The sequence below is a fragment of the Colletotrichum karsti genome (genome assembly GCF_011947395.1).
Source record: "Colletotrichum karsti strain CkLH20 chromosome Unknown Scaffold70, whole genome shotgun sequence".
Taxonomy (NCBI): domain Eukaryota; kingdom Fungi; phylum Ascomycota; class Sordariomycetes; order Glomerellales; family Glomerellaceae; genus Colletotrichum; species Colletotrichum karsti.
The window spans coordinates 32,796-103,302 of NW_024065970.1; the positions used below are offsets into that span (position 1 = coordinate 32,796).

General features: G+C 50.6%; 10 protein-coding genes across 10 annotated transcripts; 5 read left to right on the forward strand and 5 right to left on the reverse strand.

Moving 5' to 3' along the window:
* Nucleotides 1-3,413: 3,413 nt before the first annotated feature.
* On the forward strand, nt 3,414-17,813 carry CkaCkLH20_13024 (uncharacterized protein; the record flags this gene model as incomplete). The annotated part of the gene is made up of 4 exons (XM_038895735.1): nt 3,414-3,686; nt 3,745-3,802; nt 17,075-17,435; nt 17,507-17,813. 4 exons carry the CDS (start codon nt 3,414-3,416, stop codon nt 17,811-17,813), a joined length of 999 nt encoding a protein of 332 aa, XP_038738947.1.
* Nucleotides 17,814-18,029: 216 nt separating this feature from the next.
* On the forward strand, nt 18,030-18,233 carry CkaCkLH20_13025 (uncharacterized protein; the record flags this gene model as incomplete). The annotated part of the gene is made up of 1 exon (XM_038895736.1): nt 18,030-18,233. The coding sequence occupies one exon, from the start codon at nt 18,030-18,032 to the stop codon at nt 18,231-18,233; it is 204 nt and encodes a 67-aa protein (XP_038738948.1).
* A 2,248-nt stretch (nt 18,234-20,481) lies between these two features.
* On the reverse strand, nt 20,482-28,812 carry CkaCkLH20_13026 (uncharacterized protein; the record flags this gene model as incomplete). The annotated part of the gene is made up of 3 exons (XM_038895737.1): nt 20,482-20,839; nt 28,284-28,513; nt 28,564-28,812. 3 exons carry the CDS (start codon nt 28,810-28,812, stop codon nt 20,482-20,484), a joined length of 837 nt encoding a protein of 278 aa, XP_038738949.1.
* Nucleotides 28,813-29,101: 289 nt separating this feature from the next.
* Nucleotides 29,102-31,521, reverse strand: CkaCkLH20_13027 (uncharacterized protein; the record flags this gene model as incomplete). Its single annotated transcript, XM_038895738.1, has 3 exons — nt 29,102-29,473; nt 29,794-30,046; nt 30,251-31,521. 3 exons carry the CDS (start codon nt 31,519-31,521, stop codon nt 29,102-29,104), a joined length of 1,896 nt encoding a protein of 631 aa, XP_038738950.1.
* Nucleotides 31,522-32,040: 519 nt separating this feature from the next.
* On the reverse strand, nt 32,041-33,174 carry CkaCkLH20_13028 (uncharacterized protein; the record flags this gene model as incomplete). The annotated part of the gene is made up of 2 exons (XM_038895739.1): nt 32,041-32,448; nt 32,509-33,174. 2 exons carry the CDS (start codon nt 33,172-33,174, stop codon nt 32,041-32,043), a joined length of 1,074 nt encoding a protein of 357 aa, XP_038738951.1.
* A 1,896-nt stretch (nt 33,175-35,070) lies between these two features.
* CkaCkLH20_13029 (uncharacterized protein) lies at nt 35,071-38,039 on the forward strand (the record flags this gene model as incomplete). Its single annotated transcript, XM_038895740.1, has 3 exons — nt 35,071-35,299; nt 35,588-35,764; nt 37,906-38,039. 3 exons carry the CDS (start codon nt 35,071-35,073, stop codon nt 38,037-38,039), a joined length of 540 nt encoding a protein of 179 aa, XP_038738952.1.
* Nucleotides 38,040-41,196: 3,157 nt separating this feature from the next.
* Nucleotides 41,197-44,087, reverse strand: CkaCkLH20_13030 (uncharacterized protein; the record flags this gene model as incomplete). Its single annotated transcript, XM_038895741.1, has 3 exons — nt 41,197-41,758; nt 43,116-43,560; nt 43,697-44,087. The coding sequence occupies 3 exons, from the start codon at nt 44,085-44,087 to the stop codon at nt 41,197-41,199; spliced, it is 1,398 nt and encodes a 465-aa protein (XP_038738953.1).
* A 4,447-nt stretch (nt 44,088-48,534) lies between these two features.
* On the forward strand, nt 48,535-49,056 carry CkaCkLH20_13031 (uncharacterized protein; the record flags this gene model as incomplete). Its single annotated transcript, XM_038895742.1, has 2 exons — nt 48,535-48,761; nt 48,879-49,056. 2 exons carry the CDS (start codon nt 48,535-48,537, stop codon nt 49,054-49,056), a joined length of 405 nt encoding a protein of 134 aa, XP_038738954.1.
* Nucleotides 49,057-51,870: 2,814 nt separating this feature from the next.
* CkaCkLH20_13032 (uncharacterized protein) lies at nt 51,871-56,183 on the forward strand (the record flags this gene model as incomplete). The annotated part of the gene is made up of 5 exons (XM_038895743.1): nt 51,871-53,451; nt 53,501-53,591; nt 54,434-54,827; nt 55,716-55,806; nt 55,866-56,183. 5 exons carry the CDS (start codon nt 51,871-51,873, stop codon nt 56,181-56,183), a joined length of 2,475 nt encoding a protein of 824 aa, XP_038738955.1.
* A 9,532-nt stretch (nt 56,184-65,715) lies between these two features.
* CkaCkLH20_13033 (uncharacterized protein) lies at nt 65,716-66,755 on the reverse strand (the record flags this gene model as incomplete). The annotated part of the gene is made up of 2 exons (XM_038895744.1): nt 65,716-65,918; nt 65,972-66,755. 2 exons carry the CDS (start codon nt 66,753-66,755, stop codon nt 65,716-65,718), a joined length of 987 nt encoding a protein of 328 aa, XP_038738956.1.
* Between the last annotated feature and the right edge of the window lie 3,752 nt (nt 66,756-70,507).

Genomic DNA, 70,507 nt, shown 5'->3' on the forward strand with positions numbered 1-70,507 from the left:
AAATTGCCTTCTAATCGCATTATCCGTTGGAATACTGAGGACTAACATCTGTTTTAGATCATTCAAGTCGGGCATCCAGGAGTATGGACGAAGCCTAGTTAGCCCAACCTCGCTCTCGATCAGAATCTCCCTACGCCCCCATTGCGTACATCGAGCTACAAAAGCATTTGGCCCGCATCCGAGAAGAAGAGCAGATTGAAGAGGAGGCGTTAATAGAAACGATTGAGCCATCGACCAGGCAACTATACTCTGTTCCGCCTTCATCTCAAGACTCGGTCTTCGAACTCAACCTCTCCGAAAGACCTATCACCCTCGGTGGTTTCTGCACATGGGTTTGGGGCAGGGTGAAATGGATTGTGCGATGGGTAACTTCCACACCCGAGCCCAGTACCGGGCTGGAGATCGGGCTTGGAGGCCTGGTTTGAGTGGACGGACAACAGAGAAGTAAGGGAATCGATCAAACAATGGTTGGAAAGCTGTGGGTGTTGAAATGAATCATGAAGGATTCTGTCAATCATCAACATCGCCGTCAAGATGGGTCGTAACTTGAGAAAGTGCCCGACCATCGGCACGCTGCCAATGACGCCTTGCGACGCCTGTCCCCGACAGCCCCGATATCTTCTCACATCCCATATTCCTCGACTCATGTCTATTCTATACGTACGAGCATGTTTGGTTTCACTCACGCAACACTTTACATGCCGAGACAGATAGTCAGCGGTCGATACTCGTCCACAATTCGAGCAGCGTTTCACCCACTAAAAAATCCGTTTTCCATCGCGAGAGTGGTTTTCTTGTACATCTGTGACGCAGACTGCCGATAGGAAAGCCGCTCCACTGCAAAGAGTTCCCTCGCAAAGCCATGACCATGGGTAGTTCGTTGATCTCACCACCATCGAGGATGGAAACGGGGGAAGGGCCTGCATTCCCGAACACTACAAGTTGAAGGTATTGCTAATGTTTGCCCATGGCGACACCTGAACGCGTATTGGGGACGTCATTCTGCGACGATGACTTGCGTCTCAAGTCCTCTTTACGGTCTCTGAATGTCAGATGAACAGACTCATCAGCCTCTGGGAAACGACAAAAGTCATGCCGCCCAAGGTCTGCTGGTCAGAACTCGGCACGGCCTCTCCCGCAGAGGCATCTGCTTCAAAAGAAGGTCGGCAGGGGTTGAATACCACTTCGGCCGTTTTGACGCATCCAAGGCACACGCTGACTGCAACAACGGTCAGAGTAGCAGGTCTAATGCAGTGCCCTTCGGCAGGTTTCAGAGGCTGGGTTCCAAGGACGAAGAGCAATCCCGAAGAGAAAGGTAGGAGTCCTCAGACGCCCGTGGTACGTATGCTGGAGCAAGATTAACGTGAATAGCAACACGAGTAAAGACAGTCAAAAGGTAGACCGTTGCAGGGGATGGCCGGCTTACCGCACGAAGCCGATTCCGTGTGGGGCCGACCCCGGGTTTGTGGGGCCGGCGTCTGCGCCTGTCAGAGGAAAATCAACCGTCTCAGGGGTATTTCCAGGATCAATCAGTCCCCCAGCGTGTAAGGTATATCGTTTCAAACGATAGATGGGCAACAAATCAGGGTTCTCACGCTAAATCATAAAAAAACGTAGAAACATTGAGTGCAAAAGCAGGGAGGGTGCCTGAATAGACTTGGGATGATGGCTTGCGGGCACGCCCGGGCTTGAGTACTAGCCTATGCCGTACAGCGTTCGCCGGCAGTGGCGTAGACGGCAAAAAAACATACAACACCAGGTATTCGCTGGTCGTCACCGACCCAACTACTAATCCGGCCCTCATTGGCTTATCTATGGGAGAGCGGACGGGATCCCGAGTTTTCCAATGGGTATGGTCGTATGTGGCAGAACATCGTCACAATTTTGCTCATAGTCACTGGAATGCAGGAGCTACAAGATCATGGCGGCGGTGGTGGTGGCATTGATTAATCGCCAGTGGGTCCTTGTGTAAGGGAGAGGGCGGCTGCAAGATCATGTTCTGGCAGGAGCTCCTGCTCGCCGGCAGAATTGTTTCAATGAGGTCTATTGGATATTCTGGACGGGGATGCACAACGGTGACGAACAAACCCCCGAAATGTCACCGAGGTATAGTGGGCGCGAGAGTTGTCACCGTCGCTTTTGGACCTCGATGTTACGGTATTGACATGTAATGTGCGCCGACCCTCATAGAATCCGACATGACCCTTCTGAATTGAAGACCTGAAGTCCACCTGCTCTGAAAGCTTGGGAAATCATTAAGAGTTGATGTGAGGGCTTGAAGGAGTTTACGTCCAGTCGCGGTTGCGGTGGCTGACGCCGGAGCTGGCTCCGGTGCACGATCCAGCTCTACGTCATCACCGATCAGTCCATCCACCCTGAGACCTTGGGAAAAGATTGACACACTGCGAAAGAAGCAACCAACAATGCCGTGGATGAAAGGAGAAACGTTGGCAAAGTGGTAATGTCTTGAGAATGAATGGTTTCATTTTTCTCGCCTATCTACTTTGCTGGCGGCTTGATTGCAACTTTCCATATTTTGATTTCAGACAAGGACTTTGCCAACAAGTCCCGGCTGATTGAGATCAGGTAGAGAGTCCTCAACATGATTGTTCATCTTCGCTGTCTCTAATTTCGACGGCCCAATGGACTTTATTCGCGACCTTGTTACTGTTGCGTCGCTCTGGTCACTTTCTCGCAGCTCTTTTACGCTCCCAATGGCGACATTTCCACCCCAGCAAGGACTATCGCGCCGTAACAGATTCGACTGGCGCCTGCCACAAATTCGTTGTAGCGGCGCAAGAGTTCACACAGCTGAATCAGTGCCTAAGCGCCCTGGGCGATGTTGATGTGATGTCGAGAACTGCGGATGATTCGAGGTCAAGGAAGACACACGGATTCTGTGCGTCGTCAAAAGAAGCAGGTGCGTTCCTCATTCTTTGCGAACCTTCTCGGGTGCTGTCAAACAATTGACGCTACCTCTGAGGTCGGTTGCTGTTGGAAATGCCGTTCGACGTTCGGCCCGCTCTTCTAGTCACACTGCAGCCCGCCCGAGCGACTTCCTAGGTAGTCTCCCTCAACCCAGTCCGCTGACCATCCGAGGTTTTCCTCCTTCCATCTCATCGGTTTCAGGCAAAAAGCTTTTCTGCCGTCCCAGTCAGCAGGGATATCTTCAGTCTTCGCGAACGGTTTCCACGGTCATCCCGTCTATTCATCTTTCTACCTCTTTTTGCACCCGATTCCTCTCCGCGCTCTTGCTTTTGGTGCTCCTGCCGCGCGCCTACTCTCCGCTTTCAACGACGGCAACCGCCAGCGCTCGCCGCCACATCCACGAGATGGCCAGCCAACTGAACGGCAGCCAAGGCCTTGGGCAACGAGATTTCCTTTAGGAATGGAATCTGAATCCCGACCGCACAATGTGGCAACTCGAGCGCCAAGAGTTTCTTCGCTTTCTGAATCATTTCGCGCAGACTTACCCTGCTTCCAACGCCGACCCCGCACTCGTGGCCAACTGGTTCGGTCAGATCCTTGCCTTCCGGAACACACACGAACCCAATGCACTGAGGATCTGGTTCAATGGAGCTCGAATGCAGTCCATCGTCGCCCGCCAACTGTCCGAGTACCTGCGGTCACGAGGATATGTGTTGGCCAGCTTGACGTTCATCGTGAACGACGTAATGGAAGCTCGGGTAAGTATCTGCGAGCCTGTTGTCCTCTCCCTCCCGACTAACAGTGGCCTGATAACAGGGTCTCTCTCATCGTCTACTTCAAGATCAACGCCGAAACCAAGCCTCCGAAGACCACCGTCAGTTGAGCAGTCATGTCAACGCCCACCACCGAGGCCGCGAGCCAGCTCAAAACCACGTCCGAGCGACGTTTACTCCTCCCTACCTTGCTCACGAACGAGTTAAAGGCAACATGCAAGCTTCGAGCCTGATCCAAGGTGATGTTAGCGCTCAGCAGAAGAGGTCGGAATCGAGGGGGACGCGTGGCCCAAGAAGGGAACAAGACTCCCAAACAGGACTATGTACGAATTCGACGCCGTGCTAGGGATGGCATGCAGAAGAAGGGCCAAGCACAACCGCACCGAGATCTCCACATAAAGCCAAGACCACGCACGACGCAACTGGGAGCTAGCCTGGTTTCCAGATCAGACGCAACCACGGTAGTCTCGGGTAGCGAGTCTTCCACTCGAAGAAAGGGCGGTTGATTCTGTGTTGTTGCCGCTGTCCTTGCCTTGGCAGTCGTTCTGTGTTGCTGGGCTATGCGCCCGCAGCCTCTTTAAGGTTACCTATACCGGGAGAGAGGGGCTCAGCTGCTTGGAGATATGAGCTTCATCCGCCGTATGATGACTTATATGGATCATAGTACCCCGTGCGGCGTGCATGTACATTCGTTGTGGCAGCTGAGTAACTGATTGTGTAACAGTCAAGGGCTTGGGCACACCCGGCCGGATTACTTGAGAAGCTAGAGCGGAGAGAGAACAAGGAATCATGTTATATCAAATGAATTTGCAAAAGGAAATGGGATGGAGGAACCGGCAAATGCTACAGGTGTTGACGAAGATGTATGGCTATTGCTCCACAGATTGATAAACGCGTCATTATACTGCTAAGTTGACTCACTTCACTGACAAGTGTTTTGTCTTGCCTCGGAGAGATAAATACTCTATGTGGACAGTCTATCATGGGCTCCGGTGTCGGTTCCCGGATGAGCTTACAGCTGTCTCCCGAGTTTGCTTCCAGATTGGCCCCCAACGATGACCTGACCATTTCAGACAGCGTAAATCCGAGTCTACACGTGGTCTCTAATCCCGTTTCCTCCAGCTCCGCCCCTACCTGTTTGTAGCATACTGTTGCGATCCCCATCTGCTATGAAGGGTCGATTTGAGGCATTCACCTATGATCTAGCTCATTTGCAACTTCAAATTGAACATTCTCCTGCCTATATACGACAGCTACGTGCCAATCTTAGGATCTAGAAAACAAACCACGCGGATAAGAATCACGACCGAAAGACGAGTTTAGACTTAAAGAATACAAGGACAATTCGAACACGAACGCCCTCGCCAGTTCGTGCCGAACGCCGGGTTTCCACCACATTCTCATCGGATTCTAAACAGGACCTCAAGACGTCTATACTGACGCTGAGAGCGTTGAGGAACTTTGTGAGGGCATTCGTGCTGGAGCAGCCTCAAAGTCCCACATTCCATCTGAACTCTTACATCTCCAATCCTGCCCTCGTCTGTTCCCGCATGCTCCCGTCAGCTGCGACCTTGGAGCAACCTTGGGTTTGAGCTTGAGCCCAAATGACCTCAAGCCGCACCAAGCGTCGTGAAACTCTCGTAAAGCTCCAGTCAAGTTGAGCCATTATCTATTGCCTGTGTTAAGAGATCTGAGACGTCGGCTAGATAAGGCAGTTTCCTCCATCATCTGACAAAAATGAGGTTGTTAACTCGTCATCTTGGTAATATCCTTTCTCTCTATACCGGGTACTTCTCTAGTAATATCCTTCATTCGTGCAGTGTTAGACCCGCGCTGATATTGAAATCTGTTATATAATTCTGCAGCCCGCAACTATCCCGTTGCTAACTCGCTATGCCCTGTTTCAGTATAAAAGAACTACACGATCACCAAATATCGGAAGACATAAGATAAATATAGACATCGTCTGTCATAGTTTCTCAGTACGCAAACGTGTTTCCAACCAGATTTTCATAGCTCAAAGCTGAGGGTTAATAGTAAGTTTGTAAAACCCGTTGATGTAGCTGTTGCTAATAGGTCTGGCGAGCGAATCGAGACCTCCCTTGCACCTCATCTCCTCCATTAGTAAAACTTTTATTGAGAAATCCTATCCATGTTCTACATGTATGTGAGCCTGCTAGACTTTATATTTCAGTTGTTAAATTGCCTCTTAGCGGTGAGTACTGACGTAACTGTCTCGCTATGAGATCAGCACGAAGGAAACCAGATCAGGAAGCTCAAGTGGGCATTGAAGTATGAATACTTACTGAGTACCTATCAACTGGGATGATGGCGATCTCTTCACACTATCAACAAGGTACTCTTCTCTTCTAAAAGTCTGAGTGACGATTGTAATACAGTCTTCTTCCCGTGACAGAGTTGACGGAGCAGCCTACGATTAGTCATAGAGAATCCTACGAAAGCTGCGTCGAAGTCCCGCCAAAGCACCGAGAGCGGCCTCCCGACGTTGTAGTTGCGTAGTCTCTGCCGGTTGATGGTGCATTCTGACACTGCTGCTGCCGTGTAAGCAAAGACTACCGACAGCTTTCTAAAAACCCACTCTTCAACGGAAGTTCTTGCATTTCGAGGAGGCTAAAGGGTCATAAACGACCACCACAGCCGTCGATATGGTTATGGAGACCACTGATACCATCGCGACCAGCAATGCAGCTGTCCGCGTCGCGGTTTGAATTCCAAATGATGCAGCCATCGTGGGAACTGGATGCAGACGAGCAAGTTGCTCGGCTTCCAATCAATATCTCCCATAAAACAGCCATAGCTAGAACAGCATGTGGAATTGCATTATCCAGATCTATCTTCATTAGGTTCTTCTAAGACTTCTTTACAGCTGGAAATCAATTCTAGCGGGGTTGCAGTGTCGCTGTCACGACGAGCTCTGCAGCAGAACCCTTCGGGTGCCCCATTATTTCCCCGGACACACCGGCCGCCATGTGGGGCCGAACTCGGCGCCTATCGGGAATCCAAAAGATTCAGTTGGGTTCTTGACAATTCCCCAGCCGCTTTTCACACAAAGAGTCAGAAGCACTTTCTGTTCAGTACACTGAAGCGACTTAAGCAGCAGCGGCAGAAACTAGGTGTTGTGGTCCGGTCCGCGTTCTCCGGTCCGCGGACTCCGCCAGCTGAATAGCGGCATAACCGACATCTGAATTCAGCAATGACAGAAAGGAAGTGGGACTGAGAATCAGATGCATGTGTCCAGTATACTAGTGACGGTCTTCCCTAAGCAGATATCGTTGCTATTTATCTAGGTCTAGAGGAAGGCTTAGTAGATGAGACTTTAGCTATTAGTAGTTGTGGTTTGTGAGTTAGCGATATGATTTATTATGTGTGCCGACTAACAGCATAGGGCGGAATGCCGTGGGAACTGCAGCAAATGTAATAAGCCGCACAATATAATATAGCTACCCTTATAATCTAGTTATAAAAAAATTACTATATCTAATAAGTATATATTTAAAAGAATATACTAAGTATCTTACTAGTTATAGCCGCTAGCTAACTATAATCTTTATAAAGTTGCTTCTTATAACTACTACTATTAATATTTACTAGAAGAATGAAGGGTATAATAACTTAATTAATTTAATTATTAAGTCTTTAAATCTAATATATCTATTAAGTTCTATTTATTTAGTTAACCTCCTCTATTTTACTACCCCCTCTATATTATTATTAGTAATAGTCCTTTTAATTTAGTTTAAGTATTATTATTCTATTTTATTAGTAAATATCTTTAATATTTTAATTTAATATTAATTAACTTATTATTTAGTTTAAAATAAATTTAAAATATATCTATAATAGATATTTAAATTATTCTTTATACTAAAAGCTTATAAACTTAGCTATAATATTAATTTATATAAGGGATACTTATAGCTAATATATCTCTTTAGAAAAGTAGTTATTATATAGAATATATATTTTAAACTATATAAGCTAATAGATCTTATTATTTAATAACTTATTAGGGTTTTAGAATAAGTTAACTAATAAGCTATAATTCTTAATAATAGCTTTAGTTTATAAAGAGTCTAAAAATATTAGCTTATTAATAGAGATATAATAACTAAAAGGTTAGGGAATAGTCTATAGAAACTAAATAGTCTCTTACTCTATATTATAGCTAACTAATATATATTATTATTATTATTACTACTTTTAATATTATAATAAGTTTAAGTTAATAATATTATAAAAAGAATAAATCTTTAAGACTCTTATTATAACCTTAATTAGTTTTTATTTATTATTATCTATTTAATATAACTTATATTATAAAGTTTTTAATAACCTTATTAGCTAAAGCTATTATCTATTTAATATAACTTATATTATAGAGTATATATTAACCTTAATAGATAAATACTCTATTAGCTAAAGCTATTACTATTAATATTACTATTTAATAATCTATTTAGTAGCTATAGAGATTCTACTTATTATTATATAATACTATATATTAATATAGGTTAGAGATACTATTAATACTTTATATTTTATTGCTTTTTATACTAAGTAGATATAAGAGCTATATAAAGCGTAAGCTATATAATAAACTAAATAGTATCTCACTAGTCTCCTATTACTTCTATTCTCTTTTATTGCCTTAATATATATATACTATCTAGACGTTAAATACGTAATAGTGCCTCCTTTATAAGAAGTTTACTATCTTTACTTAATATATCTATTAGGCATTAAGAACGGCTTAAAGAGGGTTAAGTGGGGCGTAGATAGCTAGTAGAACCACTATATAAATAATACTGTGCACCTTTAATGCCCTCCTAAAACTATAGAGTCTAGTTCTAGCGGTTACTTCTACTAGATCTTATATCTAAAACTAGTTATCTCTAGTCGTCTATAGCTGTCTAGGCTAACCTAGCTTACTTATCCTTATGTCTAATGGGGGTATAAGACCCCTATCCAGCATAGAAACTAGCTCTACTGCTTATTAGTCGCTAGGCCCTATATAAGGCGTAGACTATAATTCCTATTACTATTAAAAGCGGACGCTTCTATAGCTATTTCCTTAAATGTGCGGTACTGCTAGATAACCCTGTCCTATTGAGGCCTTATATGTTACCTTTCCTATGTTAGCGCTATTATTTAATAAGAGGGGTTAAAGATTATACCTAGGATATTGCTTATTAAGAAACTTTTCTAAATATTAAATATTAAATATATACTTATTAGGTATAGCGAGATATCTATAACTAGATTATTAGGGTAGCTATATTATATTGCGCAGCGTATTGCATTTGCTATCCTTTTGAGGTTAAAGCCTACCTCCTCGTCCTAGTCTCCAGACGAGTTCCCAAGAGAGATGGCCACGCTCTCAATTGCTGTGTCGAAATCTAATCTTAGGTCGCTCGCTCTCTACAGATATCTCATGAGAGTCGCCGGAATTCTTGCTCGGGTAGCTTAGGGCTTGGTCCCCATCGTCGTTTTCAAAACCGCGGGATAATGCCCTTTCGTGTCGGTGTACGCAACCTCGCTATCGGCTTCTTCCCAATTCCATATGCCTTGGGATCATCGGTCACCTCAAGGACAGCGCTTGAAGTCGTCGCCCACTGCAATGTTTCGATGCATAGGGATTTGATTGGGCAGTTGGCGCATGCTGCGTGGGCGCTTTCTGAGGCGTGATCGCCACATATTTCATCCAAAAGATTCTATACAGACGGGAGATAAAGTACAGGGCGAAAGGCCAGCATCACCACCTTGACCGTTGGTCCAACCGCACCAGAATTGAAAGTCATGCTTTCGGCAGCGCGTTCACACCATCATTCCTCTCATCATCAACCTTTGCCTTTGCTCTTTTCCACAAGCCATATTCCATAAATTTGGAAACTTTCCACACTCGAACTCGTTTAAGTCCTCAAACAGACGTATCGGTAGGCAAGACAATGAAACACGAGACGCAATGGATGCGCTTGATTGTGTATAATTTGCTGTGCCTCTGTTTCTTCAAGCTGCGTCCTGAAGCCTCCTGGTCTATGTTGGGCTCAATGGTCGCAGAACCGTAAATCAGTCCATCCTTGCACAAATCTCAACTACCTTTTCCTCTCCATCTACCGGCTGGTCGAGATCCGACGAGATTTTCTGCGTTGACACCAACGATCTCAACTACGTTTGCCTACAAGGCCCGAAGCTCCGCAATCCCTCCTGCAGTGACATGGATCATTTCGACAGAACAAGAGCATTGATGAATTATTTTCTGCATTTATACTTACTGGCTGTGGCAAGAGTCTGCGTGGTGACCAACCCAAGATAGGTTGTGAGGGAACATTTTCCAGCGCGGGGTGAGAAACTGGCTAGGACGATACTGGCTAGGACGATACTGGCTAGGACAATACTGCCGAGGATGATACTGCCTAGGACAATACTGGATATGACAATAATCAATAGGACTCATCATCCCCGCCACAACCAAATGACCGAGTCACTGCAAACGGAGGTGACACTGTTAGTCCGGCACACGCACAACTGCTCAGGAGCGTTGGCAACTTAGTTATCACCAAAGCAGCAACTCTGCCAGGCTTCATGGACCGCCCAGCAGCTTCTTCATCCCGATCAATCCATAATTCGACTTGTCGGCCTTTCTTCAGCTTCCAAAAGCGAGGTGTCTTAGAAAAGCTCCCCTTTCATCCGCTGCCATTCTTCTTCTCGAGCGGCTGGTCATGGTCGCACGCTGCTTCGTCAGCAGCAGCAAGTCGTCGCGGTGATCCGAGGCCAGCGAGATTGCCGTGGCGACTTCTTCTAAGTAGACGTTAGCGATTTCTCCTAACTTTTCGTCGTCCAGCCCGCTACACCGAGTAGTCCGACGACTTCAACAAACTTACCACGACCATCGCAAGTTGCCGCGCAATACGATACAGCAAGCCTTCTTTTTCTGACTTCAGTTGAAATCTCGTTATACCCAGTGGAAGACTACTACAACCGTCCAAGGACTCCAAGGATGACGCTACCGAGTCGACACCCCTCGTTGCCGATATCCCATCGCACTCGAACGCCAAACGTGGCCTCACCAAATCCCTCCTTCTCTTTACCTATTTTGGCAGCCTTCTTTGCAGCATTGATGAGCCTCCTCTTCACAGATTGATCGCGGCTTGATATTTTCTGCCTCGAGGCGGCCAGATCGGCTTTGCGGATGCTGTTGAAATTGGTCCAAGCCGGCGCCAGCGGTACCTCCAGCTGCGCCATGAAGTCTCGCAGGATCTCTTTCTCTGAGAACCACGACTCATCGACCCCATCGTCGTCGTTTTAGTCATACTCCGGCATGTGCATTGAATGGGAAGATACAGTCCGTCCTTTCCGGGAGAAAACCTCCTAGACGCCTAGACGAAATCGACATATGGCTCTGGAGCCAAGAGCAGCTCAACGCCAGGGGTCTTGGTTGGCCTTGACGAGGGACTGAACAGCTCTCACGCCGGCTCCTGGTACGACGTTCTGCTAGCATTCATCTTCGGGTATTTGGAAAACGAGACCCAACTAGGACGAATGTTGCCTCGACCAAGCATCTGAGGAACATCAACCAAGAGCAGTCCACATCCTCAAATCGTCTGCACAAACACCTCCTGCATCGCCGTATCAGGCACTGGCGGACTTACGCCAATATCCAGCGTGCCCAAAGCCACATTGGAAGTCCCTCTGTTTATTTCACACGAAACAAAGACCCACTACCTCCTCAAAGAAGTGTTTAGACCGAGAGCCAAACGTCCGGGATATAGTACTCCTGAAAACAACCTACAGATCCCACGGCATCAACAAGACCAAAAGGCACACAAGCCGCACCCTACCTCACATGCGTGTCACATCCGTTTGTCAGCCGTCCCGAAATTTCGCGTGGTGTGCAAGCGAGGCCTCTGTGGCCCGTGGTGGTGGGCTGCACGCTCTTCAACCGCACAAGCGTCTCAGTACTCAAGAAAGACGGGTACATGAAGAGAGAGTCGTGCTACGGTGTGGCAACGACCATAAAAAGCTAGATGCTGGTTCGTCTGTCAAACACCAGGGCTAGATCGACCATTGAGACTTTGCCAATTTGGCGCGCAGTACGAAGCAGCAACACGATCTTCCCTGGTCGAAGACCCATCGAAATGGCTGTCCTCCTACAGCTCCATTCCGCCAAAGGCCACTTCAACCGATCTAGAAGATCCCCACCTGTCTCGCTGGATACAACATGTAAAAGGCAATTTCCGATGTCCCGTTCCAAAGGATTACTCTGCATCTGACTACCCTCAAACCTTTTCATCTTCATCGTCGCAAGACCGACTCATCGCCCAGCGCAAACCTTTTACTCAAGCCGAGTCTCAAGGGACAAACGGGCTGTATGCGACTACCCGGTGCCGACTGCCGACCGCTGGTCACGAAGCGTTGACTAACATCGCTGAATACAGACGGCTTCCTACTCTTTCTTACACCGCTTCTATTCATTCTCTTGAGAAATCGCCCGCCCGGTCACCGAGGGCCATGCGTTTCCTCAGCAAGACCTGAGAGATTGTCAGCGTCCCCACAACAACAGCTGGACACCGAGTCCAAACCTCTGAGCCAACAAAACTCGTCAGCTTGACGACCCGGTTGACTACGACAGCGCGTCAAGAGCAGCGACCACAAGACTCTAAACAAATGGGTCGAACCCTAACCGCTGCGGCCGTGACTTGGTATCTGTGTTCGTGGCAGCTCTCGCCGTCCTCTGATATCGTGAAGACCGACACAATCGACAATGCACGACGAGACTTCTCCCTCTGTCTCTCCACAGCGCAAGACAATATCCCCCCCTCCGCCCTTTCGACCGGAACGGCGTAACACGAAATCCTTGCTTGATCCGAAGACGGAGAACCCCAAGATCCCTCCCTCTGACTTCTCGGCGCAAGACAAGACAGAATGCTCCCGCCCGCCCTTCTGGCGAAGGGCACAATACAAGACTATGGACGCGACGTCATATCAGCAGCTGAAGCCAAGGAAACGATGAGAGCCCTGCTGTTGATAACCAGCGTTGCCACAAACAAGAACGCTTGGGGATCTTAGATCGGGTGATGGGGGTCCAGAGAGTGCATCAAAAAGAGGACAAGCTGGTGCGAACCCGGAATACCCAAGCTCAACTTCGTCTGCTCCAAAAGTCAAGGTGACAAGGTTCCACGCATCTACTGACTTGCTGCCCAAGATGAAAAGCCAAATTTTGTAGCAGACCTAATGGGACCGTCATGCAAAATCGGTTCTTTTATTCTGTACAATCTCAAGCTCAACCTCGACCTCAAGACCCGTGACCGCGACCGCTGGCCGGCCAAGTACAGGACCCGCAAGACCGGCGGCCAGGAATGGGGCAACTAGCTGCTCTGTCCTGCGCATCGATTTGAAAGACTGCAATCTAATTATTCCCGTTCTGCAGAGTACGGAAACAAGCAAAGGCCCCGGGCAAACCAGTCTCAGAAAACACTCTGGGTGGTTGCGTCGGAAAGTAGAAATCTATTCCGAAGCATACGTGTTGTCTCTCGGCTTTACAACAGCCATTGCCAGTCGCTGTCTTGTTGGCATCGTCGGCCTGTGCCGCCGACCCTTGCTGCAGGCCCTTGCTGCCGATCGCATCGGTTGCTTCTCGGAAAGCCCTCGCCCTCCTCGCGATTTCGAAGCTATGAACTGCTCTCGAGGCGCTGAGTAACTGTTGGAAAGATGCGGCACTGTATGTTTTCGAGCAGGGAACCCAGAACCCTCTACATCCGAGCCGCGTCGTCATCTCCTATCTGATCTGCTTGTCGACATCGGATACTCATGGGTGCATGAAACTGTTTTGCTGTTTGTTATCAGGCAGGGGCTTTCAGCAATCGCCAGGTAACTTGGCGCGGGCGTGTCCTTCTCGTCTGCACATCGACTTTTCAACATGTAGCCGTCACGGACGACACTCCGCGGCTCTCAATTGCCATCATAACCACCACAGGGCCTTCTAATCTTTTGTATGGCGCCTTCCCATCACTCAACACGAAGGATGCTCTGACAACCCACCTTCGAAAGCCCGTTGATCTCGTATCGCCCATGGAATGAACCCGAATCTCGAGGTAGACCCCTATCAAAGACGCCATCGAAGCCATTATCGCAACCGCCGCCGACGCCTGTATTCTACAAGAGGCAAGTGTCGAAGTTCCGCTTTACGACTGATTTATCCCAGCACACGAGGAAATTCATACGGCGGGCAATAGCCACAAAAGCCACGATACAAGTGTACTCTACCCAGCACTGGATCTCAATTAACTACATCAAACATATCGGAAAACGAACTTCCTGAATCATCACCCGAGCCAGGTGTACTTTTGATTCACCTCTACCGACACGTTCAAATCAAAACTCATGTGTGACGCAATCAGGAGTCCGACGTTATTGATGGAAGTGAAGACAAAGCCATCTTTTCCTGCTCTCACAGTTGATGAACGCCTTGCATCATGAAAGTCGATGATGATGCTCGAGGCCACTATAAACCCATGAATCCACGGGGTCATTCGGAGAATCAGCAAGGGCGCCGCATATGAACACTGTATTCAGCGTCCGTGAGACTGCTTGCGCGTTCCCGTGTAGATGATATGAGGACAACAGCCGTGAAAAGCTATTCCGAAGAACTCCTCCAAACGTGACCCAGTCGCGTATGATCTCGCCAGCCCTCATTAAAACCATCGAACCGGACTACGGCAGATACAATACATCTGAAGAACGCTGCGACAAATGAAGAAAAGAAGGAACAAACACTACGAAAGCTGACCAGTTTCTCACCTTGACAGCTTGAGTAGTGAAACAGCGCGAAGCTAGGGCTTGCGACACGCGCGAGCAGTACCAGGAGCCCTAGGAGCGCTTCGGGGCTACTTTTTTAATGGACCGATTTTGTATTCCAACCACTCTGCGCGAGAAAATCGTTTGTCGTCAGCTCTGAGGGCCTTAACGACCCGAAGGAGGAGTTTGGGACTGCTCTTCCTTGACGCAGAGCTTCATCTGCGAGAAGATTACTTCGGCTTCCTTCGAGCATTGCAGCGATGAAAGTGACTAAAGTGGCTCAACAGAAACACGAAATGTGAGCGATGTTATGAATTCCGCCGGCGGCAAAGCACTTAGGCACGATTCTCAGGACGGTATGTTCACGATGACCACGCTACACATGTCTCCTGCCCCCTGGATGCATCCTCACATCATTCACTGAAGCTTGTTCAAGGACCACGGCTGTTCGCTGCCGACATGCACAAGAGAGATGGAGATCGAAGCACGAGAGCTTCACTACACTAAGTGAGCCAAGTCCAAACAAGCTCCAGGCATAACGAAGTCGACGCTGCTGATTTTGACTTGCAGGCAACGATGTCTTCCACTCAGCGGCCATTGAGATAAGCACAAGGCGCTAGCGCTATTGGCGATATTGGACGATGTAGTGCTAAGGCAAAGAAGGATATCGCACTAGGCTGAAGTATCGCAATTGTGAGAACGGCCCTGTCAGCCAATAGGACGTCAACATAGTGGCATTAATTGACCATTAAGGGGTATTAAGCAGTATTAAGTGGCACTAAAGGGTATTAAAGGATATCAAAAGATATTGAGAACTGTCGAGGAGTCATTGAGAACATTAAAGGAAACGTGGGGCTGTGATGCCGCTCGACGGGAGTTTTTGAGAGTTGGTGGGGAAATACTCTCGGCGTCTAAAGGTATGCAGCCTGTTCTACCTCTGTTTTGGTGATGTACAAAGCGACTGCTCGTCTTCCGGTTCTCATCGGACGTCAAATGCGAAGACATCCACAGACACACCAGCTGGCGCAGGCGTTTGCACGGGAACGAATCCAGCTCCCCATCGCACCAAGCCTCCAATGCAAATACTCACCCACCGAGTTTCATAATCGAAGGATCTCGTCCCAGCGTCTAATAAGAATACGTGCGAGCAACCTAGAACCACCGGCCGTTTTTCATGCCGTTTGCTGCTGTTTCTTGGAAGATTCAATCGACACATGAGTCTGCAGGAGACGTGAACGCTTGCAAAATAGATAAACAGCGACGCAGGCTCTCTAAAATTATCTTGATGCGACTCGATCGCCTCCAAACTAACTAGAGACAGGACCAGCCAGATTTCGATATTTTGTCGGGAATCCAGACCCCGGCTGTGGCTGCATATTTTTCACGGCTGCAAAATATCCCCACCTACCCATTTTCAGCAACTAATGACTTTTGCCGCCTGCTGGTTTGAGTGGCCGACTGTAGACACTGAGGTGTGACCAAAACAATTGGTCACAGCAGGCGATGAGGTGTGACCAGTGAATTTGGTCCCGGCGGATTAGGCGGCGGCAGCTGGCAGCTTGCTAAGTCAGCAACCGATCAATCAGTGGCTGTGTGGCTTATCCAAGCCCCAGGATCTATCCCGCCTCCGTCCAGTTGGTCCAGCAAATGAAATACGCCGCGCAATACAATGCAGCCACCCTTATAATCTGGTCATAGATATCTCGCCATACCCAACGAGTACACATTTATCCAGTTGGTCCAGGGTTGCGGGCTTGTGGCTGCCCGGGCGTGTCGGGTGTAGGCCCGGTAACCGGGCTGGAGCTTTCTATTTCGACCTCGGTGGCGCGACCTATCAACATTCACTTTGAATGGCAATTTTCTTCTTCTGCTTCTTGCCGGCACAATGAAGACCTAGCCCTCCTCGCTCCAGCGTTACACCCTAGCCTCCCTCTCTCGACATGGCACACTTACGTCTCGTCCTCACGGCATCCCCAGCAAACCTCGTTGTCTCCCCAGACGCGAGGCACTCGACCAGACACCGAACAAACAATCTGCTGCTCTGGAAATGACCCCGAGCAACATTCCAAACAAATGGAATGGCAGCAACAGCAACGACGACTCTTTCGCCGCCATTCAATCATCCATCGAGCGTGACCAGGCCATGAGCCTCGGGCACCTCGACTCTGCTTCCACTCTGGCTGGCATTTCTTCTCCAAGACGATCAGCCTACACCTTGCGAGATAAAAGCGAACGCGACCATGAATATTGGGCTGGGAGTCGCGTCCGGGCGTCCAAGCTCTGTCCGCTTCAAGCTGCTGTCTCCAGATTCCAAATCTGTTCATGATGGGGGACGCTGCCTGTAAAGCTGACTGCTTGTAAGGCTCGCCACCATCCTCCTCCTCAAACGAGGCGAAGACGCAACATTTCGAGTTGAATACCAAGCTGATGACCATCAAAAACATAGCGACGATAACGACGACGACGAGATCACTGCTTTGCTGGCCAAGAGGCGGCGCCATTCCTTCGGATCCTTGGGGAGAAGCCCACCCCCATATCGACATTAACAGCTGGCCCAGATTACAACTACCTCGTTCACTTTGATCTCGTCAAGTTTGGCCCAATCGAACGCGACGTCATTCTCAACCGCCTTCAACCGTCCGTCGACCCCCGCTCCGACTCCGCCGAGGACGATCTGAAAAATAGCGACAAAACCATCCCATCCCTCTCCGCGCTTCAGAAACAGCTATCCAGGGTCCTCTACTGTCTAGCGATTTCCAACGGCAAGATCCGAGCCATCCCGAAGAACTGGTCTTCGGAAGCGTCCCTTCGTTCCAGCTCGTGCTTACTGGGGCTCGTCGAGGTCCGAGAACACGAACTCAACGTCACAGTCTTAGTCAGGGACGATCCATCAGAGACCACACCCGCCACACCCGCCAGGTCAGACCTGGCAGAACTTACGAAGAATGCTGATTTCATGATGGGCAGCGTACATGACTGTGCGAAGCGAGCGGCGGTCGCCTCTGCCTGCACCCACACCGCCGCGGTCAAGCCTTTGGCCACTTCTCCAACTGGCTCAAACGAGAAGAATGGAGTCAATTACGCCCTTCAGAGCCTTTGGAAATGGCTAGGACTTCGCTGGTGACAGCCAACCTCGACTTTCCCGAAAAGGCCTCGCCTGATCACCACGGCCACAGACGCGCGAGTCTCTCTCGGGAACAAGTGCTGGTTCTCTACGCGGCCGTCCTTGACGAAGCGGACGCTCTGCTCTCTGACTTCATCCCGCGAATCAACCACACTGTTGCCGTTGGTGCCTAGCCAGTAACCCCAAACGCAGCGCTTGACGAACGGTGCGCTCGCTTCTTGACAACCCCTCAGAATACGGCATCGCACGGATCCATTGCGTCACTCCATTCCCACGCTCCATCGCGGCTGGCATGCGGGACCGGGCTTGCTCGGCAGTTCTCGTGCTCCGCGATGTGGTCGCACACAATTCGCCGCTCATTGACCGTGGCAGCAACAGCGCCGGCGGCAATGCCATCGTGTCCGAGTCTGCAGCAACCCTGTCCCAGGCGGCCCATCATCGCCGTCGACATGGTATTCGCCTACCGGTGGATCTGGATGAAGTCTGACGACCGCAACCTGGCGACCAAGATGAGGCGAATCAACTTCGTGGCCGTCATGGCCGACATCGAGAGCAAGAACGACAGCGCCCGCACACCCGAGGGACTGATCTGATTCTGGAGTCGGTGGCATACGGAGTACAACCAGGAGCGTCCCTACGTATGAGTGAGATTATTCTGCCCGCAGCTGCGGCGACGATACGTGCCCGGTCGGCGGAAGAATGGCAGCGGACTAGGTAAGACACCGAGCCTTATCGGGAGCTTGTTTTTCTAGCCGACAACCCTTTTCTAACAAGACTTTGAAGTTCAAACGTGGTGAAGACAACAGACACACATGCAAACACACGGATCATCCAGAATACTTCACACCGGCAAGACGATACAGATTCTGGATCGCCGTGATCCCATGCTTAGATACGGCAAGCACCACGGAGGTGACCGCCAACCGCCGCTCAATCCCAATGGCCGCCGCAAGGATCCTCATACGCTGCCTCGCCTCTCCCATCAGCCCACCCTCTCCTCCTCGCTCTTTCTGCTGCCGACGACTCCATTCGTCAGCAGGAGCGCGGCCGGGTGTTGATCTTGGCCTGGTCCCTGAAGAGGTTGAATGGGCCTGCGCCGACCATTCGCAGACGAGTTCGGGCTCGGGTTCGAGGCAGCGTGGGGTCAATTTGGTGTACTAGAGGGTCTTCCTCCTCCTCTTCTTCGCGCAAGAACAGCGGCTGCTGTCGCTGCGGCGGCTAAGGGTGAGGAGGGGGATGGTTCGACGCGGAGGATCGCGGACAGGGAGACATCGACCGGGCATGCTGCCGCTGCTCGGCTGCTCTCACCCTGGTCACGTTCCGATTACTGATCGCTCCAGCCGGGGCGGCGGCGACACCGATAATGTCTACTGCGGGAGAAGAACTGCTCACCACCGAGATGGCGGCTCTGCAGTAGGTCCTGGGGCTGCTCCCAGACTTGCGGCGGCGGCGGAACAGGAAGAGCGGAAATGGCGGCATCGTCTCTTGCGACAGTCCTCGACGTTATTTCGAACGCGGCGGCGGCGACAGCTGCCTTAGCTATTTGCACCCATCCCATTCCGAATCGATCCAGAGGTTAGTGTACCCTTTCCAACGGGCCGTCTGCTGATACTGGACCCCGCGACCGAGCTCCGCGTTACTCTTTGGCGAGCTTCTTGAGGCGGTACTCGAAGGGAGGTCTTCACCTCGGGGGAGATGGTGAGGACAAACTCGGAATTGGCTTCGATACTCTAGTCATCGGGGCGTAATGGCAGGCTAAGGCTTTCGAAAAGGTACAGTGAGACGGAATTGCTCAGGTGTAGACGGTGGCGGGCTAGGTGCGCCTCAACGGCGATGATGTCGGCAGGGCCCCGGTTGAACCGGAGCATGCTGGAGCCGACGAGGCTGATGAAGTCACACTACGGGTGATCTGCTGCTGTGAGGCGAATGTGATGTAACGGACGGTGCAGCGAAGAGCATGGGACAGGGAGCTATTGGAAGGGAAAGTGAACGGAGGGGCGAATGGTGGGTGACGGAGTCCGTTTGCTGGTTGGGATCATGCTGGGTTTGTTTGCGCGGTGGTGGTGAAAGTGTTCAAGGAAGGCAGACAGCGTTGTTACCTCCTATGGATGTCCGATGTGGACGAACAGATTCGTGTCGGAATTTCTCTATGTATTGGCTTCTCAAACCGCACCATCCAACCGGCATGACGCAATCAAAAGCTGCAATCCGTAGTGAACAACAGCCAGACACACATACACACCGGTGTAGTTTCCGTTTTCGTTCTGGAACATGTTGAGCGTGTGCTCGACGTCAAGCTACCTCGTCGCCCGGCCCGAGGTCTTTCCCTTCCCCCCGATCCTCTTCCTCGCCGTCTTGGGCTTGGCCTTAGTTGGTGGCGTTGCGAGCCTGATGCCGGCTCGCTATAATGAGAATGGCAACGAAAGCGGTGGTGGTTTTGTGGACGAGAATACCAGAGCGCTGGCCGAGGCCGTCGACTTGCAGACGGTGCTTCAACATATGATGCTGATGGGCAGATCCGACTTAGGCTGGCTTAGTTGTGCTACGACGTGTAGACGAGATGGCTGTCGAACTCGCGACATCTTTGATATGCACGATCTGGGTACAATATTGCCGTTAAATGGGGAAATGTCCTCATCTCCTCATGAAAAGGTGGCGCCCCATCCAACCAGTCCACCATGTAAGACCACATGCATCTCTGGCCCCTGGAACCCGCTACATCACAACTTCATCTTACATTAGTATCCATCAATGCCCACCGTCAGACTCCGCAGACCTCGGAGACCCGTCGTCAGCCCCGTGCAAACCATCCCATTGAGTCGGCTTTCCGTAGCACGGCCGTCAAACCGTATTCCCGTTCGCCCGTGTCCCTGCCGTTATCCCCGCCTGATCCAGGGTCTGTTCATCCTTCCTCGGCGGGGCGCTGTCGAAGAACGAATCCTTAATATCCCCGGCGCTCTCATGGAGTAGACGGACGTGCGCCTTCAACCAGGTCCAAAACGCAGCAGGCCTGCCATAGGTATCGGCGTTGGTGTCTTGTCTTGTGCCAGCATCGATGGACTTGAGTGCGGTCGGCACGCATGTAGGGGTAAGGCCGATCTGTGTGGTGGCCCGCGGGAGGAGGGTGACCACAAAGACGATTCGGCGCCGGTGCAAAGGGGCAACATGTTCGAGGTTGAAGCAGATGTCTTCCACAGATCTGAGACGATGTGTCAGTTACAATCATTGGCAGACCTAAACGGCAAGAAAGAAGCAAGACGAACCGGAGCGCGGGGCGCGGGAGCAAAAAACAAGACTTGGACGGAGTTTACGTACCACGGGTCGTGTAGACAATGCACAATAGCGAGGTGCCTTTCCATTCGCCGATCAAGTCGAGCAATAGCGCCAGCCAGGCCAGTCACCCCCCCCCATCGACCAGCTTGCGTACCTCTTCTGACGACTGCAGCCAGGACTTGAGGTGGAGAGTGAAGGTATATTGCGACTTGGGTATCATCGAGCTTCGTCTTTTCTGCTGCCACCTTGGGAACTTCGCGGGTGGTGTCGTCAAGTAGCTCGAGACGGACCGCCGGGACTCTGAGGATGGAAAGGAAGGCGGTATGTATCCTGAGCATGGAATCAGAAGTAAGGCAGAGGTCCTCACGCAATTTGCTGCACTTCTGGCTAAGGTCCCATGCGTGCTTTGCGGATCGGCGGGACTGCTGCTTGTTCTCGAGAGGCTCGGAGGCAGGCTGCAGCGCAGAGCTCGCTGAGCTCGGACTCGGAGTTTGATTTTCACTGAGCGTTTGTACGGACGATGCCGTTGCCCTGGAGGTGCAGCTTGATGTTGCGGAGCAGCCAGCGGCGGAAAAAAGCCGAAGGGTGATTTATTGCATGCTGAGAGGTTTAGGAACGACAAAAAAGGTCGTTTCGGTTTGGATCTTTAGTGGTGGTTGTTACTGAGATTTTGCGTGTAGAAGGTACTGTTGCAAGAAAGACCGGGACAGCAGGAAGAGGCGTGGAGTAGGGCAAGTACGTAGGTAAGCTGAAGACACGTACCTGCATCTTTCTACTTTTTTTAATCAAGGGGGGGATACGCAATTAAATGTCCTTTCTGTCTTTGGTGTCTTCCAGGTTATTTTCACTTCATCGCGTCGCGTCGAGTGCGACTGAACTTCAGTACATGACTGGTCCACTATTCTCCAACGCAGATCCACTTTAGCTCAACCACAAAATTCGTGATTGGGTAAAAAAAAGCTGGGCCTCTATTGATTGGATATTACCCCGCAATCAAAGTACAGCAGTCCAGTCGCACTTGATGGGATACTGATAAATGCAATACGCCGCGCAATACAATGCAGCCACCCTTATAATCTGGTCAATATCTGATCGCAGCAAAACTTTTCGTCTGGAACTCGTTTGATCCCGAGCAAACAAACGGCGCTACGATTTTTTGGATTTTTGTTTTCTCGTGCCACGCGAGGACCACACTTTCTTTTCCAAACAAATGGCGCTCCACTCAATTGCACGAACAAACATGTGAAAATCGACGATTATTCTGGCTCCCTCTCCCTCGAAAGCTTGGATCCTCCGTGTCTCATCCACACCCGCAAGTCAAAGTCTTTCGCCGAATACCTTGCAACCACGTTCCGTTTCGATCATCAGTAGCAGTAAGAGCAAAAACAACAAAAGCGACGGCGACAGCGGCTTCTATCTGCCTCATACCTAGTATCAAGGGCGACACTTTGCGACCCTCCATCACGGCGTTGACGGCATCACGAAGTAGCTGGCCTTCGAGAGTGGTCAGCTCCCAAAGGCAACTTGTGGAATCTTCGACGGGTGATAACGTCGTCTGGAGGCCCAAAGCACGCACCCATACGTCCATCCACCCACTCGTCCATTCGCCACGACATGACCCAAGAGGTTCATCCTCATTCGACACGCCACCCGGCCTCGAGGCTCCGTTTGGACCCGACCAGCTAAGACGATGGATGATGAAGATGGTGTGCCCTCGATGACCACTACCGAAGCAGGTCCCGGCCCAGCCATGTTCCAGTTGCTCTGCTGGCAGCGATTAAAAGCTCTCGTCACCCAGAGGGCTGGCAGCACCCTGTCGGTAGCCGTGATATTTGCGGTGGTGGTGTGTATCTCCTCTCCTGGCAAATACTTCTGCGCTTTATCTGACCGGACTTGTGAAGGAGTAGCGATGGGTCACCAGTACCAGTAGTAGCAGAATCATCGCCGCACGCCTCCCTCAAATCAATCTCTCCCTTCTCGCATCAACTGCAACCGAGATACCGCGGCGTTCCTCTCCTCCTTTGGTACATTGATGTCTCCTTCTACCGACCGCTTCGGCCACCATCTCCGACGCCATCCTCTCCCCATTGGGAGCAACAAGACATAAAGCAAGTCTGGGTCGCCGCCTCACGTACGGATGGCGAAAAGGAAGGGTTTGCGGTTCTCAAGCGTGAGCGTACATTTGGCTACCCACTCGGTTTGTCATGGCTCCGGGGTATTTCCTTCCGTTGCCATGTAAGGTTGGGTTTCCCACTGCCCGTCTTACTCTCCCTCCTCTCCGCCCCTGTTGTTCGTGCCTATCTCTCGTCCTCGTTCACTAATTTACATCACACAGCGGCTTCTCTCCGGAAACCTCACTCGCGCACTTGCAACGACACACCCCGAACCGACGATTAGAAGACACTCTGTCGAGGCAAGATTGCACTTGGAACCAAGCTCGGCACATGTGCCTGATCTAACCCGACGGCTCGCCTCGGAGCGCCAATTTTGAGGGGAGAGTCCATCCCCTCGTTTAAAACGCCTTCCTCCGTCTTCGTGACGGTTTGTCCAGGAACGGAGACTCTGCCGTCATGAAGCCAAGAATACAGGGCCGCGCGGGCTTCTCAATCGCGATGTTGATGGGGTATGATTTACTCCGCCCCCATGCAACAGCGGAGACACCGAGGACGGGGCGGATAACGTCGAGAAGGAACCCAATGTCACGAAACTGACGAAAACGGCGACGACGACAACAATTACGATTCGTACATGCTGCCTACCGCCGTCAATCTGCCAACAACAAGTGTAGATTCTTCGAATCGCCACTGCGACCAGAAACACAACCACGACCACCACGAACACGGTCACAATCGCAATTCACAACAAAGACATGACAACTATTCCGCTCAACTAGAGCTACATACGGAAGCATGGAATCGCTTGCCAGATGGATCCATTGGATTTCATGACTTCGGTAGGCGGCTTTCTTGGCCCCATAGCGACGTCTTGGCCGAGAGCACCGCTACGCCTCGAGAGCTTGATGCGAGAGGAGGCGAGCAAATCCATCGAGCTAGAGCTGATTGTCGTGCGAAAGACATGTGAACAAATGCCGGCGCCGGCGCCTGCGGGTCGGAACGAATTCAACAACCACTTCACGGCTGAAAGCCAGGCGACGCAGGACACGGCATGCCTACGGATGCGTGAGCTGCCCCTGGCTGCCGGCCTTGCCGAAATGGAACGCGATTCAGAAATGCGGTCCCCCTAGAGCTGACCGGCAGGAGACTCGGATAAGACGGTCTCGTCCACGTTGTCACTATTGCTATTGTCATCGTGGATTCCTTTGGAAGTTCCTCCTCGACGCCCGGGAGACGAGTGCAGAGACAAACGCGCTGGCCTTCGTCGAGGCAGATGGCGGGACGGCCTCACGCTATTCTGTCTTCATCTGATTAGACACTCGTATATTTTCACGCTCACTACTCGACGCGGTCGGTGTGGTTTTCGCGAACCATGTTGGGAGATTCGACCAAGCCATCCATCAGCCCGTCTTCCCAGATCCCCTGCGCATCGGCCTAAAGTAAATACTTTCGACAATACTCGAGCTCAGGTCGGCCTGCTTGTTCTATTATTCTTTTCCTCCTGCTTTGCGGTCGTCAGCTGACTGACCTGCGAGACTACAAGTCACCTCCTATTCATTATCCGACTGCAGCCGCCAGGCTTCTCTGCTCTGCAGATGGGCCTCGTGCTCCCCGACGTTCGTGGTGTGGCGCGCCGTCTCGTCCCCACCGTCTGCAACATCTTCGAGTCGTGCCGCACGAGCTCGACCACGCGCGACCGCCTCGCCTCCTTCGTGTCGGTAAGCAGAGCCCCCAAGTCGTCAACCCACATCGAGATCTCCGCTGTCAGCGGTGGCGGTGTCCTCAAGAGGACCTTGGAGATGTCTTCGTAAACAGGCACGAGAGGAGAGGAAAGGTAGCTCGACCACCACAACTCGCCTCGGCGTTCAAGTTGGCATCAGGCTCACTCGCCAGCCTGTACTGTCCGAGGTTGCGGAGCAATAGATCTGCGCTTTGCTGTTTGGTATGAACTTTGGCGATGATACTCTCGATGCCAACGATTTGACTTCCGAATTGCACAGGTACCCAGACCTAGAATTCAGCAACGTCTAGCACCGAGATGCCCTGGCTGCCATTGCCTTTTGCCGGGTTTCGAGCACCGTCGAGCACTTGAGAGTATAAAACCAAAGGCGGGAAATGTGAGGGTCACAACGGAAGATGTGGGAACTATGTCGCTGCCGCCGCCGGCGATGATGCTTGCGATGCCGGATTCGCTTCTGCCCGGCACAAGAACCTTGAAGACGTTTATCATGCTACTCTCTACTAGGGATAGTACCCAGCCGGCCGCCGTCGCCCAACCGGTTACGAAACCAACGAGGCCAATGGCCAAGAGCAACGGGGTCACCAGCGCCACGGTCGAGGTCACTATCCACCAGCCGATGCGGGAGATGAAGAAGAAGAGAACGAACCAGGCTCCCTTCACTGCCAGATGCGTCGGTCCTGCGATGAAGCCTTGAAGGTTTTGGATCACGGACTGAAGTGACCAACCATCCAGCGCCTTCTGCATTCTCTAAAGGCCGAGACCGATTGGGGTCGAGTTGACGAAGTTTCCTTCTCAATGGCCTGGAGCTTCTGGCCCTTCGTCACGCTGGCCACTGTCGTTCTCTTCCACTATCCGGAAGAAGGCTCCGGTAATGGTGCCTGGAGCGGCATGTTGCCGTTGTCGCTGCCACACTAGGTGCAAAGTAACGACAGTTTGTGCCTGCGGTTGAGTCCTTGGTCTTTGAGGTTGAGTGTTTCTCTCGATTGACCGTCTCTTGCCAACTTGAGCGAGGCATCAAGGTCTTTGGTCTAGTGGGCATGGTTCTGGAGGGCTTGGACCAGCCGCATGACTGCAACCGCGGCTGAATGCTTGGCTTCGCTTTCTTCGTGCTCGTCTCTCTGTCTTTCTCGACAACTACACTACTGGCGTCGTGCCGGTGCGGTGGCCACTACCTGCCTGTTGATGAAGGCCAAATGTTCCGTCTTGGCAGGTTCAAACGGTTAATTGGTCCGAACTTGGATACTGCTGGAGTGGTGTAAACCTGGTGGTCGGAGCGTGTTGGCTTGCATGACAAGATTGATGCAGGCAATAAAGACATAAAAGGTGATAATACTTTGGGATGCTAATGCGGCTGATGTTTCATAATTATATCAAATACAGGCGGACGATCCGTCGCAAGTTTACTTTCTCATATATTTCCGGGGCCCTTCTCATTCAGAGGAATGCGTAAACCTGCCCACTTCTCTCGACCGCTGCAAGCCATAGCATCTCGTGACGTTTAATCCTTCCCGATCATTCTCAAATCATCAATGGAATGTTCGGCTTTATGTCGGTCCATCTCATATCATTTTCATCGACAGGAATCTTTGTTTGGTCGGCCCAGGTCTGTGAGATTTCGCGAAACATCACGTCCTCAGGCAGGCCTTCATGGCAGATTTTCCCCTTGGACGAGGTTCTTCTTTGTCGTTGAGAGATCCCCTTGTCTTAAACTCGGAGCGCTCTCTTTTCTGCCTTTACTGCCCCTACGAATGCTCCCTCCGCACTGTGCCCTTCGACGTTGATATATTATCCCTTCTGCTCGGTCAACCTTTTCTCTTATTATGAGCCGCAACTGCCTTTCTTATCGCCCCCGTAGTGGAGCTGAATTTCGTAGCATCTGCTCGTTGACATGCTCCCCTTCTCGTTTTGCTTCTAGGTTCCCTCCTGGTGCGGCACCGCCGCAAGAATCACGAAGCGTCTTGTCGGCCCGCTGGTCATTGAGAAATCTCCCTGATGCTTCTGCCTACTTCCTATAATCTTTCTACCCACTTGGCGCAGCTGGACGTGCCAGTTTAATTCTGGCAACAGTTACATGCCCAGCGATAGTAAAACCTGGAGAACGCTCAAAAGATGGCAGCTTGAATATGCTTCCTCCCCATACCACGGTTTCTTAGATAGAAATTTGCGCGCAACACTTGTCCCTGCACTACACCCTTCCACAATTAGGTAGACATCAGCTTACTGGTTCGAAAGAACGCATAAGCGACACCCACCGTGATCTGTTGGACCGATACTCGATTAAGGTCTAGACACTGTACGAGTTTCCCGACGTTCCTTATCCCGGAACCGGCGTCAGCTCTGGAGAAACCAAACACGAGCTTGCCCTCATTGAGGCCCTCGCTTTAGAGTTTGTAGAGAAGTGTCAACAGTCATACCTCAAGATATTCTTGACTTGGGGTTCAGAGCACCAACATATATAGTAGTAGTAGCAGCATCAGCTGGCCCAGGGATGCGCAGATAGCGCGGCGATCTCTCTTGCGCAACCAGCCACCGAGGACGACAGCCTGTTCATCCGCAGAGACTCGCCCCTGAAGGCAGTCGCAGCAGCCCAAGGACCCCGACCACATGTGGCCTATGGACGAGCACGACCACGAAACAGGCCGTGGTGATCATCTTCCGCCGGTGGCGACGTCTCCGTCAAATCTATACCCGACGACCCAAATCCCTATGCAGCATTGGCAATTGGCAACAGGTCATTGTACATCCGGCGGCGCGCAAGAGCCTGCGACACCCTCACATTCAAGAGGAGGAGCTTGCCCGCGTCAAGACGCATCTCGCGCTCACGCGTGTCACCATGAACAAGGCCAAGGCCCAGAAGACAAGGCTCCCGCCATGCACGCAACTGCCTCGGCGCAAATACCCCTTCGGGCTCCGCAGATCCGGCGCTTCGCCGTTCCGGCTCCGAGTGCGATGAAAAAGCCCTCTTGTCCGAGGAACTGCCCATGACTTGAAGTTATCGGAGCACGAGAAAAGCCGGGATGAGCAGTGATAGAACAGTGAGAAGCCGCTCTTCGCTCTCTTATCGGGGAACCCATGAAAATGTCTGCCAAACGCGCCGGCGGATAACGGCTCGAACGATAATGTGACGAACGCGCCCGGGGGCCATAGTCTGCAGAGGGTCAATTCAAGTGACGCAGCAACGAAGCTCCCCATCTTCTTCATTCTGACGACGATTTTGCTGGTTCTCCGGCCAAAGTCATGGTTGAGGAGACGCACGAAAACACCGACGACAGCCCGGAGAAAGAGCAACGGGGCTTGTCAGTCAGCAGCCGGAACTCTGCTCCCATACAGATTAGCACACCTCCACAAACTCTGATTCTGTTGTGCATGCCAGTTTCCGATAGACGAGTGACGATAGATGACCGTCCCATCGAGTTCTCTTCGCCCTTTGACGTCGCCGTTCAGATGTTGTTGTCAAAACTCGACTGGAAAGCCGGTGCCTTCTGTCGGCAACATGGCAATGCATCCTCACGCACCTCCCATCCCGCCAATCTGTACGACCTCCGAATGGCGCTCTGCGCAGCTCGACTGCCCGGTCAGCCGTTGGGCCAGGCTTCAAGTCAGAGTCGGGAGGCATCAGGCCTGAAGGAGAACGATTTCGACACTGGAGCTGCGGCTCCGATGCGTGATCGAGGGCGTTGTAGTGCAGCCCCTTCAGGCAGAAGACGAGAGGTCCGTTGTCCACGTCGAAGATATCCACGTGGGACTTGTATTGTTTCGCGTCCGTATTGCGGCCCTTCCTGCCGTGCTGGGCACTCGCAAGGGCGAGTTTTGGAACGGAGGGAACGCCTGGACTGAAATGGAGAGTTCGTCGATCAGTGCGAGTAGCAGTAGCAGTGAGGCGGATCCGGCCTGGTTCCACGAGTTGAGACAGGCCGAGTACAGCAAATAGTCCGACTCCCGAAAGCGCGGGGACGGGTAACCGAGCGACACCAGGGCGCGGTTGCGGCTGTGGCCGGCCTCGCTTCGGAAGCCGGGTCCGAAGCTGTAGCCGATCTCGCGCATGGTTTTGTGCCAGGTGCTGGCGAGTCTCTGGGATGTCGCGAGGTGGGAGCTTCCGTTCGTCGGCCATCTTGGACTTGATATGGACGATGATGGCCAGGCCCGTATGCTCGGTTGTACCTGATGGACGATATCTTGAACTCATGCCATGTTGAATCCCTCCGTTCCGCCAGGCTTAGCAGTTTTGACGTCGCGGTCTTAGTCGCCGAGGCCCAGAGCGTGATCGAACCGGACGTCGCGGGGCCAGTACGTCTGCTCCCTGACGCCGAAGGCGCCTCAGGACGTTCGTCCGCTAGAACAGTGTCCCGATGGCAATGTCGATGTAGCCCGAGACGATGAAGATGATGCTCTCGCCGATCATGTGGTTGGTGAGCCTGGACTGCTCCCACAAGTGACGATCTTCTTCCGGTGGCGGTTTGCCACGAGGTGTCCAGGACCTTGGTGCCCAGGAGGTTGTGATGCCTCCTGTCGACGCTGGCCTCATTCTAGGCCACATGTAGCTTTGAACCGAGTGATCCCAGCTGTAGCGCGGGATGCCCACAAATAGGGAGGGTGCCTGAGTCTCAGTCTTCGAGTCCTGCTTCATCTCGGGAATGTCTATGGAGTATCTGTCGATGAAGAACTGGCCTGCCAAGGTCAGGAACGCTTCCGTAGACGCGTCAAACTGCGAGAGAACCTACTTGTGTTTGGCACTGGATATACCCTATGCTCCACGCAGTGATAATCGACCAGCCAACGTATCTGTAGAGGCGTCCATCTCTTCGCCCTTTCCAACAAGGCTGGTGGTGCCGGAACGAAGAAGAGCGCTCCGTTATGAAAGGATGAGAAGCAGCGGGCGAACATTTTGATCCAATATCTCATACTGTTCTCAAGTCTTTTCCAATTTGTTGTGAAATACTGTCCAGGATTTAGTAGCTCTAGATGATTTGGGACGTCTTCCTACCTTATTCTTGATGATAGGACGTGTGGGCGTAGAATATCTACCTCTAGACGCCTCTTCAGACCCTGGCCCACTGTGGTGTCTTGCATTTGAGACAATGCGCTTGCTGTGACAACAGTATTCACCCATTTCATATGACAAGAGTTTCCCACGCGAAATGGGCCGTATGGTTGGAACTGAATGAAGTCGCTCAGGTCCATGTCTACGTCTCCAGACGCCACAGCAGCCGCTTCCATGTCCTTGATGTAGTCGAGGTACCTCGCCCCCACGGTTGCCACGATCAACCAATACTCATCCCTGTCCAGAGACAGCATCATTCGACGGATTGGCTTATCCTTCGGTCTACATCTAGCCGGCGACGCCGAGATATCAGTCATTACCATCTGCATATGATGATGCGCGCAGAAGTGCCGCGGCGGACCGTCAAGGTGGAGAGAGCCTTCCAGTTGACTTGAAGAAGAAGAGCTTTGGGGGGAGGTAAATCGAGACACATGCACTTACGGTTTCTCGGTCTTGCCGTTACTACAGTATTCCTGATAGAGAATAGCCGCTATCTCGGCGGTTTCCTCGCGGCAAATAGTCAACGCTCTGGCTGACCCATCTCTCCGGAACGGCTTCAGCTCAAAGTGAAGAAATGCCTTTCGGGACCCATGGTCTGGTTTGACGTAGGCGGCACCATCGGGACAGGCCACAAACAGGCACGACCGCTGCCTTTTCTTTCTCACAGCACCGGATGATGATGGCGCTGCTGTCTCTTCTTTCGGAACGGGTAGGGTTGCGGCCTCGCCAAATCCATACTGTCGCTCCTCGGGTACGATGGACAGGCAGTTTGAAAACGAGAGGGAGAGAGCGTGGGCAAGGAGCGTATCGGCGTATGTGACAAAGAAATGGGACGTTTGCACTTCGTACTCTGTTCTGCCAAGACGCACAGCAGGCGCATCGAAATCTTCAGTTTCATGCAACGGGACGTTGTCCACCTTCTCGTTCGCAGGTTTTGCTGGGACGGTGTCGTGCACTGCTGCCGACGATGAGACATGCTGTCTTTGTTGACCCGTTCCGGCTGGTCTGCTACCTCGTGTCGGTTTGGTCGGAGTGTCAAGATCTTCGACAACTTTGTCAAGGCTCATATTCCCAAGAATCTCTGCGATGAGATCATCTGCCAGATGATTGCCGCCAGCTGTCGGTGTTTCCGGTTGTCGCGGCTGCAACTTGGTCTTGTTCAAGTCCAAACGGGACACAGGTTGCATCAAGAGGTTCTCTTGGAGCGCGTGATCAAATCCCATCATTACTTTCGGTGTGAAATGCGACATTTCCCCACGTGATCTTTGCGGCCTGCTGAAGGGCTTCAACCGGCGCCACGATGTAAATGCAGGCCCGAACATGCCCAAGTCGTCTGTTTTTGGGGGGGTTCCCAGTCTGGCCTTGCCAAGTATTGGAGTCGCGGGGAGGAATGGATCCATGACATTCCGGTCAGGATAAGAGGATTCCACCGTTGCGAAGAAGTTCTGAAGTTGCAAGGGGTGTGCGTCGAGACAGGATGTGGCTAGCTCTCTGTCAGTATTGTTGAAGAAGTCGGCGGCTTCGAGGTCAGCCGGAGCAGTTGAGGATTCCTTCGCTGGAAGCCAGATGGCGCGGAGCTGAAGAAACGCTTTGTGGGGTATCGTGGAACCAGAGAAATGTTTATCGGCTTTGATATCGCCGAGCTTCGCACTCGCAATGCCCTCTGCTCGCACCTCGCAAAGCCAGGCATCAACAGTGCCTGGAAGCGACATGGTGTGTTGGTTGCGCCCAGTTGGTCTCACGTGTCGCCGCCGTGAATGGGGTTGAGCCAAGAGGCTTGAGATGGCTGCCGTTTCTACTGCGTTCGCTGCTCACCTGCTGCGGGGACTGAGGGGTAATAAACCTGCATCAAATTGTTGTGACGGCGCCATACCCTGCATTACATTACATAATCTCCGTCTGTGGCCGTCCGCTGTTTGATGAACGTCGAACAGCAAGCGTCACATTGTCTGTATCTGAACCAATGTATGGACAAAGACTTGACTTGACTGCCTCTTTCCAATCCCTAAAAGACAATCATTCATATCTAACAAACCGGGTATCATAATGTGCCTCCGAACAAAACTCACAAAGCCTGAACTCCGACCCGACCGCCATTGTAAAACACGTAGGGCCCTTGTGGCCTCTTCCAACGCGCGTAAAGCCTCGCTTGTGTCGAGCACCGTAGCATTGCATGAAGCGAACCATACTCCTCTGGGGCCCCCATCCCGACGCGAGACCGTGGAAGGTCCTTAGGCCAAGCTTTGTTTCGCATCGACACGTGGCGATCCGGGAGCCGATGATGTAGGGGACGCAACCTCGTGTTGGGCCCTGCTGCTGCCACTGCTGCCAGTACCACTTGTTCCAGAGGAATCGCTCGAGCCAGAGACCACCCGATCCTTTGCAGGTTGTTCGAACCGCCAGCCATGACCAGATTGTCCCTGCTTTTCCACCCGTATGCCATCGTTCTCGGTGGAAGTAAAGCAAAGCCATGACAAAACATCAAGCCAGCATGCCCTGGCAGCGTCACTTGCACCGGTCAAGTCCTTGAGAGACTTGTCCAAGCGGTTGACCACTCGAAGGATGGGTTCGTCGTTTGACCAGTCGATGTAGGCCTGGCTGACACGCACGCGGGCTCTCGTAAACGTCGTTACCGTAACCTAAGACCAGTTAGTCACTGTTCGTCGCCAATGAAAGGAGTCGGCGGGAAGATGACGTACCGAGGGATCACGACCACCACTATTGGGCTTCTTGAGCAAGTTGAGTCGCCAGTGAAGGAGGACAAGCATGCTGAGGAGCTCGCTGCGCAAGATCCCATCCGATGACAGCGCCTTTGTTGGGTTCTGGTCGGCCACAAGACAGCCAACATGATGATGGGCAGTCTCGAGAACAGCGATCATCTCCCAGGCAGGCGACTCGTCGGCGCCAATAACCAGCAAGTTCTCCCATGGGCTGTTTGTATCCGGGAATCGGGGCCGGGCGAAGTCTTGAGACGGCAGCGCACTGGAGCCTTCACGAGTCGCCTCTCTTGAGAGGCATCTGGCGGTGTCTCGAAAAGCCTCTGCCCATTCTGTTGCGCTGAAGGATGGCGCGCCCTCCGATGGCCGAACATCGTTTGGGGGGCTGAGGGCGTGGTTTGATGGGCTCGGAACGTCGTTCGTGGAGTTGGACGGAGGGATGAGGGCTTCGAGGTATGCAACATCCAACGGAGATGAGACCCACGAGACCTTTTGGGATGCAGCATCTGAAGTCGCGGTGGTGGCGCTTGAGGTCGTGTACGGGATAGAGTGTTCCTTGAGGAAGGCTTGGGCATCGATCTGTTTGTTTGCATTGAAGTCTCGCAGTGCGATGCCAACTCGGGCGAGAATTGGGACCAAATCCTGCATTGTGGGTGATTTGTGACGATTAGGTGGTGAGCGACGGCATGCGCGTGAGGTGGAGTGGTGAAGTTGCTCACGGAGTGACGCGCGCCGTCTTTCAGTTGGCTTTGTTGACGTCTTTGTCCCGATGTTGCTGTGGTGAACAGTAGCACTGGTCCGTGCACTGCTGCATCTGAGTGCACGTGATGGGATGACAGAGCATTGACTTATCGATAACTGATAAGCTGACTTAGATAAGCAGCAACAGGATGGAGATGAAATATTTAGTGACTTCGGCAGGAAACAGAGAGACTTGAGTGTGGAACAAAGAGAATTAATTGAACAAAGAAGCAAAGAAAGTTGACAAAGAAAAAAGAGAATCAACACAGAGATATTGAGAATTAATGAAGAAATAATGAGATTCAGATAAACACTGGATGATTTGAGGCTCAGAACGAGTATTGAGTTCATTACGTACCTTAATGTTGGATACCTAGATCCAAAGTCACCACGGGTTCTGAAAGCCACAGGTCAAGGCCACGGAAAGATGATTTTCATTTCTAAAGTACAGTTAGCCCAATTCACCCCGCCTCGACATCGCCTCCAACCCAATTCCTAGCTCTCAAGGTCACTCTTCAAGTCAATCTGGAAAATTACACTGAGCGAGAAGCTGTGGTGCGGAAAGAATTCATCGTGGATCTGGGTTGGAGAAGACGCGACCACGCGTCGCAGTAGGTAGGTTCCTGACCGAGCGCAGGACGGACACTGGTGGGATAGGTACTTGTAAATTCGCGTGCATCCTCAATCTGTTCAGGGTACCTGGCCTGTGCAGCAACTCGTCAGGCGTCAGGGCTGCAGGCATGTACCCACCGTTCATCGGTTTCAAACGGTGTCCTTTTGGGCTTTTAGAGCTCCACTTCCGTCCCGCCGTAGTTCTTGACCCAGCCACTTCACGTGTTCAAGGTACGGATACCTAGGTAGGTACCTAGGTAAGGTAAGGTAGGAAGGCCAGGGACCCAGGGTGGCAGCTCTGAGTTCCGCTGCGTTTTTACGCACCTCAGTACCTTACACGTTGATGCCTGTGGACCGGTGAACTCCAAAAGGATGCCAATTTCAGGCTCGGCTGATGTCAGCCGCCCAAAACCTACGCTACCTTACGTAAACGATGCAGCTCCTGGGGCCGGTACTACAATTGCAATACGGCGCAATGCAGCCACCCTTATAACCGAGCAATACCGCGTTATCCCGGTTCCCGCGGGGCCGGTCCTACCTAAAGCGCGTCATCCGGCGGCTGCCAACCAAGACCGAAAACGCATTTGCATGGCCGCACACCTGTTTACTTCTGTCTGGTTGTTGTTGTCGCGAATTTCTTGCTTCGCGACTTGAGATGGGACTCAGTGACCCGAGAGCTGCGGCAATGACGCGTGGATGCTCTCGCTTCGAGCTCGATGCCCGGCTTGCGTACATGTTCATTCCGGCTGCTGCTTGACCGCCAACTCCGATTCGACCCCACCATCATCAACCACCCAAAGCCTCTCCCTCGTCTTCGAGCAGCTCGCGGCGTGATGCATTGCACCTGCCGTCCTCGGCCAGTTCCGTCCCCATTCCCTAAGGTACCTACCCAAACGTTTCTCAACCTCTTCCTCCGCGAATTCCACTAACCTAAGGAAGGATGCAGATGTGAGGTCGTCCCTAGAACACGATTGAGGCCTGGAGCAAAGCTGTTCGTGAATAGAGCTCGCTCGATCGATATACTCGCACATTCCGGCCACGCTCTTTTCCTCGACAACCGCCTTCGACCGACCTCTCGCCGTCGAGCATCGGGCTCGTTCCAGCCGCGTCCTTCCATCACCAAACGGGTCTCGAATGATCGGACGAACACGGGCGTAAAGCTGGGTCTGCAGCGACAGTCTTCACCAAGGGATGGATCACCACACCGAGCAAAGGTCATCCAACACATCCGCTGCCGTCAGCACCTCCGCCTCTCGATTTCCAGACATAACGTTCGCCTCCCTTCTTCTCGGCCAGCTGCGCCCCACGCCCTTCCACAGGGAGACCTCGCTGATGCTCTCCCCATCACGGCCGACCGAAGCATGCGAAGCGGTCGCCTCTCGGCCTCTTCGGATCATCATGCAGTCTGACAAGGTCTGCCGTATGTGCTGGTATTCACTCCCCGCCAGTGCCAGCGCTACGCGCAGACTTGACATTCGTGGACGTTCGCGAGTTGTCATGTCGCTCCAACTCCCACTAACCTCTCCCGGAATGCCACGACTCCAGCCTCCGAAGCGCGAATCGCAGTCCTCGCATCAACCCTCGCTCGAACCCGGAGCTTCACGGTGGGCGGCTATTCACTGATCCGCCATATTCTACGAGTGCCTTTCAGCTCCACCTCGAGAAATCTCAGCCCCAAACACCGGCGGTTCTAACGATGTGCGTCAAGTGCCGGCGAAATTCGCGCCCATGGGTAACCCGCCACCGCCGTCCCCAGCCGCTACTTTCTCCTACTCCTCCGTCTGGCCCACACAACTTGAGGGCACCAAGGCGTTCACGTCACCGTGGGACCACAACAAGGCTAAGATACGCCAGATCCAGTCTCGCGGGCACCGGAATGGTAATGGTAATGGGATTGTTTCATCGCAAGACGTCCAGTCGCGAGAGAAGGGTGGGTGACGTAGCTCCAGCATCTCCTTCGTCCTCTTGTGCTCAGCGCTAATGTATGCCCGGCCAGGCTCAGAATGAGTTGCAGAGCTCTCCGACATCCGAACCGCTCTTTCCGATCTGCACGACGGCGACGCACCGATCAGACAACGAATCTCCCTGGGACTCTGTCTTCCTGCGGCGCTCCAGGACGTATCCAAGCAACCAACGGTGACCTCAACACGATTCTGTCTTCGCGCCCGGCTCTTCCCCCGCACTATTCGATATGCTTGCTAGTCGCCAACATCACAATCGCTATGCCAAATCTACTCGCAAAGCCGCCGCACACCACGAATGGGTTCATCGTCAAAACCAGAGTTGGCGGGAGGGGCGGAGCTCGATGAGAGTGAAAGTCTACGCGAGGCGTCTATCAGGGCTTGGAGTGGTGCTGCCATTACAGGGCATGCCGTAGATGTCCAGATCACCAAGGACATCGGTCACCACAATTACGCAGAGGACCAGGTGAAGGACACAATAGATCGAATCGACCGTCTCTGAACAGCTTGAAAAGGGAATTGAAACAGCATTTGCACAACTACCTCGAGCCAACCATGTCCTAATTCTTGCAAGGCGCCAACATCACTACCTTCGACACCACTCGTGCCAGATGTTCCGTCGCCTTGCTGCTCTGTACCAATGCTATCCTGGTCCACAGAGCCTCCGGAGCCATCTTCATCAACTTTGCTTCAAGCTCTCCCGAGGCCGTCGAGGCGCTCTCAACCCTGTTAGCAAGTGGTGCCGGAACCAGCTCCAGCAGCCCTTCGCCACAATCACACCGACGCGACAGCTGATTAACGCACTTCCAGCAGGTCGGCAATATCAACCCCGCCAAGTCCCACGCCGCACGCCGCCTACGTCGCGAAGACCTCACGTCTTGAGTTGGATGCCTCAATGGTTCGGAGACACAGGTCGTCGAGCTGGTCCAGAGTACCAAGAGGGGCTGTTAAGAGCGACCGCGGGCAGCTGAAGCAGTGCGGTTCTCATTCATGGAGAGTTGCTGCTACGTCTAGCCGCTGTTTGCATGCAGAAGTTTCCCTTCCGACTGCTGTCCGGCTCGGCGACTCTATTGGTGGATTCTAACGAGGCACTTCATCGACGGTGGCGGGAGTGCGATGCGAGACCGATAGAGGGATGAAGGTTTTAGGGCCAGGAGGCTTTGGCATGTTCGAGAACAAACGGATCAGCGCCCAAACGCATCCGTTTGCTCGAGCAGGCGCAATGGACGCCGACGACCCTACACGTCACACGAGAGAAGCGCCAGTATTGTTATTTGGTCAACACTCACTCGCGCGCAGTCCAAAGACCACAATGGCAGACTTTGACGACTACCTAGGTAAGTTGGTCATGGAGAAGATCAAGGAAATTCGGTTCGCAGCTGACTCTACCCCAAGTTCCTTTGCCACAGGCTCGTTTCCGACACTCGAAACATCCAGAAGACCAGATTTGGTCGACGATCCCAAGGCATCATTGTTCGCAGGCTGGTCGAATGCAAGGTTGATTAGCCCGACGCCCGCTGGTACTGGCTGCAGCACCAGCATGCATGCATCACCATGGTACCTTCGCGATGTCTCGATCTCCGTCTGCACCCAGGGCTTGACCGGCTCCGCTCAGTCTTCAAGGGACTCATTCGACATATTGGGAGCAAGATCAGGAAGACCAGCAACCCGGGCAATGTCGCGACCAATCACAATGGATAGCACTCTACTACTTCCACAGCGGAGAAGCTGACGACAGGAAGTCCGGCCCTCAGGAACAACATCGGCCGTCTGCCATACCTTAACCGTGAGCGTTACCAAGCAGCCATCTTACGCGCACATGTTGAGCGTGTGAAGCTAACTCGCGTCTGTGCAGGAACCTGTCCACGACGAACCTTTCCGCGGCGGCCGGCAGCGCCAACAACCCGAACCTCACTACCCTTCCCAACAACGCGCTCACTACCGACAAACAGGGTACAAAATGGCCAGCGGCTCAGATGTAGAAGCTACCCCAAGTACAAGCCACGCAATAAACCAAACGGATGGTCAGCGGCTCGTATATTGAAGACGGTTGACCATTCCGCAGTCTGCAAAGGAGGAGATCGCCCGATTGCATCATCGACAGAGTCACCATTTCCCGACCAGCAGGCCTTCTCCTGCACCCAGACGGTTGTCGATGATAACGACGGCCGGCTCCCGCTCGCGACTCCCAACGTCTAGGGCAGTCGCGGGCATAAAGCAATACCCGTCCTCCATTCCTCCTCATTGATACTCCATCAATGCCGTTTTCTGTCACGCCTCAGAGGCCGGATTGCAGGTGGATGTGGTGCGGTGGTCGTGAGCATGCCTCAAAGGACTGCGACGGGGTACACGCCTAGTGCGGCGTTTACAGACTGGAGAGGAGGCTATGAGTCTACATTCCCGAGGTGGTGGGGATGAACTGTCTCTTAGTTGGAGGGGATACGCCGCCGAACCAAGGGAAGGCAAGTCTAGATTCTGCCAGGTTGGCGTCTTCTCGTCAGATGTTGGACCGCATCGCAGTAAACACTGGATAGAGTGCTTTCCGATGCGGCGGGGTTGGCCATCTGGATATGTTCCCCATTCAAACAATGTTTGCTCCCTGGTGTGGTCCGATCATTCATTATTGAGCGTCATGGTCATGGGCTTCTAGGACGCGGAACACCTCATCCCGCTTGGCAGGTAGTCAATAAGCAAATTTCACCTTGTCGCTTGTGTTTTGATCACGACGGACCAGTTGTTCCGTGTGGGTTGATAGCTCGGGTGCTTGCCAGTCTTCTGGCGGTATCGCAGCAAATACAAAAAGTATTTCCCATGCACCCAAGTCGGCTGCTACCTCGCCGCTTGCCTTTGCCTCCAAGATCTTGCCTTCTTAGTTCTTGGTTGGGTCAACGAGTAATGGTATGTCCGTTTGACAGTCCTATGTACAGCTCCTGTTTGTAATCACTGACTCGAATCCAGACCAAGCACATATCTGGCAGGGTGAAGACACTCATGAGCCCGACACGGAATCGAGCCCCGGAAGGTTGCTCACAGGCCCCCTAGACACAATCATGGCAATGGGATCGATCGTGGAGACTGCGAAGTCACAAGGAAGTGAATCGACAAGAGAAACCTCACATGCTGGAACTTTCTCTACGCCGCACCGCCCCAGTCCAGGATGATCAGTCACCTTCACGATTCAGCCGTCTTATTTATGAAACCAGCATTTACGCCTATTGTGCTGCTCCATCCTCAACTGGAAGCGCTACTGGCTTGGGCGGAGAACCAGGCAAAGATTCAAGCCAGAGACAGTCTTCAACTTTGTCCAAGAGCCAGTTGAAATCTACTTCGACGCAATCGCTTCTTCACGGCATCCCATCGGCTATTTCTACACATCCACAACCACTGTATTCAAGTCAAGGCCAGCTCACCAACCATGGCAACCCCCACAACCCCTCCACCACGCACCTCGGTCTCCTCCAACTATCCTCAACCTGGACAACCATTGCCGTCAAAGAAGCATACTTCAAGCAAGGGTATCAAACACATGTAGCTGCATCGTCCAGCGAACCAGTCTGCGCGACCGAATCTGGCACATGCCGACCGGCATTGCCCCTTTGCCAGCAACATCGCCAATGCCCGCAGTGACGGTGCTATTCCTAAACCGAATCGAATCCATTGAGCAACTTGCTGAAATGGCTCCACTTCCTCCGTCTATCCAGGCGACTTGGATGCTCAATGACGGTTCCAGCACATCGCAAAAGAATACCAACACCCCAGTGGCCATTTGAAACCCGAGAAGCGTCATCCTGTCCGTCGCTTCCATGGCATGAGCTTGCCACGCGTCTTCTATCCATGCCTTTGCCATGGACTGGACTTCTCCATGTTGGAAGAGAGATGATCTGGTAAGCTGGCTTCGTGTGATAAGCTGCCGTCAAGACGGAGTTCTCTCAAAACCATCTGGATGTCTCCGGAGCATAGCCGAAAGCCCCCGTGGCCAGTCATTGAGTAATAAGAATGCTGCTACTCTGCGCGGAGCGCTTTCTCCATTCTCGCACTTCTCCCTTTTGCTCTCTCGTTCTTTTTCTACCTGTAGGTGTACTCGTTCCGGTCTGGCGTCTAACAACTGCGAGTGCCTACAAAGTTGAGACTGAAGTTACAGTATGGGCTCCTGCAAATTACGACTTCACTCTCACTCAGTAGAACATGATTAACGCATATAAGCATTTTTTTCCGGTCAAGAATGCAGCATGAAGACCTGATTCGCTTCTACTGCCGGGATACCGTCTTCGATTGACTTAACAGGGCATACTAACATTGTAGGGGAGAAATCTGTCTCCGGCCAGTCTTGAGAAGCAGAGTTCTCGCATGAAAGTTCGCTAAGCCTCGGAAACCTTGCCTAGATCCCGCTCCCGCCCCCGTTCCTATCAAGCCCACGTACTGGGCCAGCCGTGCCAGATGCGCCGTTAAACCTCGTTCTTCCTTGCTGTCATGGGTCCCGAATCGGCCGTAACTTGCTGCGTGGAGGTCTACAGCCGGACATGCAACAAATCGATGTCGTCTGAATGACCCAGCGGATCGGGAACCAGCTTGTGCGTAACCACCACGCTCCCGAGGCAGCGCATGTAGGGAACGTCACTTGTGACGCCCGGAAGGCCAGTGCTTCGCGAGATTCGATGCCGAGCCAGCCGCGGCCCTCGTATGGGCCTCGAAAAACGAAGCAGGCCGCCGTGGCTCCGAGTGTGGTCCCTCTCGGCCCTGAGACTCGTCGCAGGGGTCTCAGAGGCCCACTGAGCGGACTTCAGCGTCGTCACCTGGAGCGTGAGCGAGACGATGTCCGGCTCTCTCGGGTGATGTCTGGCTAAGTGCCGCTGACCCCGTCGATACAGGTTGGGCCCGCGGTATCCTCGTCAGGCTCCCTCGCGGTTCAGCGTCCGCGACCGTTCGAGGAAGCTGGCGAGGCGAGGGGCCTCGCCGTCGGCGAAGTGATGCGGGAACGCTGGTCACAACGAAGGGAGTTGGCAAACGGGATGGATTCGGTTGATCTAGTTGTGCGGATTGTCCAAATCTTGGATTTGGTCGTTGTCTCTGACACGACATTTACCGAACAAGGTACAGATGTCGTCATTTGGCCTCTCGACTAACATGTCTTGGTAAAGGCCAAGCAGATCATGCACTGCCTCTGAGAAGGCCAGGTCGCCGAAATGACCGGTGGTATTGGCGGTGGTCCGGACTTCAGATGCGAAACGCTCCAGTCGATGTTGTTCAAGATCAGTATCGAAAATTCCAGCAGGGGTCGAGAAGGAGGAGGAAGAGGAAGAGGAGGGCGAAGTGAAGGAAGCAGGAAAGACGACAAAGTTCTCAGCGGTATCGGCATCTAGTACGAGTTGTCGCGTTCTGCGCCATGCAACTTCGAGTCGCTTAGCGGCGCCAGGTATCCAGTAGAGTCCAGCGTGGTCCCTGATGTCCTTGCCGCCGTCAACGAGTTTCCCATAGATGAGGCCAGGCGGCGGGCGGCGTGACGGCGGGCCCGCTCGTGCGGCAGCTCGCCGGCAGCGTTCTTGACGACCTTATCCGTGAGCTCAGCCATGGCCCGCAGGTAGAAGGGAGTGGTGCAGAGGATTTCTGGATCGTTGGGGTCTTCTTCGTCGATAAACAGCGGAGTTGAGAGTAGTATGAGGACTGGAGCGAGGGCCTGGACTACCGCGGTCCATTCATCGGCGAGGGAGACGAGGTCGGAGAAAACGGACAGAACAACGGCTGTGTGGTGGATATTGACGGGGCTGCGGCAGTCCCCTGCTGAGTCGGGCCACATGAGGCGAGCGAGACGCTCGGCAGCAGGCGACAGGAGACGTAGAAAGCGCAGGAGGGAGGAGACGATGGTGAGACCAACGGGGGCGGTGCTCGTAATAGTGCGGACGCCGAGATGTGAAGCGGTGCTCGGTCCTAGGCCATCATGTTGTCAGGAAGAGTGACCGAATCTGTCTTGTTTTGAGGATCTCTTTTGGCGAGTGGCGTGGCAGCTGAGGACAGGATCTCACTCAGAATTATCTCCTAGTAGCGTCCGGGTAGATGTACCCAGCGGCGTTGAATATAACGTCGTGCGATCGAGGCTGTTGAGGTAGAGGGTAAGGGACGGTCTAGGCGGGCACGAAGGCATCGTAGATGCAGATCTCGATGGGCCGCAGGAGGAAGTCGTCATCGGGGTCGAGGTACATGTCATGGTCGTCGTGGCCGTCGTGGTAGGCGTCGGTGTCGCCAGGTGAGATGTTGGCGTGTTATTTTCGTTTGATGAGTTGCCTTGCCATGCCAACTTCGGAGCCCAGGCTGTTGAAGGCATCTTGGGCATGGCCGCTCGTTTCCGTATTCGATTCATGCAGATTTTCTGTCGGCGCTGACAATGGCGGTTTGAAGTACGGTCGGAGTTTGGGTAAGTTTTCGATGAGATGGCAATTCGGTGTCGCGAGTGAACGATTGCGTCTGGATCTGGGTTCGAATTCCTGAGAGCTGGTTCATGGTTGGCCAGTAAGAGGTTGACGATAAGGGTCGGGTGGCAACCAAAGGTATGCAACGGATTGCGGGTGAATCGTCTCTTTGTTCATTTTTCGCGCTGTTTCTCTTTCTCTCCGATGTTTGCTTCTATTGAGCATTTGAAAAAATTTGTTTCTCGATGTTTGCAGAGAAGCTTGGATCCCTGGCCGACCTATCCACCTGTAGCTACCCGTCAGCTTGTCCTCCCAGGAAGAAGTTACAAAGCGAGAAATTACTCCCACGGATCAATTTAATCGTCCCCAGTTTCTCAGCAATATACTCCTTAGGATAATGCCTTTCTCATGAGCTTTGTCTGGATAATACTCTCTTGAGAGCCGCATCTTCCTTCCATCCCGTACATTCAGAGCGAGCGAAGAAGCCTCAATGCCCGCGTCATCAGGCAGGTCGCAGCATCCATCTTGCACACGTAGCCGTCCACAGCCGCCAGCAAGCCATCTGCATGCCAGCCTCACATCTTCTAAAACAGGTCTCGCCAAGCGCTCGGAGTCGAGCATGACCTCGAGGGGCTCGTTGTGGTGCGTCGAGGTCCTGCGGATCACTGAGGCAGAGGTACCGAGATGGGGGCAAGTCTCGGCTAGCAACTCTGGGAGAGGCCGCCACCGACGCGCAACGAGACGCCGCAGGAGAATCCAATGCTTACCGGGCGGCAACGTTGGCCGCCATCATCCCGCTACTGCTGTTTTCTCGCCCATGATGCAGCAAGTAGTTTCCAAGTGTCTCCACCACGAAGTCCTCGGTCCGGACCTGTCTTTCCAGGCGGCCCGTCCACTTGACGTTGAGCTCGACCAGGCGCCCAGATACCCGGAAAAGCTCCTGATGCCCATTGCCACCGCATTGGTGGAGTCCGTGGCGGTTGCGAGGAGGCCCTTTAGGAAGTACGCCACGGGAGGGATCTCGAACAGCTGCATGTTCTCTAGGGCGACGGAAAGATGTTTGGTAGCCCGCTCGATGCCGCCTGCGAGATTCACGGCGTCTTGGAACGGAGCCTCAATGGTCGTGAGTGCCGTCGTTGTCAGATTCGAGGTGGCGGACGTGAGGGCGGCTGCTGGCTCCGTGGGCTGCGCGGGCAAGATGGACGACGACCAAGAACGCCAGCGAAGCAAACTTTCGAGCCAGCTCTGGAGCCAGCGGGTCAAGACGGCGCCAAAAGTGTGCGCAACGATGGACACGGCGGCGGAGAGCAGAAATGCTCACGTCATCTGGTTCAGTAATCGGGCGCCGAGGAGCATAAACAAATAAATGGCCGTCTTGGTTGCGTGGCGTGCTGCTACTGACGCTTTGCTGGTTTGAATCTTGATCTCTGCGTCTCTGCGTCCTGGAACTACGTTTTTTTGGCGGCGGCAGCAACGGCGCGACCCTCGCCTTTCCTGTGAGATCGAAGCGCTGCTTGTCTTGGGGTCGGGAACGTTGCAGGTTCTTCTCGTAGCTGGCGATGGCCGCGGGCAGCTTGAACGGAGGTTTCAACGACGGCACGACGAGTTGAATGCCTTCTCCAAAGCCGGAGCCAGTGTCGCCGCCGTTGACTAACAGTAGCCACCGTCTCCTCCTCTTCTCATGCGGCCTCTTCGTCTGGATACGCCGCGGCGAGACACCAAATATCATCAACGGCAACAAAACGCCCTTTGCCTGATAACAAACGCCGACAACGTGGAGCACGTCGAGCAGTTGACCAAGCATAGCCGCGCCCTCCAGCAGGGCGGCTGGGTTCAGTCGCATGGGTTGCTGCTCGCGGGGCTTCGGTTTGAGAAGGACGAGGGAGGAGGAAGATAATGCATCCACCTGGACGATGAGGTCGCGCGGGGGGACGACGGTGCTCGTGACCGCGACGTTGCAGGATTATGAGGCGAGGGAGCTGTATCTTTCATGAGCTGGTGCCGAGAAAGCATAAGGCAGGTGGTGATGGGGTTGCCAGGAGGTTTGGGAAGAGACCCCATAAGAATGTGACTACCTCAGGGAGAGGGAGCGGAAGCGGTTCATAATGTAAAGTCTGAGAGATTTAGATTTTGATGCCCAGGCGCGTTGATTCCGAGAGGAGAAAGAAGTGGCACCGTTATGCGGTGGTCTACGCTGGTGGTTGAGGTGGCTGATGGGAAGGATATGTGGCTTGGTGCTGGGTCGACTCGAGTCGACGGGAGTCGTGCTAGGAGGTCCAGCTCGGTGTTGTTGGGTTTGGAGCTCCTAGAGGCTTCGGGGTCGTTTTTGTCGAAAGCCGTGACGTTCGTCGGATGACGGTGTGTCGTGTTGAAGAGGCCGCTTCTAGTCCAAAGCTGCGCTGCTCCTGTCGTTGGAATGACTTTGAACAATGGATTGTAGCATTGCAGCCTCTGCTGGTCTGGTATGTGCGTAAACCGACATAAGTTTATATGCGAAAAGAAGGATTGGGGTATATCGGAGAGGAGTTGACAACGGAAGTGCGGTCAAGCAACAAATGTCGACTTCATATCGTGGGAAACGGTCGTCTGTAGAAGGAAGCCTTTACACATCGACAAAGTGCAGTTGCAATCATGATGAATTGTCGGCAAGTGGGTGGTTCTGGTGAACCTGAAGTGGTCCTTCCCGTCCGAATAAAGCTCGTCAGAGGTCAGACGTCCGACCAATCATTTCATGATAATTTCTCCAAGAAAGAACGTATCTTGCCCGGCCTTGAGAAAGATCCGAGTCTGGGCCTTATTCAAGCGAAGCGGCCAGAAATCGATTTTGTCGACGGGTCATGTTTCATGGGAAACTTCTATGCAGGTTTCCTTGGAACTAATGGCTGGCTGACGGAATGTATCGTAGTGGATGTGGAGATCATCACAAGTGCGGTACTCTGCTTCGAGTCCGGATGGTTGTGACCCGGAGGGGGGTGGACGCTTTCAGTATTACAGAAGCGATACCAGGATCCAGATAATACGCATTCGTGGCCGGAGTGCATAAGGGTGTCGCGCTGAACCTTACTGGGACGATATTCCATCGACCTGGAGTCGGGCAGGTCGATGGGTGCCTCTATATGTGTAGTGGTCGGCAGATAGGACGGACCGTGAAGCACCGCGGGCGGCTCCACCGCCTTCGTGCACCGCCCGGTTGGGGTCACAGTGCCGATTTATTGGCCCACCCGGGCTCGGCGTGAACCAGGCTCAGCAGGTGGCCCCAGAAAGTTCGGTCCAGAATATTACTCAACATCTTCGATCATTCCAAACTCTGGGTTGACTATGTATTCATCCGCTTGATCTGGTGTGTCGGACCATTCAGCTTGAATTGTGTGGAAGTCTGCGTGTGGGATTGGAATTTATTAAAAGAATGGAGTCCTAGGTAAAGAGATAGGAATATAAGATAGCTACTAGCTAACTACTATCTTTATAAAGTTACTTTTATAATTACTGCTATTACTATTTACTAGAAGAATAAAAAGTATAATAACTTAATTAATTTAATTATTCTCTAAATCTAATATATTTATTAAGTCTTATTTATTTAGTTAACCTCCTCTATTTTATTACTCTCTCTATATTATTATTTAGAGTAATAATTCTTTTCATTTAATTTAAATATTATTAATAGTTCTATTTTATTAATAAATATCTTTAAAACTTTAATATTAATTAACTTATCACTTATTAATTTAATAAGAGATTATAAACTCTTTATAATATATAGTTAAAGTATATTTTATATTATAATATTAAGCTTTTCTTAATAATATTTATCTCTATTAGAAATAATATTATAACTTTAATCTCTAGAGAGGAATAATTATAATATAATATATTTAGTTTATATAAAGTAATAATATACTTTTAAGCTTTATTATATTTATTTTAAACCTTAAAATAATTAATAAACTATTAAATAAGCTATTTATTTTAAGGATTTATAGAAAGAAATTTAAAAAAGAAAATATTATTAATAGCTTTTAAATAACTAAATAAGTTTTTAAGACTTTTCTTTTCTATATTATTATTATAATATATTAATATTATTATTATTATTAATATTATATTAAGATTTAAGTTATTAATATTATAAAAAGAATAAATCTTTAAGACTTTTATTATAACTTTAATTAGCTTTTATTTATTATTATTTATTTAATATAACTTATATTATGAAGTTTTTAATAACCTTAATAGTTAAATATCCTATTAATTAAAGCTATTATCTATTTAATATAACTTATATTATAGAGTATTTATTAACCTTAATAATTAAGTACCTTATTAGCTAAATCTATTATTATTAATATTACTATTTAATAATCTATTTAGTAGCTATAGAGATTCTACTTATTATTATATAATACTATATATTAATATAGATTAAAGATATTATTAATACTTTATATTATACTACTTTTTATATTAAGTAGATATAAGAGCTATATAAAGTATAAGCTATATAATAAACTAAATAGAGATAGGAATATAAGTGTAATAATTCTCAACCTCGTTAAAGGAATGCATCTTAAGAATGGCCTAGAAAGCAGGGAATTGCGCTGTAAATCCGCGATTGATGAGGGCTTGTCTCTGCAGCCTTTGGGCATAGCTAAAGAGTCCATTTCAGAGTAGAAGATGATGCATTTCTCCAACCTCATACAGATACCGTGAGTTCCTACGTGATATAAAAGGTTGGAGAGAACCGCTACTCCTAAGTGTTCAAGAAGCGGCACGAAGCTTACTGAGAAAGCAACCAGAACTGTTCTTTCGATGAGGTTCTCATCCCAAGCCGAGGTCGGCTATCTATGGCCGAATGGTGAATAGAAAACCCCTCCGCAAGTTCACACACATCAATGTGGTCACAAGAGTTGATAAGCGACAAATCAAACGTCCAGAGAAAACATTTATATTAGTCACAAGATAAACTCCCGGGCAGCATTACATTCCACTACTGAGGTTATCCATATTCACCAAGGTCCTCCAGCAATTTCATGAACGCCGCTGATCATCCAGCGTTATCGCTCCAACACTCGTTCCATAGTCGTTTCAGTGGTCTCAAAATGTTCAAACAACCTGAGATACTATCTGAGAGTCTTCATAGAAGTCAAACACACAATTTTGATGTCTGTTGGGTGCAGAGATCAACTCAAGGTAATGAATGATGTCGTAAAGTCGCTCGGCCACTTCATAAGGGCCGGTCCCAACGCAGCCGGCCTCGTGGACCATAATACTCCTTGAATTTGATATCGTCCAAGTCTACCGACTTCCCGAGTCTTCCACGTTGGCTTGGTGAAGCGGAGGATGCATCAGCCTCCGATCCGGATCGCTTGCGGAGGCAACCGCCCTCGACTCTTTCTCATCATTCTTTTCCGCAATCCTTATCTTCTCGTCCTTAATCCCCGAAATACTCTATTCATTACTCTCTGTAGTCTCCTCGCTAATCTTTCCAGCTTCTCCTTGGAGCTATTGCGAAGAAATTGGCTGATGCAACATGTCATCGCTCTCAGATGCGTCATGTCGATCTCGGACATTGTTGGTGGTAGGTCTCGCATAATTTTGACTTCCTTGAGAAGAATTCCGACTGTTGCAGTATTCTTTGTGACTTGAGTCATCAATTCAATATGCTCGGCAGTTTGGCATACTTGGGCGGCAGCACAACGCAAGGAACCGTGACGATAATATAAAGAAGCTCTCATCCCAAAACAAAACCTAAAGCTCGTCTCAATGTCCCCAAAACTCTTATAATGAGGTGCCGATATCGACCATCTTCCACAGTCTGTCAAGCACGTTTGCCTTGTCGATGAATCCATCAATATCTTCCCGCCTCCAACGACGGTCTTCCCTCCGGCATCGCCCTGCTGCTGTTGGTGTCGTTGCCGCTCCTTCTGCCAATTCCAGACGGGCACCTTCTCACGCAACGAGGCCTTCTCACTCGCTTTTTTTGGCTCCCAGCCGACGCATTCATTGTCGTGCGTGATGCGTGATGTGTGATGCGTTATTTGCTATCCTCGACGAGCTTCCGTCGCTCCTCCGCCATCATATCGACGATCCTCTCCCTCTCACCGTTGGTGTCCAGGACATCATCGTCGAGCGCTACATGAATTATAGCCGAGTTCACGCCTACAGCATCCCGCCGCAGCCGGGAAACGTGACCCTCTCCGTATTTGTCGTCGATATTGCCCTCTTCCGCGTGCTGTGACGCCCTCTCTAGCTGGCTCGCATCAACACGCTCGCCCCTGAAGCAATACTTTATGCTCTTATCCACGACCATTATCGGTGCCGGAATGCAGCTTCCGTCGCTTTGGGCCAAAGCCACCGCCATTGTCTTACCACCGTGGCCCGCGAAGTTGCTAGTCCTGTTCTACAGCGCATTCATCCAGGTATTTCTCCGTGGGCTCAGTGCAGACCCCGTCTTCACCAATATGACCGTTGCAAGGATAACACCCGCTTACAACGTCATCATACCGTTGCATCACACGTGCAAAACGTTACTCTGGACCATGGCCTCCGCTCTCGGGAAAGCTGCCGGCGTTGTATGAGGCCTAGAAAGTCCGGAAGTTTACACCGAAATCCTCTCGCTGCTGATCCCCCGTAGACATTGGAAGCATGATGATGCAGATACGGCACAACCGTGGGTCACGGAAAGCAGCGGCCGCAAGGCCAGGCGGGTTGCCAAGACGAACTTCGATATACCATCCGCCATGGACAAGTCTCTGGGGATCGAGGAGCTGGAGGCTCTGGCACAACAAGACGCCAGCCCGGTGCCGGGCTGATTTGAAGTGGTATATGCGTGCAACGACGGCATTCTGGAGCAGCCAGGATGGTTGAGGGTCGCTGTACTGTCATGTTTTAAGTTCTTTCTTTCTTCTCTTCCCCTACTGAAAACGACCTCTGCAAATGCCGTCGGTGTTCCGATACCCACCCAAGCAGTCTTAAAATGAAGATGGAGACTTCAGCTGACTTCTTAAAGAGACAATATCGGCCCACCACTCCAGACCAAGAAGACAGGATACTGTGATGTCCATAAGATATATATAGAGCATGACCATCGCCGCAATAAGGATCAGGGATAAGCAGAGTGATGCAAGCAATTTGCCAATGCAGACAGAGGCTGACGGAGAACGCCTCCAAGTTCCGCCATAGAGCCTGATGAAATTTGCTAAAATACCTGAGCGGAGTTCCAAACTCTTCCTGTTTGGCTTCTTGATATTGCCGAGTGACTTTGGTCGCTAATGGAGATTGGTAGTAGGCATGGTTGTGGGGGTTGTTCTCCAGCTTTCAATAGGGAAGACTTTGGGAAATTTGGCTTCCTAATGTTAGTAGACTTTGTTTTATTTCTTCATAGCGTGAGTTGTCATTGAATCGAGAACATCATCATAACTGTCACTGTCTTTACTTCTGCCGTTCCCGTTTTCTCTGTCTCATTGCGGAATATCAAAACGCTGAATCAAAGCATCGAATAATTCGGAATCCTTACGGAGGCGACTTCTTTACGGCCCGTAATCCACGATTGGTCGTGAGACTTAGCCATCCCTTTGGACCTCTTAGAAGTCTCGGTCATCTCCGCAAAGATCTCGCTATTGAAGTCCCAGATCCTGTTTTCGAAACCTCTGACATCTTGCTTGTATCGAACAACCCTCGATTCTTTCTCTTGACGGAAGACGGGCGTCGTCACGAATGCGGGAGTGAGTCCGGAGATCCGGAAATATTCAGGTGGTCCTAGAGTTAATCCACCAGAAATCCCCGCGTTAGCGTCTAAACCAGAAAAAGAGGGCAACCAGCAAGCGACCCTGCAAGATGGCTTAGATCCTATGCCCCCAGCATTTTTGCCTGACATTGCGATGCTCAACGAAGCCTGCCAGTCAGTCAGCACATGGAGCCAAAAATAAAAACATACAACACCAGGCATTCGCCGGTCGTCACCGACCCGACTACTACTCCAGCCCTCACTGGCTTAGCTATGGGAGAGCGGACGGGATCCCGCGTTCTCCAGTGGGTATGGTCGTATGTGATAAGTGTGGTTGGGATGAGAGACTATGTTGTGTTTGTCACGGGAATTAGATAGTGCTAGATCTATCTCGTTGTTTTCTTGCGTTGATTGGGGTCTCTGGTGTGTACATCGACCGGGTAGGTGTTGGAGAGCTAAATGGTTGCGTGGAGTTCAAGTTAGTATTTGACGGGGGAAATGACTACAAGCTTAGGGTAAATGATAGCATGCTCATGAAAATGCGACGACCATTTAGCAGTAATACCACCAACATCCCTTTTTCTGGGACTTACCGACCTAGAGGCCGTGGCAGACTGTTCCTCAGTTAGTCATAGAAAGGCTCATGGAATTTTGCTTTGCCTTGTATGTAGTCTCCCTGGAATTTTGCCGTTGTCGTGTGTAAATTGCCCGTGTGGTCTTGCGTCTCGGATTGTCTCAACTTTGCAACGTCCGAAAATTCAATCCGGGCCACCGAGACCGCAGGGACGGTTCACACGTCCGTGCGGGGCTTGTGCGGATCTCCGGCCCCGTCTTGGATCCAGTGCCGTCCTCCCGGTCCGGCTGTGGTGCTACTAGTGTATCAAGCTGTGAAGATTTACCCGAGGCAGCATGAGCGTGTTTTTGTGGTCTCACGATGTATATATCTCTCTTTTGGTTTCATTGATTTATTTCCATACGAGGCTTGAGCATAGCTTTTCTGGTCGCAAGCTGAGATGATGTCGCAGCCAACCGGTGCATGCGATGGGCGACCGGTAGGTACATTTGGTTTCAGTATCTCCGCTTTTTCTCCAAGTACTATCAACCACGAAATTCGCAATTGGCCTGAAAAAAAGCCACGTCCTTGTTGATTGGCTGCGTCTCCGCACCCGAAGAATCAAAAGTACCGCACGTCAGAAGCACCCAAATGGGAAATGGGGTAGATGTCCCTTTGGCGAATGTCGACATGGAAGGGGCCAGTAGACAGCATTCCGCTGAAGTTGTGTGTTGCAAGCTTGATTGATGCATGAGGAGTTGGCGTACGCTATTCAATTATTGAAGCGATGGCAATTGCAGCGTCGTGGTGTCGCCCGGGGAGGCGTCAGCGCCCCCAACCAGGGGCGCTTCTGGGCAGGTCCGAGTCACGTGGCTGATACCAGGTCACGTGGTACATTGCGGTTGGCCGGACCCCGCCTTAGGTAATTGGGACCCACAGCCAGCCACACTCAGCCACAGAATGAAAGTGCCCCCATTAGATATCTAAAAAGGCAAGCAACATTTGTCATTGTCTTTAGAGGTTGGCAATGAATCTCAAGGTAGCCTGAAGATTAATTGTAGACTTGTCACCAGCATAACAATTTAGGACGGGATTGACGGGAAGACACGGTCCAGTGGCTGCACTTTCCATGTGACCAGTCGGGTGGATGGGAGGTGCTGTGCCGCTGCATCCACAGTGATGACGCTTTGACCACCATGACCGCTGCCCAGCCAACCAAACATCAACACACGTCACGTCGCATTCATCGGACATATTCCAGATCCTACCTATCAACCCAACTCGCCCACGGTCGGTACCCGCTTGCGCCCAATTCAACACAACGAGCTGCAACACCACACGAGCAACATGCATCCCACGGAACCGCAACTGCAGGAAGGGGAATGTCGGCCCACTGTCTCGACTCCAACGGCGACCTCTCGACCTGGCCATCTTATCGACGAAGCAATCCAGCTCAACCTGATCGTCTTGGCCTGGCTGCAAGACCTCCCTTCCTCTGCAGCCTTCGCGCCTTCCGAAACTTCCAATTCCACATCAACCGAGGCATCGATCGCCAACTCCGGCCCGTCCCTATTTCACTCCGTCGACGCAAGCATGCCGAAAGACGCACCGAAAACACCGCAGACCGGAAGGAGAGGGAGATCCCGCAGAGGGCGGAAGCTCGCCGAGACAGACACCGACGACACCGAAGGGCTTCCCGACTCGCCCACCCCCCGCCGACCGACCGCACGCCCGACCGCACAGCGCGTAACCCGAGCCGCGTCAAGAGGAACCGATCAAGGAACACAAAAGCGGGCACCCGCCGGCGGACGCGAGGGAGAACCCTCTTCGTCGTCCAGCATGCTGCGAGACGAGGAGGTTGTTGGAGCAGCTACAACAGCGTCCTCGGTATCTGCGTATTCCAAGGTTTTCGATCGGCTTCCGCTTCGGATCGGGGGCAGCGCCACGCCGTCCCTGTCGACGACTTCAAGCCAAGGGGGGCTAGGCCGACGCCAGCGGAGTCCGGTCAAGGACGTCGTCGATCTCCGCTTCGCTGCGAAGCCTATTGAGCTGGGCCTGGCGCGCAACGCGCCAGCTTTTCCAGAGAGCGTCGAGCGCCTCTACAACAGGCTCAAAGAGATCAAGGACGGCAAGAACATCATACCGGCTTCGATCGAAAGGGAAGTGCTGGCTCGCGAGCGGGAGCTTCAAGGGCGCGAGACCGAGATCAGCACCGACTCTATGAGAAACGACTCCAGCGGGCCTGCCGCTCGGAAACAGTTCCTGGCTGAGCTGGAAATCATGTCGGACGTTGTCGAGCAGACCGTCACTGCAATGCTGGAGAGATGCTCCGAGGCTCACTGGAACGAGTGCGTCCACGGGCCCATGTTGAGGGCGGCAGTTGGGAAAGCCAATGACCCTGTCGTCGGTTCCTGGAACGTGACCTCCGCACGTATCGCAGCGAAGTGGATACCCCAGGACTCGGCCGGCGTTGACTTCCAAGACAGGATGGTCGATTATTGTATCGCCCTTTCCGACAAGGAGACTCGCGCGGCATCCAAGGCTGCGGTCACCCGGAACATGAAGGCTCTCGCCACGGAACGGACGAGGTCGAGTGCTAGTGAGACATCCAGCATAGCGAGCGGGGAGTCGGGGGCATTGAAGCCCGGCAGCCGTAAACAGCCACCCGTACCCAGGCCCTCCGTCAATCACATCGACTACGCCCCCTTGCGGGAGCGCCCCATCACCGTCAGCATCGAGACTAAGAAGTCCCAGATATCGGGTGATGAGGCCCTTGCACAACTGTCCGTGTGGGCGTCATCTCACTTGGCCCGGCTGCGATATCTCTTTGACGACGAGCGCGGGGTGGTCAGCATGCCGCTTCCGCTCGTGCAAATATCCGGGGACACATGGCAGGTCCATTTTGCTGTGGATCGTGACGAGCGCATCGTGAGTTAGCTTCCTTCGCAGGACTGGTACGCAATGCTAACTTTGACAGGACATCTTGAAGGCGTTCGATTTACAAGGAACGAGCACGCTTTTGGGCTGCTACAAGGTCTTTGCGATGTTGCAGGCCCTGAGGGACTGGAGTTCTGGGCCATTTCGGCGGTGGTTTCTGGATTCGCTCGATGTTTAGGGAATATGGGGCATCTTTCGGCATGGGAGGTCCTGGAACCGGCACGGACTTGCCATTGCCGACTGCAGAGAACGTAAGGCGGTTCTCAACACAAACACTCTTCGTGTGCCAAGTCCTCAACGCTGCTCAGGTCCTTCTTGGAGAACGATCTTTTCGGTTTCCCCAGGGCCTGCGAGCCCCGGTTGATGTTGTCAAGCTGCTGACCATCTGGGGTCTGGGCAACGAGAAAGGCACCGAGGCTCTTGTTGTCAACCCGCGCGGCGCGGTCATGAACAACGGGATCGAGATGACTCGGATCAGAGCTTCCTGAACGTATACATTTGTACGGAAGGAATAGAAGAACCTCTCATCTTCCCCTCTGACCCTACCTTGTAGCACCATACATGTTGCCTATCATGGCGCGGTCCTTGGACGATGCCAACAACGACAGGATGTCCCATTGCGTGGGTTCCCTCGTCGCTCACCAGCTAAAGAGGTTACATGGATGCGGATGAAGGTCGGATCGATCAATCGCCGGCCCTGATGTCGTCTTTCGGGCAGACCAGGATGATGGCTAGTCGGAACCTGTCAAACTGGATCATTCGAGAGGTGAAAAAGCCCGGCTAGGAATTTTTCACAGTTGAAGAGCATTGGAATAGGTGTTGCGAAGTCAAAATGGCGGTAACCGCGCAAGGGTCTGGATTTCGGCAATGGAGGTCGACCTGCCGCCGTGGACACCGAAATGTAAATCGGATTCGCGATGATGAGCGCCCATTAGTTTCGCGAACCATGACCACCGGTCTAATAGCCTTTCAGTTCAGAAACTTAAGCGCTCCTTCACCATCATCTTGCAACGTCTCTGCGGGTTCGATACATCCGTCCATCCAGCTCCGGAGTCGGCAACCGACCGCCCCACTTGCCCCGTTCCGCTCCGCCCAGGGTGTGTGGGGCAGCCGGAAGCCGGAGACTCCGATGCCGATGCCAGCACCGCCCGTCCCAGCCTCGACCCTACCGGAAAGTCAGAGCTCAGACGCGCCATCTGGGACGAGCTCATACAAGAAAAGACTCCTCCCTCTTCGCCCATATCTCCCAGCGCGTGGAAGAGGACCGCCGATCCCGATATGTCCAACCTCTCCTTCACCTTCAGAGGCGACGAGGATACGGTTCCCGAGGAGGCCGTCGACAAGAGCATCGAGAACCAGATAAAATCGTGTGCTTTTCCCTGCTGTCCGGCTCCTCACCGAGTCGCCCGGCGTGTCTCTGGCGCTCGGCCCGATCCTGGAGAACAACACGAACCCGGTGAAGAGTCTTCTGAGGCTCGTGAGAGTTGAGCAGGCCGTTGAGCAGGCCGTTGAGCAGGCCGTTGAGCAGATCCGCTGCTCAAGAGGCCTTGAGCTGTCTATAGAAAGTAGCAGGAAATCATCGAGCGCAGTGATGCAGGCTCGAGAGATGCGAGTGGTGATAAAACTGATTAGGATGAGGCCAATGACACGCTTCTTCAAGAGGACTTTCGGCGATCTTCCTGTTGCTTTTGGTGATGTTTTACTTGGTTCTCAAACAGAATCTACTTCAAGGAGACCCCTTCTTTCCTGTCAGTCTGGCTCAAACTCATAGATCAATCTTCCGGTTGCGTATGTCATGATGATGTGGCATCTAGATCAGAGCGAATGGTGTGATGAATATCTATCATACCATGGACACCCATAGTACATTCGATACCCTGCGTTGCTTTGATCGCCCCAGTACGCAATGCATCTTAAAGGTTCCATCGTAATCGCATGTGTTTCTTTCATCGGTTTCGGAACGAACTGTCTGATCACTTCAAAGGCCGTCTTTGTTTCTCCTGAAGACACCAGACCTCAAGGCTTAAGACTCACCCACAAGACCCAAGACCCTTTGAGTTTCCACCAGTAGATTCGACCAGCAAAGACCCCAAAGACAGCAGGCATCGATGAGCCATGTCTAGATACAAAAACGACATAAAGACTGCGTGCAACTCACCTGTATCTCACCTGCAAAGACCACTCTCGATCAACCTTTCTTCACCTTATTTCCATTCCAAAGAAATGGCGCAGCGAAAGCTAACCCGCGGCGTCAGCATGCCCATCTGGACATCAAACTCCAAAATACCCTTCAGCGACTCAACTTCTCATCAAGAACGGCCTCAAAGTAACGGCATTCAACGCAAGGTAGGCAGAGCCCAAGTCCACTTCTTGCCGTCAAATAACTAACGCGCCGCCCCTCCCAGCTTCCCAGTGCGATGCAGTCGACTCGGAATCTGCTGAAGACAGCCATCGTCTACATCCGAATCGCCTGCCGCACCATCGCACTCGCACTCGCCCTCGTCCACTTCGGCATCGGAATAGCTTTGATCGGCGACGTCGTTGGCTGGTTCGCGTGCCGGAACGCGGCAGCGTCTACGTCTGCTGGGGGAAACGCCGTTTGTCACGTTTACAACCAGATTCATTTCTCTTTGGCCTGTGTCAAAGACTTTCTTGGTGCTGTGATGGATGTTGTGGTGGCGGATGCCTCTTCCAGGCGAACTGCTGTTAGTAGCATCGGATAAGATCTGTCATCGGCTTGGGCGTTTGGGGGGCGGGGGGAATCCCTACGTGTGTGACATTTGGTTCAGGCTTTGCTAGACATGAGGGGGAATCGATGAAGAGACGGGTCAGACTGGGAGTTCTTTTGACTTACAGAATGCGTAGTCATGAATGATGATTCATTCCCTTGACTTTTTTCTCTCAGTAAATCAAGCCCTTCTATTTTACGGCCTGCATTCTTTTCGTGACCGTTGCATCATTTGACTCAATCACAAGTCTAAGGGATGTCCATGTTTCTTACGGGTAGTGGTACTGACAAGTCTCAAGACATATTGCGTATCGTTTCACTTGAAGAGACGAGGTATTGGCAACATAGTACACAAGTAACTGGGAGTGAAATTGACATGAGTCTTCCCATGAGGTCATTGCAGTTGAGGTGCTTCATTGCGCGCTGCCTTTCCGTCGGAGAGCTGATTCGAGAAGTGGCAGATCCATGCGTCGAAATTCTGTAATTCATCTGTACGAACGGCAAGAAACTCCTCGAGAATCCCGACCAGGTGACGACTATGCTTTCATCGAAACCGAATGACCAGAGTCGCGGCATGCACCACGGGCTATGAACTTTTCGCGAACATTCCCTCACTTTGGTGTCTTGGAATTGGTACTCACTGAGAGTTGATGAGAGCAATTTCAGAGGCTATTCAACACCTTGTGATGGCAGCCACGGACAGACATATGCCGCACGGTATCGGTCAAGTCTCCCGAGAAGATGGCAGGCCAGTTCTATTATACACCCTGCAGGAGCACATTCGTGGAAAACATATCGCTACATTCCCAAGAAGCATTCAATTGGGATATAACATGTCGAGTCTGCAGTGGGATGGACAGGAACATGAAGTGAAGTGAGTAAGTAGGTGGTGGAGGCGGATAGACGTCATGCCTTTTGCTAGGTAGATTGTAAGTTTCGTCCAATCCTTCCACACCCACCTATGAAACTCGCCGAGAAACAGGAATGCCTGAAGAAGAACCCGTTGGCCCTCCTGGACGATGATGAAGTTGTCTCGAGTCCCGACTCAGTTCTTCATCAGACTGAAGTCGACTTCATTGTTCGATGAAGTTCTCCCGAGTCCCGACTTCAGTAGAGTTCTCAGCGTGCGCACTATCTTACCTCTATGTCGTTGTCTTCATCTCTAGTCATCGAAGAAGCTGGATCATGACAGAATCGCGCAGCTTGCGGCCTCGGCAACAACACCCCCGATTCAGCAGTGAGGCCCTGAGCCACCCGCGAGAGGTAATCTATGCTTGAAGGACAGGTAGCTGAACGGCTACTTGCGCATGGACGCCACGGCTGAAAGGAGCCGCGGAAGTCGAATCAAGGTACCATGGGCTGGAACGTCATTCATGGAGTTCTCAAGGTACACCGCAAGCCACCACGACGTTACAAAGTTCATCGCCAGCCACTGGGGTTCGACATCATAGATCAGACAGGCAACTTGAAGGAGTCTTGCTGCATTGCACTCCACCAGCTTTACCATTGGTGGAGCGAAACTGCCTTTGGTTTTCAGGTTGGTCGCGATGGGCTTCAGCAGCCCAGAGCCCCCGAGCCGGATGGATGGTCGGTCGCCTTGGAGAACGACAACGGTGTTGGCTAGGCCGCAACGAACTTAGTGGCACATGGCACATTGACTTTGATTCAAGGTGTTTTTTTTTTTTTGATCTGAGATGGAGAAGTTCTTGCAAGCAAGCTGAGAGATGCCGATGATACAGGTGGGCGAATGACGCGGGGCATGAATAAAAATCCGAGTAAGGTAGAGGCGGCAGCGGCGCGGGGAGAGACCTCGACGACAGTGGAGGTCTCTCCCGAGCGCAGGTGCAGGACGTTGCAGCTTCAACTTGGGGCGGGCCCGGGCCCTTCCAGGGCTGTGGACGCCACGGTTAGCGGAGTGGCGGGCTGGGCTTCAGTGGAGTTAGGGAGCAACTCACCCTGCCAAACTGCCCAATCCAAACAACCTACGCCTAAGAAAAAAAAGACCTGATCTTAGGTAAGAAAAAAAGAAGGGAAAAAAAGCCAGTCGCCCGCCCGGCAGCTTTTTCGACAAAAATGTGCATTTGGCAGATGGCATTTTCCCTCGCTCTCAATTGCCAAACACAGCAATCGTGCCCCAGGCAGCTGCTGTTATGAGCCGGAAAGTTCAAAGGTCATGATGCAAGAAGGGCTTCATGTTCCCCGCACCACAAACGTACATCTTCACACATCATCGCCAACGACTTCGCCCAACAGCTGCTGCCTCTCTCACGTCCTCATTATTCAGTTTCGCATCGCTCAAGGATTATGACCATACACGTCGGTCGCACCTTATTGTCGATGATATTTCAACGCCGCGTCGATTAGATTTCACTGTACTGCGATTGCGTCTCGTGAACAGACTCCAAGCAGCCCTTCGCAAGTTCTCCTACGTCTCTGGCGCACCGGATCTCGCGTTTACCGTCTCGAGAGACATTGTCATCTTCACTGCTGTGCGGCAACACGGCTTTCCTTGCTTCACAAACGTTACGTGGACCAGACAGTCCGCACCACACCAGACACCATCATGAGGGCCACGAAGCTCCAGCTGTGCGCTCCAGCTGACGATCGCAGATATCTCGTCACCACAACATTGGCATTCGCCATAACCCTTCCCTCGTGCGACTTCGCAACCCTCTGTTACGCACCTACCGAGAAGAGCACGTCAGTTATTCCATCGTCGACCGGCAACCCGTGGGACTTATTTAACCGATGATCTCGAGCCTCCCCTTCTGGGCGTTGAAGCGACTACTTGAAGAATCCGCCAAGATGCGACTGCCAAATACCCTCACTTCGATCCGGCAACATAGAAAAGATCCGACAGGGGTGGCATGAACTGCAGGGTACCCTCACCTCGACTCTGTCAAACGGAGGAACCGGCTTGGTTATGAGGTCGCCAACAACCAACGCGACCGTTGTCGGCGGGTCGGCTGGCCGAAGAGACCACCCCTCCTACATCTTTTCTCCGCTAGCAACGACTGCAGACTTCGCCAAAACACCAATTCCATCTCGTCAAATCCCGCCGCTCGATACCGTCGTCAACCACTCCTCCAATTGGCCAAAGACCTGCTCGCGATCTCTCCTCGCTTCGAGCGGTATCAGCAGGCGCCGAGATTCTCTTCACCCACTGTTTCCGCTTCTAAAACGATCGTGTTTACCCGCCAGGCGAGCCCAGTCCGCCCGGCCGACTACCCAGCGGAGACTCTTCACACCTGCCAAACAACAAACAGACCGAATTCGGCAATTTGGCGCACAAACGGCCACCCCCTGCTCAAGGCTTTCACTGCGACACTCCAGCCGCTCTTCTACAATTCTGTCCTTATACTCTCCTGTCAACTCGCATTTCTTCTGCCGAGAGAAGACCACCCAACTGGTCAGCAGAACTTCCAGCGCGACCATTGCGCCCACGATAGGCCTGGTCATCCAGAGCTCAACAGTCTGCTCACCGATCGGCCCGAGAGATCGTCAACTTGCCAACGACGGTATCTGGTCACCGTAAGCCTACCAGGAGCTCGGCTACCGAGAGCCCACGAGATACCTAGTTGTAAAGAGCTGAAGGAAATGCTCTGAGTCTACAAGAAGACCCCTTAGGGCCTTTCGAGATCAACGGGTAAGCGGCGGCAACCGTGCGTTGTTTATCGAGGAGACTATTCTCCGAGGTTGCGTGCTGATGATCGCTAACCGTATTCGAGGATTTGAATCCGGTGTGTTCCCTGCTGCTGTATGACGGAACTCACAATCTCGACAAGAGTCCTTCTCCGACTCGGCCTGCCACCGCCATGAACGAGTCCCTATGCCATCTCGATCGGCACAGCTCAAGATTATCAATCCTTTGCCCTCTCGACTGGCATCAAGAGTTCCTCTGCCCCGAAAGTCACAGCCGAAAACAAGACAAGATGATACGTCTTCCTCCCGCCCCATCTACTCTCACGACGACTTCCAATGCATTCGCGGATTATGAGGCTGGCGGGCCTCCGGGCCATGGTGAACGAGACCCTCTGCCCCCGACTGGCACGGCTAAGCTCGTCTTAAGGAAGTGTTGAGAGATGAGAATTTACGGGGGAAATATACGGGCGTAACTGGCGTCCAGTGGAGGATATCGCCCTTCGGCAATCAGAAGCTGGCCAGTAAGCCATACACGACAAATCCCTCCGCACCCGACCGGCACGGCCCAAGACAGATACCTCTGCTATTCCAGCCTGCCCTAAAAATCCTTCTGCTCGAACAAGCATGCCTCAAGACCTCTCTCTCTTTCTCTGCCCCAGCGCCGGTGTCATGGCTCAAGACTCTACTGGACAGTGGAGAAAAGATTGTGAGGGACCCAGGTGGATAGAGCGGATGACGAGCCACCAAAGCCTGTACAACCAGTACAACGAACAGTACAAGGGAAGTTCGGCCTATCAGAGGGAGACCGACGCATCTGGCGGGATCGCACGGGGTCCAGCGAATTGCAGAAGGAAGAGCGTGCCTTGTTCGTTCCCATTTCCATTTTCAGAACCCTTCGACGCTGCGTTCTGCCCGCCAAGGCAGATGATGGGAAAACTGCCACGAACGGCTGGCACAGCGGAGACAGTCTTGTAGATGGTTGCAGCGCAATCAAAACGATCATGCTTTTTCACTCGTTCCGCCTCCGCATCGAGACAATCCAGGCAATATTTCGCTTCCATCTCTAGCACGGCATAACGCGGGCGGTGACGGTCCCCTGTCAGTAGAGACGATACGAACCTGTTGTTGTGAGTGTTTGTCTGGATTCTCTTCGGTCATTCATAGTGCTAACGAAGGAGACAGCGCGGAAACGGACGATTCGGCTTGCGCCAGACACACACGATCGACGCGGTCATTCCGCGAAAAGGTTCTGCGAACAGCTGGCGATGGTTTAACCTCCCATTCAGGGGACCGGGCGCCGACAGTGGGAAGACTTCGACAAATCAGACACGAGTGTTGAATACCCTCTCTCACCTTGACTCTGTCAAATGGCTCTGCTCGCCCCTATGGAACAGAAGAATGCTTCGTTACGCGATCGCCTGCTCCAGTACCCGTTGGCAAGCCGCAAGTCGGAAGTGTGCCAGGTCGGTCAGCTGGAGAAACCGTCTTTCTGCACGAAAGAGGCAAAATATGCATTGCGACGTTGGCGGGAGCGCTCGGTATCGAATATTACAGAACTGAAATTCTGAGAATGACTCGGAGGAGAACGAGCAGTGTGGTGAGTCCGGTCGAAGTGAGGCAGCAAGAGAAAGGCGAACGGAAATCGTCGCAGGTGGATCGGCAACTCCTCTTCACTGGCGACGCAGACCCCAGATCTCGCCAGAACATCATGCGTTCCATCGCAACAGGCTGTCTGAAGACACCGCAACCCATACTTGGTATGTTCTACCGCCCATTTCCCCTCGCTCTTCAGTCCGGCTGACATTGCTGTACGAGAAATTCGGTACACAACAGATACCTCCCCACATCTTCTACTTCTTTACCCTCTTCGCCATTGTCAGATGAAGCGCCGTCTGACGAGCATTTGATTGCCCAGCTAGCAAACCCGCCCATCCAGAGCTTTCGCTGCTGCCAAGCACGACGAACGGGCTACATTCGACTGCTCGGCGCTGACGATACATGAACTGCGCCGACTCGCTCTTCCTATTGATTTCTCTTCTATTCTACCGACCTGGTCGACCGACTGACAAGTCCCCTTGGTAAGAACTCAAGAGTCTATCCTTGATGCCTACGAGAGGGATAACTTTCTAATCGCTGAAATAGGTCGCCGCAAGCCTACATCAAGTCCTTTCCCGAGCCTACGATGCCAGCCCCGAACCTACAAGAAGCCTGGCACCATACCGGCGAGACCGAGACGGGGTCAGGAAGACACCTAGTGCCGCACCCACAAGACCAGCCTCGGGATTTCGTGATGAAGATCAGTACCTGTGTTCGCGTCAGTCTACCCGCGAGACTGGATGCTTCTTTTAATCCATGAGCTACTCTTCCTGACTTCTCAACTGGCGCTGCGAGTTCACTTTTCCGCAAACCGCCACTGCCCGAGACGAGATCAGTCCGTCACCGACCGACACAGCCCAGGCACTGCGAGGGATTCCTGACCCCTTGACATACGGGCTGGCCGGAGCTTTATGTTGGACCGTTAACGGAAGGATACGGAAGCAAACAGCGCAGCTGGCGTGATTGGAGCAAGGGGGAGAGAAGACGAGTACGGCCAGTTTTTGCTGGCTGACGTAGACTGGTCGTGCGGGACCCGGTATATCGCCACGCCTTATGTATTGGGTACTTACTGCGGCATTGACCCTCGGGGAAAGTGCTTTTCATTCTGGACGTATCAAGGACCCGCTATGATGGTCGTGGGATAAAGGTCTAACGCATGAGAGATTTCACATCAGTCATGCTCTCTAGGTCGACGTGCCTCAGAGCAGAGCCACGAGAATCACGGGACGAAGTGTTGGAGACTCTAAAGAAGTGTGAGCTTGATGCTCTAGGTATACCGAATGCACGAGAGAAATTCCGCTTCTACTACGTCAATCTGCCATTCCTCATACCGTCGGGTACAGGGCCAACGTTTCAAGGGTTCAGTCACGGTCACAATATGAGCACTACTAGCTTCGCGTCGAGCATGGGAGGTTTAGAAGCGTGATTCTGTTGTTTCTCAACTGGTCGGGGCTGCCCTAAGCTCGGCATTCTTGAATTGAGGCTCTCGTTCATCAACACAATCGCTCATCAGTGCCGTCTTTTGCGTTCAGCAATCCGCTTGGTTCGATCACCTTGAATAGGATATTATTTCTGGAGCTCGCACATAATGTCCCGTAATCCATATTCCGAACAACCTTGTCTTCGAACCCGGGTACCATGTAAGCTGTCTTTTGTTCTGCATCGGAGGCTTCGCTTTACGTGTCTCTTTTGTTTTACTCTCAGAATCCTGGGTGTCCCAAAAAGCATCAATGTGGACACACGAGAACATACCGGCGGAGGAAACGATTCCATGTCGGGAGTATGGAAAGACCTATTGGACGATTGAGTCGTAGATCTGCCAGGTGCATCTTGACTAGCGTAAGACACCACCCCTCGCCCGGCTCGTCGATACGTTCGAGGGTTCGGAGCAGTCTTATCTTGAGCGGCTGAACGGCAGTACAGTATCAAAACTGCCAAACTGATCCCAGTCCAAGCAAGAACAGGCAGACGTGTTGCTTCTCCAGCTTTTTGGAGTTTCAAGGAGTCTCAAAGGAAATGCAAACTTATCGGTCGAATTTTGCAGAGTTAGAATCCCTTCCTTGAACGACCGCAACTTCTTCGAGCCATCTGAGTCTTCTAACTCCTTCGAGCTCTTTGAGTCTTCAAAGTCCTTCGAGCAACACCATCAGGCATTCCCCATTCTTCTGAGCCGTCCGAATCCACCGGGCCTATCTCACCTCTGCCATCTTCCGGCCTGGCCCACGCGAACACTTCCGCCACGAAGGCCCTCCTCGCTTTTCCTTCGGCGCCTGCTCCGACCACAGACTTCAAGACTCTCCGAATTCGGCATGCTTCACGGAGGGTTGTGGGACAACAACGGTGGGAAGGACCAAGTCGCAACGTTCCTTCTAATGTTCTGAGTTCTTCGAGTCTCTTTGGGTTGTCCAGGTCCCTCACAGGTTTTATAGGTCGCTTGAAATTCCGTGAATGCTTCTTGGGCTCACTTCTGCAGGTACCTGAGAGAAGCAAACAGAGGTGATCTCGCAAACGACCTACTGGAGCCCGCGGACGGTATGGGCGCAGCGGAGAAACCTCCAGCTTCCCTTGGTCAAGAAGTTGCTTCTACGATGTTGGAACCTGACTCCCACAGCGTTTGGCGAACTGCCCCGGTCCCAGAGATCCCCGGATCGACCTTTGTGTGGCGAATTAAGACAGGAACCAGGGCAGTTGTAGTGTCTAAGACGGATTTCCGATCAGGATTGGACGTGAAAGCGCAGTTTGACCGCAACAATGAATACGACTATCCCTGTTGACCTCTCTGGGCCAGTCCAATAGCCTTATGAACTATTGAATCTGTCATGCGGGCGACTCTATCTCGGCTATGGTATCCCAAAAGACATCAGGCTTGCTCGCTTCAGCTCCGCATCCAATCTCGAGTTCCTCTGGCTCAAGCTGTTTAGCTTCATCAGGGTATCATGGCCGCCAACGCACCATGAATGAGCCAGTTGTTTGTCATTGGTGACGAGGGGTCTGTTGATCTCGATCCGAGTTCGGCCGCGAGCATCCTATGGAATACACCGGATTCATGCGAGTAAAAAGGTTGATCCCGCTTCTCTGTTGGCTTGATCCTCCAGTGACGGTTCACTTTCCAGGTGCCAGGCTGACGTTCAACGAAGCCCGAAGTCCACAACGAGGCTTCCGCACCCACCAGCTCTCACCAGTTCTTCCCAATTCGCTCTTTAACCCACTCTGTGTGTAACAATTTGGGAGAATTTGAACGCAAAGAGTGGGAGACAAGAAAGCTGTTCGGAAACCCAACTGGACCGCCGGACGATTCCCGAAATGCGTGATCGAGGGCCAGAGGCACAGGCACGTCCGGCCTGAAGGCAGAAGACCCCTTACGAAAGTCATAAAAGAAGAAAGAAATGGCGCGGCGCATTCTCTCCTCGAACCGTAATCGTCGAGGACAAGAAGTAGGACAGCGGAAAGTCAGAGCTAGGCTTGTTTTAGAAAGCATTGTTACCGAATTATTTGACAAGAAAGAAGTCATGGCAGAAAAGGAGCCTTTGGTAACTATCAGTGCAGATGATAAGAGAGGATCGCCGAGGATACTAATCAAGAGGACCCATTCAGGCTCTGTGGTGTCTTCTGCTACCACAGCTCACCTTCAGCTCCTGAAAGACGCGCAGGGAGGCTGTTCTGGATGGGATCTGCACGAACAATCAGGTGTTCTGACACACACGACACTGGGTACATCAATCTCGTCACACTTACCCACGTCCTGAGTGTCAAGTCACGCTTGGTTGAATGGATCCGGTCTCTCGCCTTTGATATGAGCATGATAGGCTGGGGTTAATTCTGGTATGGTCGTGTAGAAAAGACAATGCATTACACCACGAAGCACGGAAATGGTCCTGTGACCGTTGACATCGCGTTGTCTCAGATGTGAAAACTCCTTCAATGCCATTGGCTTCCCTTCATTTGAACCGTACCGACTCATATCCATACGGAGGAGCAACTGGACACTGCCAGCTTCAGCCTTCCGTGCCTGTATAGGCAGCCCCTCATCCGCCCCTCTGCTTACAGAAACTGACCTAGCCTCCGCACTCCTCAGTACTGTCCATGGACCAAAAACAGAGCAAGCGACGCAACATGTATCCTCTCGAAATAGTACAGCCCAGTACAAGCCATTACAACACCAAAGAATGTAGTCTTCCAGTCTCAGATAGTCTCTTGGACGAGCAGGCCTTTTGATCCACCCTTTCTTACGCGCTGGGATGGGCAGAACGAGAAAACGATGGATACTCCGGCTTCTCCCATGTGTCATCTCAGCCGTTGAGCGTGAGGCTGCCGATATCAGGTAGGCTGATGTTCTTCTTGTCTGTCGAGGTAAGGCGAGACTTGTCGGGAAGTGGGCTGTCAGGGACGTCGCACAGCGTCAGTCGAGCCATGTCTGGTAGGCTCATGTCGGCTTCGTGCCCTTGTGCAGAATTGGCCTGGATGATGGCAAGCTTGTGGCCGCGTCGGAGCTCTAAACAAACGGTTAGACACTGCTGTCAATTGATTTGGATGGGGGATGCAGACCTTTTGCTGCCATAAAGACGTCGTCACACGTCAACTTGGGGACCTGGCTGATGGGTAGCTTCGCGCAACGCTTGACCATGGCCGCCGTGAGGGCGGTCATCACCACGTCAGGTGTGAATGTGGCTCTGCGAGGGTTTTCGAGGAGCTTGCAGATGACCTTCAACGCGTTGGCGGATGTAGCGACGTCTGGTCCTAGTCGAAGAATGACCTGGTGCCTTGGAAGGCCAAGCAGTTCAGTGGCACGGCCGAACCGGACGAGCGCCTTCCAGTCCCTCTTCACCATGTTGCTGTAGTAAGAGCCGTAGACAGCTTTCAGTACCACGTTGATTTGGCTACCGAAGATGAAGGATAGGTACTCAGGCCAGGCCGAGTATCGGGTATCGACATCTTGATCCGAGACTGCGTTCCACTGATGTTCCTGGAGACTGGACCACAGACCGACGAGTTCATTTCTGTGATGCCGTTGTCGGTTCGGAATTTCCACCAAAGACAAAATGCGATTGACCATCGTAGCAATGTCGTTCCGGCCCATCATGGCATCATCTTCGTAGTCGCTGTCCCAGGCTGTGGTGGTGGAGCTAGTACCGCGTCCTATCTCGGGCGGTTGATCGACTAGATCGGGTAGACTCTCTCTCAGTCCCTTGAAGGGATGATCAAGAGCTGTAGCGGCTGGCCTTGATTCTTTGCGTGGCTCTGACGAGGAACTTTTGCCACGAGAGGTCGTCGCGACTGCGTGCGCGTCTTGGAGCTCGCTGGGCGGCGGTCGCTGGGGGTCGGATGGCATGTTTGATGTCCTGACCGATGCCTGCGAGTAAAGAAAGAGAAGTTGCACAACGTATCTTGATGGAGTAGAAGTGGGAGGATGAAGTCGAGAAAGTCGCAAAGAAAAGTTGTGTCGCGGTAATGGTTCGTCCTGGAGAATTTGCGATGGGCAAGTACGGCCGTTTTTTTTTTCTGCGAAGGGGAATCGCGCGCCCACGTTCCCTGGTGGTCAAGGGAAGGTGCGAGACCTCTGGCTGTTCCTCACCTAAGACGATGCCCACATGCCTTCCTCTCAGCGTTACTGATGCTTCTCTGGATTCAAACGCTGCTGTATTCGATTGCTCTCAGGCTAAGGTACCAAACAATTCAGAACTCAGAGTATTCCAACACCACGAGCTACCAGAGAATCATCATCCCAAGTCTTTCCTCTCGAGAATCGCAGTCAAAATCTCGTCCCTAGCCGACGCCAACGACCATGGCCAAAACATGGCTCAGGTGTAATATGCCAGCTCCACGGGAAATTCTCGCATGCCGGTGCAAAAATCCCTTTTCAACTCATCACAACAGCTGCCAATGACACTTTTTCAAGCCGTTTGACGGCTCTGAGGCATGACTTATTCGCATGTCCAGGGACGTCAACGACCTCAACGGCCGAATGGTAGATTTGATGTTGGGCTTCATGAGTGATTCACTGCCTGGGAAGTATTCGTCATTGAGACAATCACAGTCCGGATGATATCTGCAGAAATCAGGGTGCCGTAAATGTAATCGCTCTGGGACGGGAGAGTGGCGCAGACGCGTCAAGCCGACCGCGTTCTACCGGTAAGTGAGGTGCGGGACCTGCCTCGACGCTCTCAGGTACCTACCTACCTACTAGGTACCTACCTAGGTGGATAAATGCAATACGCCGCGCAATATAATACAGCTACCCTTATAATCTAGCTATTAATATTATCTTATTATACCTAATAAGTATATATTTAATATTTAATATTCTAAAAGAATAAAACTCTATTTTAATAAGCTTTTTAATTTATTTAATAATATAAATAGCTTTACTCTTAAGGTTAGAAAGAATAAAACCTTAATAAGGGATATTAATCTATAAGAGATTATCCTTTTTATTATTAAAATTATATTATAAACTTTATTTTTTTATTTATTTACTTAAAATATTATTTTATATTCTTTATTTTATATTAACCTTTATTATTATTATTTTTAATATAATTTTAAGTTTTAACCCTCTTTAATCTCTTAATACTTTTAAAAATAATATCCCTTTTTATTTAAACTATATTAATAATATTCTTTTTATATATTATATTAATAAGAATATTATAATAAATACTATTCTTTTTAAAGAAATAAATAATTTAGTAATAATATATAAGTTATATAATATTATAATAATATTTAAATTTATTTATAGCTTAAATAGTAATTAAAATAGAGTATAAGCTACTATTAATTCTTAATATATTATAATATAATAAGCTATATAATAATATAAAGCTTAGCCTATTTAATATCTTAATAATAATAAGATAGTATATAGAGGTATTAGTTAGGATCTAAATATATTAGATATAAAGTTAATATTATAGCTAGCTAACTAATAATAAGGTTTATATTAATAGCAAGTTAGATAATAATAATAGTAATAGTTATTTATTATTCTATAGGTTTAATTAAGTAATTATAAGTCTTAAAAGGGCTTAATAATTAATTAAGTCTTTAATATAAGTTATAGAGTAATTATTATTTAGATATAGCTAAAAGTCTTAAGTAAAAATTATAAGTTAATTACTAAAGAGCTATAGAAGTTTAAACTTAAATAAACTTAAATCTATTCTATATATAAATCCTAAACAGTATTTTTACCCTTCTTATTAATTATATTATTAATACTAATAAGTATTTAATAATTATTAATAAGTACTTAATAGTTTTAACTAAATATTTAGTTCTCTATTTTCTTTATTTAGTTTTATTTTATTATTATATAACTTATATTATAGTTTTTTTATTTTAAGGGATTCTTTTTGTTTTTATAATTCTATATTTAAAAGTATTATTATAACTATTTAGCTCCCTATAAGCCTTAATCCTATTAGTTATACCTAATAGATTATAATATTAAGTCCCCTCTTTAAAGGTTTAATCCCTTAGATTAATATAAATAAATAGTATCTCTTAAGTTAGAGAAGTATTAATTATACTTTCTAACTTTTATAATATTAATACTATATTAAGTTATATTTTTAATTCTCTTATAATATCTACTCTTTATTATTACTATTATTTACCTAAAATTACTATAAAGGGTTTTAAAGTTATATTTTATTATTACTATTATTCTAAAGGCTTATATTATAAGATATTACTTAGTTCTCTAATTTATAGAGAATATATTAATATAGGTAGTATTTAGAAATCTTATAATATATTAAAAGATATTATTTATTAATATTTATTTTTCTATTATATTCCTTTTATTACTCTCTTTATTAATTTTATTTTTATAGTAAAGCGTCTTATAGTTAAGTCTTATTACCTTAATAATAAAGAGGAGGAAATAGAGAAATTATTTTAAAAGTAAATAGAGGTACTTTAGAGGGTATAATATAAAGTAAATAAAGTTCTTATAAAGTTAAATTATATTTATAAAGTAAAATAGATAATATTTAAAAAGAGTTAGAAAGAAACTAAAGTAATAGCTAAAATAGATAAGTTAGAGGAGGTTTCTCTAGCTAAGTTATCCTCTATATAGAAAGCTTAATTAATAGGTATTTAGAGTACTATAGACCTTTTTAAGGTATTAAGTAATTAGAACTTTAATACTTTAAATTTCTTATTTACTTTTTAGACCTTAAGTTTCTTAAAAGCTTTAGATACTTTATTTATCTTATTAAAGTTTTTTAATTTATTAGTATTTATTATATAGCTATTCTAAATAATTAAAATATTTTATTAATTTCTATATATTTTCTTTATATTTATAACCTTTCTATTTTACTAAATATTTATTTTGTTTTTTATATTCTTAATAGTTAAAGATCTAATTAACTTTATATTTTTATTTTAAGTTAACTTTAATATAATTTTATATATAGGATCCTTATAGTACTTTTTTAAAAAGTAAAATATAAAAGACTAAATAATACTTTATTATATCTAGGAATATAAGTTTTAAGTTAATATTAAATACTTTCTTTATAATTTTAAAAGGTTTAAGTTTCTTAAAATCTAACTTATTACTTAGTTATTTAGTTTTAATATTTTAATAAAAAAGGTATATATTATTCTCCTCTTTTAGAGTTAATCTCTTAGATAGGGACTATTACCTAGCTCTAAGGGAGCTTTATAGTAGTTTACTAATATAAGTTTCTTAGTTCTTTAATATAATTCTAATACTTTAGCCTATACTACCTCTTAATATAATAAATAGATATAAATAATAATTAAATTAGTATTAACTAATAAGCTTAACCTAACTAAGGTCTTTAGGTATATATAAGTTTATAAGAGCTATAAGAAAAGGGGAGGTAATAAGCCTTATTACTAATAGTAATAGTAGTTTAAATTTATTAAAATAGTATTAAACCTTTTAGTTATAAGTCCCTTTTTATAATACCCTTATAGTTCTTTAGCTAAAAGAGTAACTAATAGGGTATCTCTATTATATTATTAAATAGGTATAAAAAGCTAGTTACTATTTTAAGCTAAAAGCTTATTCCTTATCTTTTTTATTTATTACTATATTTAAATCCT